Source organism: Papaver somniferum, chromosome 1 (assembly GCF_003573695.1).
Source record: "Papaver somniferum cultivar HN1 chromosome 1, ASM357369v1, whole genome shotgun sequence".
Classification (NCBI taxonomy): Eukaryota; Viridiplantae; Streptophyta; class Magnoliopsida; order Ranunculales; family Papaveraceae; genus Papaver; species Papaver somniferum.
In genome coordinates this window covers 80,424,999-80,497,087 of record NC_039358.1, presented here as the reverse complement: position 1 = coordinate 80,497,087, position 72,089 = coordinate 80,424,999, and the positions used below count along the sequence as shown (strand labels likewise).

Here is a 72,089-nt window from a genome sequence, read left to right as displayed (position 1 = left end):
TTGGGCCAAGTATGGAAGTCAGGGCCTGATATTTAAGGTAGCATTTTGGATTTTGGGTTTTGAATTTGGGTTGAAATCCAGGCCCGAAATTTGGGGTGTTACAACTTATACTCCCCCCGTCCCAAATTAGATGAGCTAGTTGTAGTTTGCATAATTTTTAAGGCAAGGAGGAAAGGGGAGTATGATTAAGTGTTTTTTACAATTATACCTTTATGGATAATAATTAGTAAAAGTTAGAAATTATTTATCTCTTAAACTATACCACATTTTTTCGTAAACTTTATACCGTTGAAAGCATTTTAAAACACCTACTCAACGAATATAAACATGACTATCAAATTATACATATTTCTTATAAAAACAATAATAAATTAAAAGGATAATTTAGAAATACCCCCATGATTAGTGAAATAGCTCATCTATTTTGGGACAAAATTTAAAACCAACTAGCTCATCCAATTTGGGACGGAGGGAGTCCAATCTAAAATAAATGGAAAACAATATGATCTAATGGTAAAAGACTCTTCTTTGCCTCAAGGAAGGGGAGTTTAGAAAAGAATTCAACAACAAAATATGTGGTGGAAGGAATGACACAACTGGAAATTAACAATGGTGCAGCAATATCTTTTTGGTGGGATAAATGGAAGGACAATCAATCATTGAAAAGTAAGTTTCCCAATATTTTTAAAATTTATGTACAAAAAAATATCAGCTTACAAGAGATGATTTTAACAATACTTGGAACATACAACTCAAAAGAAATATAAATCATTCAGAAGAGCTTGAAGTTCTGCAGCTTTTTGAATGGTTAGGATCTCCTCCACCTCTTACTGAGCAAGAAGACGAATTACATTGTAGCCGTCCAGGGCTTCTTCACCCAAAACTGCTACAACTGGCTCCTGGATCAACAACCACTAATCACCCCAGCTTTGCCTCCTTTCCAGTGCATTTGGGTAAAATTTGCGCCTCTTAAACCTCAAGCTTTTCTTTGGCTTGCGGCACAAAATGCAATCCCTACAACTGATAATCTAGTGAGAAGAGGATGCAACTTTCAGAATGTAATGTGTGCTTTCTGCAATTCAGTCCCAGAATCTATCAATCATCTACTATTGTATTGTAGCTACTCTCGCAAAATTTGGTCATACTTTATTGGAGGTTTTAATGTGAGTTGGGCTACATCTGGTTCTATAGAAGCGCAACTTTTGGCATGGAAATTAAGACGAGGTCGTAGTAGAGTAATTTTTTTTTTGATATATTCTTATCTTTGCCATTGTCATAGCTATACGGGAAGAAAGAAACCGCTGGGTTATGGAAAATAAACCTCATTGAGTTGAAGGAATAATCATTAATGAAGTTAAAACTTTGATCTTCAATTGGGGCAGTGCAGAAAAATGGTTTTGGGGTAATTCATTTAAAGACTTGTCAAGCATTGGAAAGTTATAATAGATAACATGTAAATCTGTGTAATACTAAAATGGAGACCTTTGGTATTATTACATTATCCTTTTATACTAGTAAAACTGTTTTCACGGTGGGAAGGCCGATCGAAGAAGAATCTGAAGATGGGGTTTGTCTGCGACTATTTTTGTCCTGTTTCAGAAAAATGATATTTTCGCTCCGTTTCAGAAAAAGTGATACTCTCACCTCGTTTCAGAAAAGTGATATTTTCGTCCCGTTTCACAAAAAGTGATACTTTCACCCTATTTTAGAAAAGGTAAAACTTTCACCCCGTTTCGGAAGAGTGACAATTTCGTCCCGTTTCGGGGAGAGTGATACTTTCGCTCCGTTTCAGAAAAAGTGTCATTCTGAAAACGGAGCGAAAGTATCACTTACCCGAAACATAGAGAAAGTGTCACTTTCCCGAAACGTAGTGAAAGTATCACTTTCCCCAAAACTGAGCGAAAATATCACTTTTCCTGAAACAGAATGTGAATGTATCACTTTTTCTGAAACAGAAAATTAGTAGATCCGTAAACCAAAATATGGTTACATTTGCATGATGTGTTACGCACCCTTTTTGGTGGTTTGCATAATGGTCGTGCATTCAACTTTCGAGAATTGTGCCTAAAGTGAAAGTATCACTTTTCTTGAAACGGAAAAAGTATATCGTTTATTCTTTGCAACGGAAAATTAGTTGATGCATAAATCAAAATATGGATACATAAAGTATTATATATCTTTGTGGTGGTTTGCATAATAGATATACATCTAGTTTTCTAAAATAGTGCCTAAAATGATAAATATCTCCGAATTTTTCGTAAAAACTCTAAATTTGATATTACTGTTTGTACTCATTGCGTAGATTTTTGAATAACCTTTCCAATGAAATAAAATTTGTAAAAGTCCAAGACGCGATTTTTAGATATGTTATATAAAAGTTTGATTGACAATTATACCCCTAAAAATAGGATACATAAGAAAATAATACAACTTGACACTTATATCCATTTTCCCTTCCTCTTTTGTTAATTTACAATTCATTTAAAGATCTTGTTACATATTGGAAAGTTATAATAGATAGTATGTAAATCTCTATAACACTAAAATGTGGAGCTTTGGTCTTATTACATTTTTTTTTATACAATTTCAACCATACTCGTCAAAAAAAAAACCCAAGGCAAGGCCTCGAGGGGCAGTCATACTCTAACGCTGTGTCTTGAAAGACTCCAACAACAGAAGCACCATGTTATGACCCCTCAGCTTCCCTTAACATGACGGCGAGTGTAATGATTTTTGAGTCACTAGTGAGCCGTAAAAATTTATTACTGTTTCTTTACTGTCGTTTTTACTTTGTAAACCAACGTGTACGCAAATTACACGTGTTGGTTCATTATTAGGTAGGGTTTTTGATTAGGGTTTCCCCTTTGGTATTTAAGAGAGTTGTATCGAGATATGTTTTGGTCATGAATGAAAAACTAAACTGAGGCTGCGCTCATTGAGTGTGGAGGTTACCAAAGCTATCGTCCTTCTCTGTTACTAGTTCTATCAATTAGTCTTGTCAATATCACGTGATACTTGAAAATTGGTATCATCCAAACGATCTCTCTTAATCATCTACAATGACAGGACCTACCAAGATGTTGATAACAAAGTTGTTGAGATGACATCGATGTTACAGACGCTCACGGATCTTCACATTAAGGAATCTGCAGAGCGTGCTGCTGCTGCAAAAAAGCAATTTGAAGAGATGAGCTTACTTATTGCTTCCATAAATAACCTGTCAGCAAGTATTAAAAACAATACTCCTGTAAATCCAACCTCACCTGAATCTAGTCAGGGTTCTCACAACAATAACCACATACCACAGGATTCTCATTTCAAAACCCCAAAAATTGATTTTTCTAAATTTAATGGTGGTAATTCTCGTTGTTGGGTACGGAAGTGTGAAAGATTCTTTTTCCTCAAATCTGTGCCAGCTAATCAACAAACGGAGGTAGATGCTATGTATCTAGAGGGTAAAGCTGACTCATGGTTTTACGATTTTCATACGGGTAAACCTTATATCTTTTCGTCTGATTTGTCTTCGGCTCTTTGTGAACGTTTCGAATATCTAGCTAATGAGAACTTTGTATGCTGCTTTAATAAGTTATCACAAATTACTACTGTTGATACTTTGATAAATTTGAACCTCTTAAAACCCTTATGCTTTTGAACAATCCCACACTCAAGGAAGAGTATTTTATCATGAGATTTTTAGGGGTTGAAAGATGTCATAAAATATGTTGTAGAGATGCATAAACCTACCACCCTGTCACAAGCTTTTTATCTAGAACGCCTACAAGAGAGTTACCTCACCTATCAACCCACAAAACCCCCTTTTTATAAATACCCCACAACCACCACATACTTGAACAAACTTTCACCCACACCACAAAAACCCTCCACCATCTCACCCCCACCCAATAACACATTTTCTCTTCTACCTCCTTCATCTAACCCACCAAACAAATCTATTTACATTCAACCTCCAATTAGGCGTCTATCAAGGGACCAACAAGAAAAATGCAGATCTTAAGGCCTATGCTACAATTGTGATGACAAGTATACTCCTGGTCATCGTTGTAAACCTCAACAATTGTTCATGGTCCTCACAGAAGAAGAACCAGCTAAGTCCACTCAATCTCCACCTACCACAGAGAGATCTAATTCTCTCATCGAGTCAGACATTGAGATTTCTTAATGCTCTAACAAGAGCAACAAGTGTTGATACTATTAGAATTCCAGGGTTTGTGAAAAATCATGTTGTCACCATCCTAGTGGATACAGGGAGCACCCACAGCTTCATAGATTCAGCATTGGTCAATCAATTGGGGTATGAGATTCAACCCACATCTCACATGCTTGTCACTGTGGAAAATGGAGCTAGGACAACTAGTACTGGAGTATGCCATGACCTTCATTGGCAAATGCATGATCAAGAATTTTGTGGATATTTAAGACTATTTCAACTTGGTGGTTGTGACATAGTCTTAGGAGCAGATTGGCTCAGCACTCTTGGAGATGTCACATTTAACTTAGCTAAACTCTCAATCTCCTTCCTTCATCAAAATCAACTTATTACTCTTCAGGGATCTACATTTAAGCCATCCATGATGATGATCAGTGGGAGTGCCATGAAAAGATTCTTAAAAAAGAATACCCCTGCATTAGTGGGCCAATTTTTTTACATTAATGCCACACCTACACCAACTGAAACTCCCCCTGAAGTACTACCCCTTCTTGATGAGTTCAAAGATGTTTTTGCAGAACCCGCCCAACTCCCTCCTCAAAGAAGTTTGGATCACAAAATTCAGTTAAAACCCAATGCTCCTTCTGTCTCTCTTAGACCATACAAATACCCTTATGTGCATAAATCAGTGGTAAAATCTTAAGTGTAGAACATGCTCCAAGATGGCATCATTCAAGACAGCCAAAGTCCATTTGCTTCTCTCATTTTTCTGGTCAAGAATAAAAGCAACACATGGAGATTATGTGTTGACTACAGGAAGCTCAATGACATAACAATTAAATATAAGTTCCCAGTTCCAATTATGGATGAATTACTAGATAAATTACATGGTGCTGTCATCTTTACTAAACTGGATTTAAGATCTGGTTACTACCAAATTAGAATGCATGTATGGGCTGTCGTAGGCTCAACAAATTAATAAATATATTTCTCACTAATTAACTGGTAATATAGCGGTAGTAAGAGATCGTTCCCACATAGAGATGTGTAATTGATAGGTTATTTGTATTAGCAAAACAAAGTAAATAACAAAGGGGATTTTTGTTGTGAGATAAATAGAAACACAATAAAGAAAAGAGATGATTAAGGAATTCTTCGCCGTTACCAAGCGTTCACATGATTAGAATACTTATCTATCGTTCGTAAGAACCATTCATCACCAACCGTAGAATAACATCTAGAGCAGTGTTATCCCCAAAGCTCCTTGTGTAACTTGATACCGAAGCGCTCGCATATCATGTTCTATCCAACTGAATCACCAAGTAGTAGCGCACTCAAGGTGTAATCCAATCGGATGCTTTAAGATATGTGAACTTAGATTGATCCTAGCAGTTAGACTCTTAGCGCAAGGTCCACTTACTAGTGTTGTCTTCACACACGATTGCTCCACAAAATCCCTCTGCGAGGTCTCATATTCTCTACTTGTGTAAGGGTCATTCAACAATTACACGGATATCCTAACCCATTACTAGCAATATAATGATCAATAGATTAATATAGCGTGCACTCCAAACAATCTAATAAATCAATCATAAACCCTAGATATAGTAAAAACAAACGATGATGATTAAAACTCTCGATAGATTTGTATTAATAATAAAGCTTCACGCTTAGAACATTGAATTCATCCTTAATCAAAAAAGGATTTAGCTACTCATATTACAAAGAAGATGAATAATGGTGGTTTCCCCCTAAAAGGGTAAACCCTGGGTTTAGATGTAACACTTGTGATATGAGATTCGATGATTGAATGATCCTATTTTATATAACCTAATACCTTTTTATAGGTTTACATTACTTGGCTTCCAAGTATTTACTTCGGTTCCAGAAACCCGACCCGAAATAACGAATCCAAACGTTTCCCATTTGCTAAGTTCGCGAACCCAGTCCGCCAACTTCAAAATCCAGCAGAAATTTTCGGAATTATGTTTACGAACCCAGTCCGTAAATCCAGTTCGCGGACTTCACTGTCTTCGATATTTGATAAAACTATTTTGGCCATAACTTCTTCATCCGAACTCAGAATGATCTCATTATTTTTGCATTATTTTTATATTTAAATTCTCTTCAATATGATGATGATAAATCCTTAATTTGAATGAGTTAAGATTGGTCTTTGTCCCGTCTCTTGATTTTGTGTGTTTTGCTCCTTTTCGTCGCATATCTTCCACTTCTCTTGGACTTTAACACTTGGATACTTGGAATACTTCTCTTCCTAGATATTTTCAGCACTTTGTAGATTATTTGTGGATGATTCACCTATTAGAGGCAAATAATAGAAAACAAGAGTAATAATACGAATACATGCAAGAATTATAGCTAAAACAAGTATATAATGGATACTAAAATTCTATGAATTATGCACTTATCAAATTCCCCCACACTTAGATTTTGCTAGTCCTCGAGAAAACTAAATAAAACTAATCCTAAATACAAAAACTCCATCTCACGAGGATACGTTTACTCTTAGCATAAATAACATGCCTTTAAACCCCTAGGTGTCCCTAGTGAACGAGTTATAGTCTCGTGAGGGCTTACAAGAGGTATACCCACAAAACCTATTCCAATTTATCGCCTTGAAAGAACCACTAAGGATAGACACAAAGCAAAAAGCCAAATAATTAGCTTGCATATGTTCTTTAGCTGCAAACATCCCACATACATTCCAATCATCACACATAAGCAATTACTTACGTATGTCATCCAACCTGATTGCAAAACTTTACTAAGATAGTCTTAGTACTTGTTGCAACGTTTGTCACAACACTTGCATACTGAAATCACATGGATAGATAAGTAAATGGAAATAAAAAAGTGAAGTGTGCAAATGTTGACTAAAGTGAAAGATGTTACCCACAATACTTGTATGAATATCGTAAAAGGATCCTTATTTATAACACAATAGTTGAGAGAAACACCCATTTAACTCGACCACATAATTAGATTCTCTAAGCGCATGTTCCTTTTCTGCAAGTACATGATAGTTGCCTTGGATCCTGCGATCCACGCTTACTTAGGCGACGGAGACAAGGACAATGTTTCACACATACTGCTATCCAAGTGTCAAGAACCTCATCAATAGTCTTTTGACTTGCTATATAATGATGATATGGTTTTTGTTTTTATCGACTATGATTAGTCCGAATTCCGGACCTATCATTTATTAATGTCGATAAAAGAAGAGGAGCCTTATATATGTTTTTTTCTTCTTTTTTTCGGCTCACCCTTTATGAGTGTAAGACAATTTTCTTATGGGGCTTTTATATACTCAACCAATGGTTACCTTGATACAACATCCACGACAGTATCAGGATCCCACCATATCACTTTAGAGAAACATATAACTGCAAAAATAAAAATAAAGTGATCCAGTAATGATTAATTGCGAGGATAAATATTTCAAATGACTACCATATCTTAGTTTCGCATTCAATTATGAACATATATTTAAGGATTGAAATAAATGGAACTTAATCTATAGTCGTCAAAACTGTTTTAGAGTGTCATCCTAAATAGCTCATAATTAACTCTAAAAGATGAAGTCTCAAGAATGCAAGAAATCAGAGAGTACGATTTTTATTTTTATTTTTATGTGCAATCCAAACATGCTTAACTACTCCCCCACACTTAAACTCAACATTGTCCTCAATGTTCAAAACCGAAAATTCTGATTTCTGACATAACAACAAATTAAACTCAAAAACTGTACCAATGGGTAGGGAACTAGGAAAAACATCCCAAAAGAAAGTTTTTCGCCTACGTCTTTTCTATGAGGTGTCAAAAGGGCACAGTGTTTCGATAAATGGTATGACTTTTATGGCCTCCGGACTGACTGACATGCAATCTGGAAAATACCGAAACTCAAATGTCCAGGCCTATCTCTCCAACTTAACAGACTCCAAATTCAGATTTTCTTTTTGGAAAATAAAGGTATGTATGTCCTCTTTAAAATTTGGAGTCAACCACTCAAATCGGACTCCGTATGAGTGCGCAGTCAGAATTTTTCTGACGAGAATTCGTCAAAACTTTCATTATAGATATATGACTTTATAAAATATAAGATGGGAATACAAGATATGATTGAAAAACTAAGAAAATTAAAAACAAAAGGGATTGAGATACAAAACCGATGGGTTGCCTCCCACGAAGTGCTTGGTTTAACGTCGTCAAAGCCCGACGGTATTGTTATCGTCTGTACACCAATAATCTGAAAATCTGGTAGTCCTTCAAAATAACAATCTGCAATTCAAATAATAGCTTCACAAAAACATTATCACAAGAAATAAATATCTAAGATATCACTTTATTGAAGTTTTCCCCACACTTAGTCCTTTCTACACTCGGAATTGAGTAGAGAACATAGAATTTGGGAACTTCAAAAGGTTCCTCAGCTTGGTGAACCTGCAAAATCTTAGAATCAAACACATCAAGTGGGGGATACTTAGAAGAAAAATAATCCTTTAAAACTTTTGAAGCATACAACTCCAATCCTAGGTGAGATATTTTCTTAAAAGTTGGGTTAACAACTCTTTTAGAATCTACTTTGATTAGAGGAACACGATCAATAGATATAAAATTATGCAAAGGATTAGACAAACCTTGTACCGGATCCTCATTAATTATCTCCAATGAATTATTTACCTCAAGTATATCGTGGTCCTCTATCAAACTATTGTTATCTAGCTCAATTGGGTCTTCCACGACTTCAATCAATTTTGTTTCATTCTCAATATCCATCTCTTCAACAACCTCGTCATCGGAATCGGAATCCGAATCAAATTCCGCTCTCATGAACTCTTCCTCGGTATAAATTTTTGGGTATTCTGCATGAGTCTCTGTTGAGGGAATGATTGGGTCTACTTCTTGCAAATCAACCGGCCTAAAAACATTGTAATATAGATGTTCTTTGTAACGATGATATGCATTTGAATATGTCACACCGTTCATAACAATGGTTCGGTCATACCAAGGCTCCTCCTTTTGAATAGGCGAATGATCATTATTACGATCCGGAGTTGGTATAACTTCATCATTGTTATAAGAAATTTCCAAAGGTTGCTCATCTTCAAAATATTTTTTCTTGTCCTCAGAAATTTTAGAATTTGTTTGGTTTCGAGGCCAAACTTCTTCCTCATTCCTATTCTCAATGAGTTGAACAGTTTGTACCTTTATCTTTTCCATATTCCTTTGAAATTCTTGGCGTGATTCATCCATCTTTTTGTTGCGCTCATCCAAATTTTGAATGAATTGGTCCAACCCTTTTTTATGTTGCGTCATCTCTTGGATCAGTTGATCAAGAAGTTCTTCAAAACCTACACTTTCACTCACGACACTATTTCCAGACCAAAGCTCCCATTTTTGAATAGGTGATTGATCATAAAAACGATCAGGAGTTTGGCTAGATTTATTGAAGTAAGATTCAGTTGGCATATTGTTCTTCGCACTTAGTTTCTCATTGAGTGACTCCAGTGTGGACATACCGGCCTTTAAATGAAGCATAATCTGGTCAAGCTTATGTTAATGTTCAGGAGATAAACGATTAGAAGCATAACTATCCTCCCATCCTTGTGATTGTTCACTTACATACCCACCATAAGGAGGCTGACATGTATGACCATATTCATAAGGTTCCGTGGGATATTGATCAAAACCAAAAGATTGGTTTTGATCATACCCATAGGATGGTTGGTAGTTGTTATAAGAATGAGATTGAAAACCATAATGATTACCGCTGTTGTATGATTGATATTGTACTCCGTACATGTTACTTCCGTAAGGAAACATGACGACTCACAAGAACAAAAGAGAATATCAAAACAAAAACCTAAAAAATAAAAATAAGCTAAACAAATAACAAATCAATTAGAAACTGCTCCCCGGCAACGGCGCCAAAATTTGTATGGGCTGTCGTAGGATCAACAAATTAATAAATATATTTCCCACTAATTAACTGGTAATATAGAGGTAGTAAAAGATCGTTCCCATAGAGAGCTGTGTAATTTTTAGGTTATTTGTATTAGCAAAACACAATAAATAACAAAGGGGGGTTTTGTTGTGAGATAAATAGAAAGACAATAAAGAAAAGAGATGATTAAGGAATCCTTCGCCGTTACCAAGCGTTCACAGGATTAGAATACTTATCTATCGTTCGTAAGAACCATTCATCACCAACCGTAGAATAACAGCTAGAGCAGTGTTATCCCCAAAGCTTCTCGTGTAACTTGATACCGAAGCGCTCACATATCAAGTTCTATCCAACTGAATCACCAAGTAGTAGCGCACTCAAGGTGTAACCCAATCGGATGCTTTAAGCTATGTGAACTTAAATTGATCCTAGAAGATAGACTCTTAGCGCAAGGTCCACTTACTAGTGTTTTCTTCACGCACGATTGCTCCGCAAAATCCCTCTGCGAGGTCTCATGTTCTCTACTTTTGTAAGGGTCATTCAACAATTACACGGATATCCTAACCCATTACTAGCAATAGAATGATCAATAGATTAATCTAGCGTGCACTCCAAACAATCTAATAGATTAATCATAAACCCTAGATATAGTAAAAACAAACGATGATGATTAAAACTCTCGATAGATTTGTATCAATAATAAAGCTTCACGCTTAGAACATTGAATTCATCCTTAATCAACAAAGGATTTAGCTACTCATATTACAAAGAAGATGAATAATGGTGGATTCCCCCTAAAGGGGTAAAACCTAGGTTTAGATGTAAAACTTGTGATATGAGATTCGATGATTGAATGATCCTATTTTACATAACCTAATACCTTTTTATAGGTTTACATTACTTGGCTTCCAAGTATTACTTCGGTTCAATAAACCCGACCCAAAATAACGAAATAACGAATCCAAACGTGCCTTAGGTCTTCCAAGGAGTAAATACACGTTTCCCATTTGGTAAGTTCGCGAACCCAGTCCGCAAACTTCAAAATCCAGCAGCAATTTTCGGAATGATGTTTGCGAACCCAGTCCGTAAACCCAGTTCGCGGACTTCACTGTCTTCAGTATTTGATAAAACTGTTTTGGCCATAACTTCTTCATCCGAACTCGGAATGACCTCATTATTTTTGAATTCTTTTTATCTTTCAATTTTCTTCAAGATGATGATGAGAAATCCTTAATTTGAATGATTTGAGTTTGGTCTTTGGCCCTTCTCTTGATTTTGTGTGTTTTGCTCCTTTTCGTCGCATATCTTCCACTTCTCTTGGACTTTGACACTTGGATACTTGGAATACTTCTCTTCCTAGATCTTTTCAGCACTTTGTAGATTCTTTGTGGATGATTCACCTATTAGAGGAAAATAAGAGAAAACAAGAGTAATAATACGAATACATGCAAGAATAATAGCTAAAACAAGTATAGAATGGATACTAAAATCATATGAATTGTGCACTTATCAATGGACATAACAGACATTCATAAGACAACATTCAGAACTCATAATGGGCACTATGAATTCAAAGTTATGCCATTTGGATTAACAAATGCACCTGCAACATTTCAGGCATTGATGAATTCAGTCTTTGGTCCTTATCTCAGAAAACTTGCGTTAGTGTTCTTTGATGACATACTTGTTTACAGAAAAAACCTCAAGGAACATCTCCACCAATTATCTTTGGTTCTTGCTTTGCTTAGATAGAATAATCTCTTTTCCAATCTCTCCAAATGCACCTTTGCACAACCTTCATTACTAGGTCACATTATTACTGATCAAGGGGTAGTTGCTGACCCAGAAAAGATCCAATGTATGCAAGAATGACATATTCCCACAACTTTGAAGCAAGTGAGAGGGTTTTTGGGCCTTACGAGCTACTATAGAAAATTCATTAGAGGCTATGGCGCCATTTGCAAGCCACTAACTGATATGTTGAAAAAGAATTCCTTGAATTGGTCTGATACAACTTTGGAGGCTTTTCACAATCTCAAAACTGCAATGTGCTCTACACCTGTGCTAGCTCTACCTGACTTTTCCAATCCATTTTTAGTGGAATCTGATGCTTGTACTACAGTAGTTGGAGCATTTTTAATGCAAGAAGGAAGACCCATAGCATTTTTCAGCAACCACTAGGTCCAAAAGCTCTTGGCCTCTCCACATATGAGAAGAAACTCTTGGCTGTTGTTATGGATGTTACAAAATGGAGACGCTACCTATTGGTCCATCATTTTTTCATCAACACAGATCAACAGAACATTAAATACTTCATGGATCAAAAGCTTACTACACTCTGTCAGAAAAAATGGTTAGTCAAACTTCTGGGATTTGACTATACAATACAAAAAAGGTGTAGAGAATATAGTTGTAGATGCTCTTTCAAGAATGCCAGCTTGCTGCAATGCATTAGCATTGTCAACACCTATGTGGGAACAAGAAGTGATTCAAAGTTATTAAGATGATCCAGTTGCTACTACAATTACTCCTCAACTCTTACTACATTCCACTGTTGTCCCTAACTATTCTTATTCAGAAGGTGTTCTCAGATACAAGGGAAGACTATATATTGGAGAGAATAATGCACCGAGAAAGAAACTTCTAGAGTCTATCCATTCTAGCTCAGTTGGTGGTCACTCAGGTGTGCAGGGCAACTATCAAAGAGCCAAGAGGTGCTTTTACTGGAAAGGGTTAAAAAAGGACACTACACTCTTTGTTAGTCACTGTGATACTTTCCAAAGGAATAAGGGAGAATATGCCCACCCAGCAGGTCTACTTCAACCTCTACCAATTCCATGTCAAGCCTGGCAACACATTTCAATGGATTTTATAGAGAGACTCCCTAAATCCAACAAGAAAGATGTTATTATGGTAGTAGTTAATAGACTTACTAAGTATGCTCATTTCATTGCTTTAAGTCATCCATATATAACTCTCACAGTGGCTCAAGAATTTTAACATCACATATTCAAACTTCATGGTTTACCAGCTTCTATTGTCTCAGATAGAGACAAGGTTTTCACTAGCACCTTCTGGCAGGAGATCTTCAGATCCTTGGGTACAAGACTTCATATGAGCACTTCTTTCCATCCACGGACTAATGGTCAAACTAAAAGAGTAAATGCATGCTTGGAAGGGTATTTAAGATGTATCACAGGGCATAAACCACAACTTTGGAGCAGGTGGCTTTCACTAGCTGAATGGTGGTACAATACAAACTATCACTCCAGCCTGAAAATGACTTCCTTTAATGCACTATATGGATATGTTCCACCTCACATGGCTTTCCCTTTAGAAGTTATCACTTCAGTTGTTGTTTTTAAGAACTATCTGAAGGAAAGGAATGCTTTGCTGGACATCCTCAAGGAAACTCTCACCAAGTCACAGGAAAGAATGAAAAATTTTGCTGAAAAATTGAGAACTGACAGATCATTTGAGGTATGTGATCAAGTATATCTTAAACTGCAACCTTATAGACAATCCTCTTTGGCCATCAAAAGCAACATGAAACTCTCTGCCAGATATTTTGGGCCTTATCAAGTACTTCAGAAATTTGGAGAAGTTGCTTATAAACTATCTCTTCCAGCTAGCTCCAAGATTCACCCTGTTTTTCATGTATCTCAATTAAAAAAGAAGATTGGAGCTACTGCAACTTTTTCAACCACCCTATCCCCAACTGACTCAGATGGTGAAATTGTTCTTCAACCTGTTGCGGCTCTGGATTTTAGACAAGATTTTCGTCATGGTCATGTAGTATCTCATGTATTAATTCAATGGTCTCATACATCTCCAACTGATGCAACTTGGGAAGATGTGGCAAAACGTGGAAGCACACTTTCCTAAATTCAATTTTTGAGGACAAAGATTGTCTGAAGAGAAGGGTATTTGTTATGACCCTTCAGCTGCCCTTAACATGAAAACGAGTGAAATGATCTGACAATCATTAGTGAGCCGTTAGAATTTATTACTATTTCTTTACTGTTGTTTTTACTTTGTAAACCAACGTGTACGCAAACTACACGTGTTGGTTCATTATTAGGTAGGGTTTTGATTAGGGTTTCCCCTTCAGTATTTAAGAGAGTTATATTGAGATTTGTTTTGGTCATGAATGAAAAACTAAATTGAGGTTGCGCTCATTGAGCGTGGAGGTTACCAAATGTAGATGGTGGATTTTCGACAAAGGCTAAATTCGTAAACTCATAATTATATGAAGCTTTGATTCATCAATCAGACGTGAGTATCGAGACACGGGTCTCTCATCGAATTCTCAACGGAGAGTACTTTCTCTTAGAGTACATGTAGATATGTAGTCTCACGACTGGACAACGACATATCTCATGAATACTGAATACTTTCAGTGATTATTTCTATATAGCATCGCGAGATGGATGATAGGCGCATTTATATGCCTAAATTGTCCTCAATGTTTCGTATTGTTGGTACTCGTTTTCGTCCTTATTATGGTGTTTTGTGTATTTATAGGTATTTTTGGAAAAATCGGCTCGAAAAATCACTCGGAACACCCCCGGAGGAGACGTGCTATACGGAGCCCAGATTTGGTTAAGGGGCACCTCAATTACTAAGGGGCACCCCAAAAAGGCAGCTGATATTCGCACCCCACAACTGGTTAGGGGGACACCATCTTATTCGTTTGAAACTTAAAAATTGGCGGGAAAAATGTGGCAGCTCTCTGAGAATTTTCGATCGAAATTTGAAGATGTTATAGTGTGATTCAATGGCTAAAACTTCACGGGAACACTTGACTGAGATATACAGGCGTGGTATGGGCTTCAGAATCATCCGGATTTGGTTGGATAATCGGCAGTGAAGAAAACAGGGTTGCTCAGGTTTATGTTGCTCCATCACGAGTTCTGTGTAGTTGGCGTATGGATTGATAGAGTTTTACTTCTGGTGGAACGTGAAAACAATGCCATGAGAGTATATCGACATCAGCAGGCGTGTGAAGAGGCGAGAAAGGAAAGAAAATTTCCTTTATTATTTTTTCTTTACTGTCGAGATATGAGAATATTTTCTGGAGTAATGAGCGAAGATTCTTAGTCCAAAGGTGTATAAATAGGCTACTGGGGTCGAGCAGAAGGGGGACGGAGAGATTGGGAGAATTTTAGAGCACCACAGAGTCAAAAAATTGAATTTGCAGAGAGACCACCTGCTGCTGCTGCCATTGAAGAACACTAAAAAAATGAAGAACAGACTTGCCACAACCGTCGTTTTTAGACAGTGTCAGCGACTCATACTGTGGGTTGCAGATCAGAGACAGACTTAAAAAACACAACAGTACAGTAACGGCTCTTTGTAACGGATTTTGCAACAGTTATAAGCATTGCAAACCCGATTTTTATTATAATTCTCCCTTATTCATCATTTGTAACCCTTTTAGCATAAATGAAATCAACTTTTGAGCGTGTTTCCAACTTGATGAGCGGCTAATTCTCTCGTAACCAAGGCAATGTATGAAGCTATTCACACATGAACAATGGGTAACTATTTCATTTTCTCTAGTATTTAATTATAATTCACTCAATCACTGCTTTTGCAGAGTTCTTAAAAGTTTACATAATTTTCTTCATTAGTTGTGATTCAATTAGATAGGTTATGTTTTGGTTAGATAATCTATGCTTAAGGGATACAATTAATTTTTGAGAATATGTTTGATTATTTTTTAAGTTCTATTAAGCCTAGAATTCATTGCCTTCACAAGCCTCAACGAACTCTTTACTACAACATCATTGAAAATACCATCAATTTTTGGCGCCGCCGACGCGGACTTGTCTTTAGGATAGAGTTTTTAGATTTATTTTTTTTTATTTTTTTTTGTTCTTCTTTACGTTTTTGGGTTTTTGTCTTTTCCTTTCAGATTTTGGGAATTTGGAGCGAAAGAAATTTTTGCCAAAGCTTTTGGCGAATACTTAAAGACTTGAAGTAAAAGGCAAAGCGAAAGGAGCTAAAGAAGAAGAATTTTTTTTATTTTATAGAAAAAGAGAGAAAAAAAAAGAGAGTGTTATTTTATAAGATTGTATTAGGAATTCTTTTTATTTTGTATTTTTCTTTTTCTTTTTGCACTTTATTTTTTGGACCTTTCTTTTGGACTTTGGACATTTGGACATTAATTTTTTTTAAACCCTACGGAAGGATAGATTAAATATTAAACTATTTGCAGAGAAGGACGGTGATTACGATATCACCTCGGACCCTCGGGTTCGTACACAACATAGGAGTTGTGGCCCGAGTCGACGACAACGGTTCATCCCCCGTTTGGCACTAAGTTTTTCGAAGCACTCGCGAATCCCCTGTCAGCGAGTTACTGTATTCCTTCGTTTGCATATATGCTGAGGAACTGAAAACGGCTGTTTTAAATTCCTAGTAAAGGGAAAGGACTGGCCATACAAGATAAAGGTTCGGATTTCATCACCGTTCTCTTGTTGCCCGCCTTAGGAAAACGAAACCAAAAGCGAACCTAAGCTTTAAAATTTGGAATAGAACGAGACCTATAGGGTAACGAGCTTAGTAGGAAAGTCGTTCGAGAAATATTGGTTACTCTTTTAGCATACTTCGAAGTTCATGATGGTCTCTGTGAGTTGAATGCGTGACTGCGCCGCCTTGTGATAGCGGTGAGGCCTTGGGTATCAAAGCTCCACTGAGATTCCCTCGCCTCAATTCAACTTACTTTGACTCGGATTGACTCCAGAGGGGGTTTGCTTAAATTGTAACGAATTCCCTTTCGAAGGATTAGAAGCTGGTCTAGAAACAATCTAAGTGGAGCCATCATGCTTTTTGTTTGCTAGAATTCAGTAGGTTTGCTGTGGTGGAGTCAGCCTTGTTTGTGTTTGCATAGAACTTGCCTTCCCTTTTAGGGCTTTTCTTTTTAGTTTTGTTTTTCTAGTGTATGCCCGAGGTAGAACGGGCTTGGAAAAGAAACACTCTAGGTCGTCTGATTAGTGATAAACCTAGTAGTTCTTCTTTTGAAGGAGGGGAGCTCGAAGACTCTTCTTTAGAGAGCCCCTTTTTTGGAAACTTCAGTTTTGAGAATCTGCTTCTTTGTGAAGAAAGTACTCCTAGTCCTTCGGTAGTGCCAGAAATGGAAACTTTAAAAGCTTTATTAAACCCAACTAGGACCTCTCGTCCGTCTTGTATCAAGTTAGCTGAAACCGAGGCAAATTATGAAATCAAACCTGGGACTTTACAGATGCTCCCAACCTTTTTAGGAAAAGAGAATGAGAACCCCTATTTTCATGTTAGGGAATTTGAGCAAGTATGTAGTACTCTGAAAATTAAAAACCTTAGTGATGATGCACTGAAACTTAGGTTATTCCCCTTTTCCTTAAAAGATAAAGCCAAATCTTGGCTGTATAGTTTGGATTCTGAGTCAATTGAAACCTATGAACATCTTACATCTGCCTTTACACATAAGTTTTTCCCAAGGCAAAAAACATCGTTTATTAGGACACACATTTGTAATTTTGCTCAACAAGAGGGAGAATCTTTATATAGGTATTTAGAAAGGTTCAATGACTTAATATCTCAATGTCCTCATCAAGGTTTAGAGAAGGTTAGGTTAGTTCAGATCCTCTACGAGGGTTTAGATTATTCAACAACAACCATGGTTGAGTCCTTATGCACATGTGGGTTTGAGAATAAAACTGTTGATGAGGCGATGACATTTTTGAATGAAACCACCAATAAGACCCAACAATGGGAAAATAATAGGGAACCCCAGAAAAAAATTCTTCTAAGTAGAGGAAATGTCAATAGGGTAGAAGGATCTTATGAGTCAGATGCTAAAATAGCAGCCATAGCCAAAAGGTTAGAAGCCTTGAAATTAGGTCATTCTAGTGTTACTAGTGGTAGAATAGAGCCTTTTTGGGAAGGCCATATTGTTGAAGAGCAAGCCAATGCTCTTTATAACAACACTAGATTTGATAACCGTCAGAAGTTTGACCCTTATTCAGAAACCTATAACCCTGGCTGGAGAAACCATCCCAACCTTTCTTGGTCTAAGGGCCAGAATCAAGGTCAGTCTAGTAACTCTCAAGCTCCCCCAGGTTTTGGCTATCCTAAGAATCTTTCAGCCCCGACACAGTTTCAGAAACCTTCAGATAAGAAGATTATGAGTTTAGAAGAGTCTCTTGCTTTGTTAACTCGTAACACTATGCAGTTTCAGCAATCTGTTGCTCAAGGTATAGAAGAAAATAAGAGAATAGGTTAGGCTAACTCTCAGGCTATTTCCGAGTTGAAAACCCAGGTTAGTCATAAAAATGAGTCTTTAAGAGAAAGAGGTAAATTTCCTAGTCAAACTCAACCAAACCCTAGAGGAATTAATGAAATAGGTGAAAGACCATCCGATCATGTAAATGCTATTAAAACCCTTAGGAGCGGTAGAGAGATAGACAACAAGGTTTCCATGCCTAATAGTGAACATGCTGTAGTTCACCCTTCTGATCCAGAGAATGAGAAAACTGATAGAGTCTCCAAAGAGACCAATGAGGGTCCTGCTGAGCCCGGATTTGTTCCCGGAGTCCCGTTTCCCCAGCTGCTAGTTCCGACTAAGAGGGAGTCCAACTTTAATGATATATTGGAGGTTTTTAAGCAAGTTACTATCAACCTACCGTTGTTGGATGCGATTAAGCAGATTCCGGCTTATGCCAAGTTCCTTAAGGACTTGTGTACACGAAAGCGTAAGCTTAGTGTCCAGAAGAAAGCCTTCATAGCTAGTCATGTGAGTTCCATTATTCAGAATACCACTACTCCTAAGTATAAAGACCCAGGGTCCCCTACCATTTCTTGCACAATAGGTAAACACCGTGTTGAGAAATATTTGCTTGACTTAGGAGCCAGTGTGAATTTACTTCCATACCATGTGTACCTTAAGATAAGACTTGGTGAGATGAAACCTACCCAGATGACACTCCAGTTAGATGATAGGTTTGTTAAAATTCCTCGTGGTGTGATCGAGGATGTTCTTATTGAGGTCGACAAGTTTATTTATCCAGTGAATTTTATTATCCTAGATACCCAACCTGTCCCTGACCCAGAGAACCAGATACCGGTGATTTTAGGTCGCCCATTTTTAGCAACATCCAATGCGATCATTAACTGTCGAACTGGTATTATGAATTTGTCTTTTGGTAATATGACTATTGAGCTGAACATCTTTCACATTAGTAAGCTACCCCATGAACTGGACGACTCGAGCGTAGAAGAGGTGAACATGATAGGCACCTTAGTAGAGGAGTCATTACCAAACACTTTGATAGAAGATCCATTAGAGAAATGCCTAGCTCACTTTGGGATTGATTTTGATGATGATGATGTGATTAATGAGGTGAATTCTTTGTTAGATTTAACCCCTTTGTTAGACACTAGTAATGGATGGAAACCTAAGTTCGAACCTTTACCCGTTTTCGAGTCTACCCTAATTCCTTCGTTGGAAAAGCCTCCCAAGTTGGACCTTAAACCATTACCAGATACCCTGAAGTATTGTTTTTAGGCCCCTCTGAAACTTTACCTGTGATTATAGCATCCGACTTGGATAGTGATCAGGAAAGTAGCTAGTGACTGTCCTTCAGAATAACAAGGAAGCTTTAGGGTGGACCATAGCAGACATTAAGGGTATAAGTCCTATTGATTGTATGCATCATATCTATTTAGAGAGTGACACCAAACCTTCTAGGGAGATGCAACGTCGACTGAACCCTAATATGAAAGAAGTTGTTCGAACCGAGGTTCTGAAGCTGTTAGATGCAGGCATTATCTACCCCATTTCAGACAGTAAGTGGGTCAGCCCCGTTCAGGTTGTTCCCAAGAAATCCGGTATTACTGTAGTCCAGAATGATAACAATGAGTTAATCCCAACCCGAATGACCACGAGTTGGCGTGTCTGTATTGACTATAGAAAATTGAACAAGGTCACTAGGAAGGACCACTTTCCCCTTCCCTTCATCGACCAAATGCTAGAGAGATTAGCTGGACGTAGCCATTATTGCTTTTTAGATGGATACTGCGGTTATAATCAGGTTCCTATTGCCCCAGAAGACCAAGAGAAAACCACTTTTACCTGTCCCTTTGGTACCTTTGCGTATAGACGCATGCCTTTCGGCTATGTAATGCCCCTGCGACCTTTCAGCGTTGTATGATGAGCATATTTTCTGACATGGTAGAACGGTTCTTAGAGGTCTTTATGGATGATTTTTCAGTGTTTGGTTCGTCTTTCGATGAGTGCTTGCATCATTTGTCATTAGTTTTGACTAGGTGTAAGGAAAAGAATTTAGTGCTTAATTGGGAGAAATGTCACTTCATGGTTCGTTCAGGAATTGTTCTAGGGCATATCGTATCTTCAAAGGGTATAGAGGTAGATAGAGCCAAAGTTGACCTTATTAAAACTTTACCGGTCCCAAAAACCGTAAAAGGTATTAGGTCATTCTTAGGGCATGCTGGTTTTTATCGTCGATTCATTAAGGATTTTAGCTTGATTTCTAGACCTCTTTGCAATTTGCTTGCAAAAGATGTTAAGTTTGTCTTTGATGATGCTTGTTTAGAGGCTTTCGAGAAGCTTAAAACTTTACTCACTACCGCCCCCATAGTCCAGGCACCCAACTGGAACCTACCCTTTGAAATCATGTGCGATGCTTCAGATTATGCTATTGGTGTTGTGCTAGGTCAGCGAGAAAACAAGTTACTTCATGTAATTTACTATGCTAGCAAAACTCTGAATGATGCCCAGTTGAACTATACCACTACGGAGAAGGAACTGTTAGCCATTGTGTTTGCCTTAGACAAGTTTAGACCCTATCTCTTAGGTTCTAAGATCGTAATATATACTGATCATGCTGCTTTGAAATATCTTTTGTCTAAGAAGGATACGAAACCTAGATTGATTAGGTGGATCCTGTTGTTACAAGAGTTTTCTCCGGACATTAGAGACAAAAAGGGTGCAGAAAATGTAGTAGCAGACCACTTGTCTAGATTGTTGTGGATACCCTTAATGATTCCCTTCCTATAAGGGACAACTTTCCTGATGAACAATTGTTCTTTGTTACCCAATTATGGTATGCGAATATAGTGAACTATCTTGTTACTGGTCGAATGCCCCAACATTGGGGTAAACAAGAGCGTTCTAGATTTTTAGCTGAGGTTAAGCACTTCTTTTGGGATGATCCTTATTTGTTTAAGTATTGTCCAGACCAGATTATTAGGAGATGTATACCTGAGAGTGACCAGTCCAGTATTATTTCCTTTTGTCATGATCATGCGTGTGGGGGTCACTTTAGTGCTAAGAAGACTGCTGCTAAGATATTGCAGTGTGGATTCTATTGGCCTTCGTTGTTTAAAGACTCCCACAGTTACTGTGTTACTTGTGAACGTTGCCAGAAATTAGGAACCATTTCCCGTAGGAACATGATGCCCTTGAACCCTATTTTAGTTGTCGAGGTCTTTGATGTGTGGGGTATTGACTTTATGGGTATGTTTCCTAATTCTTTTGGTAACCTATACATCCTTGTCGCTGTAGACTATGTCTCTAAGTGGATTGAGGCGGTTGCGTGTAAAACCAATGACCATAGGGTTGTGATTGATTTCTTGAAAAATAATATTCTTACACGTTTTGGTACACCGCGAGCTATAATTAGTGATGGTGGGTCGCACTTTTGTAATGGACCTTTTAGGCTTTTGATGAAGAAATATGGTATTACACATAAGGTAGCTACCCCGTATCATCCACAGACTAGTGGTCAGGTTGAGGTTTCCAATAGGGAGATAAAACGTATATTAGAGAAAACAGTTAATCCTAATCGGAAAGACTGGTCGTCTAGGCTTACTGATGCCTTATGGGCTTACCGTACTGCGTTTAAGACCCCATTGGAATGTCGCCTTATCGGCTTGTGTATGGCAAGGCATGTCATTTACCTGTCGAGTTAGAACATAGAGCTTATTGGGCTGTTAAGCTAAACTTTTCTCTTGACAAGGCAGGAGCCCATAGGAAACTCCAGCTCAATGAGTTGGACGAGATTCGTATGATGCTTACGATAGTGCGAAGGAGTATAAGAACAAAATGAAACTTGTGCATGATAGAAATATTTTAAGGAAGTCATTTTCTCCAGGTCAAAAAGTTCTTCTGTATGATACCCGCTTGCATCTTTTCCCTGGGAAGTTACGTTCTCGGTGGACGGGTCCTTTTATTGTTCGCACTGTCTTTCCTCATGGAGCTGTTGAGATCGAGACACCGGATGGTAGTAGTTCTTCGAAGGTTAACGGTCAGAGATTGAAACCCTTTTTAGAGCCCTTTCCAACAGGTGATGTTGAGGAGGTCCCTCTGGAGGACCCTGTTTACCCTTGATTGACCATCGAGGCGATTGTATGTTGTATATTAGTTTTTGATTTCTCTCTTCACCCAGGTACTATCTTTCCGACTTCTCTCTTTACTGATTCCTCATGTTACTTTACTTTTGGTATTGCTCTTTCATTAGAAACATTGAGGACAATGTTAGATTTAAGTTTGGGGGTGGGGAAGAACTTTTTAGTTGCACTTTTGAAACTTCTAGCGTCACATGGTACCCGGTTAGCTAAGTTTACATACTGTTTCTCACCGAAAAGATAGAAATTGGAATGCTAGGGATAACAACCTTTTGAGACATTAGAGAAAAAGACATTGAGATCCTTGAAATTCAGGAGAGAACTTGTTCCTTTTAGAGGGTAACCGTGATGGACCTAACCATACATGATGGAAAGGCAAGTAGGTCAGGAAATGCCAGAAAGACAAAGCAACCTCACAATGTAGTCTTAGTTACTGGATTGCGACTCTCTCTCAGTAGAAACTTATCATCATCAACAAGCGGAGCGACATCAAAATCTATGAAGAAAGTTGAAGACGTTTTAGGTTTAGAAGCAACAATAGAAGAGAATAATTCAAAAATCAAAGTTGAAGTTATAAGAGCAAATGATATAAGTTGTTAGAATCCATGATACCAAGACATCACAAGTTGCGAAGATCCAAGTTTTAAAGTCCTTCTCTCATGGCCATGTAAATTTTTGTCTTGTAATTTTTTTGTTTCCAACAAAAAAAAAATGAAAAAAAATGAAAAATGAAAAAAAATCATCGTTACGTTTTGTTCAATAAGGCCAAAGGGAAGTAGAAATTTATAAGTCAAGCAAGAAATCGAAGAGAAGAGTTAATTGTCAAGGTTCTATGAGGTTCGATAGTTTATCATCAACAGTTGAAGACCGAAGAAGACGTTGTTTCTACTGAGCACTATGAGAGAGTCGAAGAAAGATACATTTGGTTGCTTTGTTAGTCCGCTTTCAATCTGGCACAAGATCTTTCTAGCACTGGTTTAACTCATCACACGTAATTAGTCCAGCTGTGTAGCAGATGTCCCTCTCATCTTTATCTCTCTCCTAATCTTATCCAGCTGTAGAGCAGCGGACGCATCTTACAATCTAGCTGTGTAGCGGATATCTCTTTATCTAGCAGTGGTGCGGATGTGTCTCCCCTTTTCTTCAGTCAGCTTTAGAGCTGACACCTTTAATTTCTCTGGCATTCTAGTTACTTGGAGATAGGTTGAGAATATGTATGTCCTCATAGCTCTTTGGATACTTGTGACCAATTAGAAGTAATGGTTTTGTGGGTACACCTCTGGTAAACCCTCCCGAGATTAACTCGGTTTTTTTTTTAGTTTGCTCGAGGACTAGCAAATAATAAGTTTGGGGGTATTTGATAGACGCATTTATGTGTCTAATTGTCCTCAATGTTTCGTATTGTTGGTACTCGTTTTCGTCCTTATTATGGTGTTTTGTGTATTTTTAGGTATTTTGGAAAATAAATATTGTTGGAAAAATCGGCTCGAAAAATCACTCGGAACACCCCCGGAGGACACTTGCTATACGGAGCCCAGATTTGGTTAAGGGGCACCTCAATTACTAAGGGGCACCCCAAAAAGGCAGCTGCTATTCGCCCCACACTGGTTAGGGGGACACCATCTTCTTCGTTTGAAACTTAAAAATTGGCGGGAAAAATGTGGCAGCTCTCTGAGAATTTTCGATCGAAATTTGAAGATGTTATAGTGTGATTCAATGGCTAAAACTTCACGGGAACACTTGACTGAGATATACAGGCGTGGTATGGGCTTCAAAATCATCCGGATTTGGTTGGATAATCGGCAGTGAAGAAAACAGGGTTGCTCGGGTTTTGGTTGCTCCATCACGAGTTCTGTGTAGTTGGCGTGTGGATTGATAGAGTTTTACTTCTGGTGGAACGTGAAAACAATGCCCTGAGAGTATATCGACATCAGCAGGCGTGTGAAGAGGCGAGAAAGGAAAGAAAATTTCCTTTATTATTTTCTTTACTGTCGAGATATGGGAAGATTTTCTGGAGTAATGAGCGAAGATTCTTAGTCCAAAGGTGTATAAATAGGCTACTGGGGTCGAGTCGAAGGGGAACGGGGAGATTGGGAGAAGTTTAGAGCACCACGGAGTCAAAAAATCGAATTTGCAGAGAGACCACCTGCTGCTGCTGCCATTGAAGAACACTGAAGAACACGAAGAACAGACTTGCCACAACCGTCGTTTTTAAACAGTGTCAGCGACTCATACTGTGGGTTGCAGATCAGAGACAGACTTAAAAAACGCAACAGTACAGTAACAGCTCTTTGTAACGGCTTTTGCAACAGTTATAAGCATTGCAAACCCGATTTTTATTATAATTCTCCCTTATTCATCATTTGTAACCCTTTGAGCATAAATGAAATCAACTTTTGAGCGTGTTTCAAACATGATGAGCGGCTAATTCTCTCGTAACCAAGGCAATGGATGAAGCTATTCACACATGAACAATGGGTAACTATTTTATTTTCTCTAGTATTTAATTATAATTCACTCAATCACTGCTTTTGCAGAGTTCTTAAAAGTTTACATAATTTTCTTCATTAGTTGTGATTCAATTAGATAGGTTATGCTTTGGTTAGATAATCTATGCTTAAGGGATACAATTAATTTTTGAGAATATGTTTGATTATTTGTGGATTAAGAAATAAAGGATTAAAAGGATAATTAGAGTTATGAAATATTTGATATCATTCATGTGTAATAGTGGATTCTAGTGTCTTGGTTATTTTCCAATCACTTGAAATCAATTTTGAGTTAAGTTTTCTATATTTTTAAGTTCTATTAAGTCTAGAATTCATTGCCTTCACAAGCCTCAACGAACTCTTTACTACAACATCATTGAAAATACCATCAATGGACGGCTCCTATACAGCTTGCTCTGCTAGTATAGAGCGATAACGTCTTCAGGAACAAACAACAAGTTTACCTTGACTATATAAAGGATATGACTTATCGGCAAGCTCGTATCAGGATAATTAATGCTCCTAGACAGCTTGCTCTGCTAGTATAGAGCCACAAAGTTAATTATTCCTAATTACAATCGCTCCTATTCCATGGTCGAATCCACGACTGGTCCCATGGAATGACAATAAAAATTGTTCTGATTCTATGATCGAATCCACAACTTGATCTCATAGAATAGCAATAACTATATTATCTCATTACTCCGATTTCATGATCAAATCCACAACTGGTCTCATAAATGGTAATAGATAAACCTTAATTACTCCGATTCTATGGTCGAATCTACGATCCCATGGAATGGTAATGCTCACTTTATTATTCTGAATTCGTAGTCGAATCCTCAGCTGATCCTATGAATTAATAATAAACATCTTATTACTCAGTTTTATGAATTATTCTATACTGAATTCCACAATTAGTAATAAATAATCAACAACCGAGCGTCTGAGCTACCTCTAAGTAATCCTCGATTCAAATGGTGAAGGTGTATTCAACGATGATACAATAACAGTCATCGCACGAACGAGTATTTCAAAAATACAACGAAACGATGAACCTATGCAAAATAAAGAAGAAAATAATAAACAATTAAAAATATTGACCAGGGTGCTAGGAGCACGGACACACGACCGACCGACCGTGTCCTGGTCAATCCCACGCCAGTTTTATATAATGCATTTTATTATTTTTCATGATTTGATGAAAATTCTCTCGTTTTATCAAATCTCCTTCGTCTTGAGGAAACTTCTCGGTTTCATGGTACTTCCATAAATCCATAAAAATAATATAAAATTAAGGAAAGGAGTGTGGGGCGTGACCATTGGCCAACCAGCCATGCCTTGGTCCCAACCGGCCCCACACCCATGGTTCCTTATTATTTTATTATTATTATTTCTCTAATTTCATGAAAAAACTCCTTGACTTCATGGTATTTTTTCACAAATCATCAAATAATAATAAAATAAAATAAATTATGAAAACTTGTGGGACCGGGCCTTGGCTGGCCGGCCATTCCCTAGCCGGTCCCACACGCCCCTTTGTTTTATTATTTTATTATTAGTTTTCCTTGAATTCATCAAATTTCTTGATTTCATGGTATTTCTCTCAAATTATGAAAAATTCCCTCAAATCATCAAAATACTTAAAAATATTAAAAAAATAGGGAAACTCGTGGGACCGGGCCCTAGCCGGCCGGCCATGCCTTCCACGGTCCCACACGCCCTTGTTTTTATTATTTTAATATTTTTTGCTTCCTTGAACTCATGAAAAATCCTTCAATTCATGGAAACTCCCAAAAATCATCAAAATTCATCAAATTTCTCAAAATTCATGAATTTTTCATAAAATCATCAAAATATTATAAAATTAAGGAAAAGGCACCATGGGACCGTGGTCACGACCGGCCGACCATGCCTTGGCCACGGCGGTCCCACGCCTCCTCATTCCTTATTTTATAATTATTTTTCATCATCTCATGGTGTTTTCCTCAGTTTCGTCGAAACCCTAATTTTGGCATATTTTCTCGAATGGATGCTCAATTGCACGCCAGAAAATATCAAAATTCTCAGGACTGAGACGCGGACGCCTTGGGGACACGAGCACGCTATCTTGACCGACCAATATTGGCTATTTGGCTCATGGAAGCCGGTCCCATCAATTTTCACAGTTTTGACCTAATTTGCACAATTGCTCGTATTAGGTCCAAAACTCTCCCAAACACTTTGGATTTTCATGAAGTGATCGTCACGCGGTCACGGGACAACCCAGGGACGGTTTCATGACTCCATGGTCGATCCCTCGCCTCGTCATAATTAATTAGGTTTTCTCACCTCAGACGAGCATTTTCGAATAAATGATTAAACCAGCATCTAATCATTCTTTCACCAACAAATTGTCAACTCATGAGTTCTTCGTATTCGCTCATGTGAGCATATGGACACTTCCGGGTTGATTCACGGTCCCATGTAGTCGCTCCCTCCTTCGTCTCATGGTTGAAATTCTGACGAACCATGAATTGATCATCAATTGGTCAAATTAGGGTTTCTGAATCCAAGGATCATCATTCCAGATCCTAACCTTAATAATTTTACGACGACCTCATGGTCATTAATTTTATTAATTATGCTCGGTTCAAAGACCAGTATTCTAATTAGTATTTTTGGTACGCTGCCAAGCAACACATGCTCAGACGATCAAATATTCAACAATCAAATGAGCAACACTTGCTCAGATGATAAATATTTGTTCAAACCAAGGAATATTGGTTCAACAATCAATATTCAACGATCCACCGAATGAGCAATACTTGCTCACTTCATTGTAAGAACTATACCTCTATCTCATGACATGTTCAATTCACGAGTTTCAGAACATCATGTTCAACTCAACGACTACATGGACTCATCGTCCCATCAAACCACGAAGTCATCAATTGACTAACAAACCACGAGACGTCAATCATGTCACTTGGGGGGATATCATTTAGGGTTTTGGTTTGGCGGTCTACGGCACGTGTGATCAAACACATGATGAAATGTGAGCAAGTCGTGCAATCAGTTGAAGGAATTCACGAGGTAGTGGGTGGAAAATCGACCCAGTCTCCACACGTTGAGCAACTGGTTTCAAACACGATCTCCACTTCCCCACTCCTTGATTCCATCAACTGTCACACTTCATGGAATCATGGTGTCTACAATTCCAGCAATATAAATAAGTCTCTGAATCATGATTGAATCATCATTATCAGTATCATCAATCGCACGTCTCATCGACAACACGAGATCATCAACTCATCAATTGAGCAACTACTCTCAATTGAGGAATTTCAATCATTCAGAGCTTATCATATTCAGAATTCATACACCCCAATCTTTGATTACCATTGATTCCACACATTTCCCAGCTTCCCTCCTACAGATCAACCCATCCTCTCTTGTGACCGAACTTACTCTGGAATGATCATTGTCTTGATTTAGGCCGGAGTACTACAGATTGATCTCTCGAATCTAAAACATCCCCTTTGCAGCGGTGCATCTGTGTGAGGTTTAACATTTCGCTCGTTTCGAGGAGTCTCCTCCGTACGGTCGTCTCCTCAATTCCTTAAAAACCAGCAAATCATTTTTCCCCATCTACAGATTGGCGACCACAGTGGGAGATCATTCTCTCGGTTTCAATCTCACAATTTCACAAGATGGTTGATCTCAGGTCAGGTTCAGTTAGGAATCCTAACACAAACCGTGCTAACACTAGCAACAACAACAACAATCAGAATATCCCGGAGACAATTCCGACCTCCAACACTGATGGTGGTGACATTACTCCTCCTCACGTCGAAAGTCACCCACTGTCCGGACGACACCGTGAAGAAGTCAGAGGAGATCCACCACCTACCATTGCTGATCTTATCAAAGCGCAGGAGACTCTTGCAAAGAATCAGACTGACATGGATGCTACACAGAAGGAGCTGTGTAATTATCTCAAAACTCTTACTGACAAGATGTCAGAGAAAACTCAAGAGAAGGGAAAAGAGAAAGAGAAATCCTCAGACGACGGTCCTGAAATAATTCCAATCCATACAGTAGAAGACGACGAAGTCCCACAAAACTACTGCAGACAACTCATCAGCGAAGGGATCATCGAATTTCATCACTCGCGAGGATCTGGAGCACCTTTTGGAGAACCATGGAAAAGACAAAACATCGCATGTCCATCGTCATCAACCTCCTTATCCTGCCGCTACGCAGAGGACTCCACTCCCCAAAGGTTACGTTTCTCCAACCTTCACCTTATATGATGGAACTGGCAATGCTAGGGAACATGTCTCTCGTTTTCTCGAATCCCTGGGAGAACATGAACACAATCATGTCGTCCGTCTCAAGGAATTCTCAAAATCTCTGAAAGGAAGAGCATACACATGGTATAATAACATCGCACCAGGGACTATCAACAATTGGGGAGAAATGGTTAACGCATTCTACAGGAAATAATTCTTTGTGTCAGAACAAGTCACCCTCTCCAACCTTGGAAGGATGTTTCAGAGGGTCAGTGAAAATCCCAATGATTATGTCAAAAGATTCAGATTCCATGCCCTGGATTGTCATGACCCAAACGTCACGGAGCAACAACTGGTGGACTTGTGCATCAATGGAATGCTCCCGGTCTACAGGGCCTTGCTAAAAAACCTTCGATTCCAGACTTTCTCAGAGCGTCACGAAGCTGTGAAGAGGTCGGAAACCACTGCACCCGCTCTTTTGAAAAGAGAAAAGTCTACAAAGACTGAAGATTCAAAAGACAGTCGAGGAAGCAGGCGTCTAATCAACAAGTAGTATAACCTACAACCTTCAACAAATGCTGTCGCGGAAAGGAGTAAGCGAAAAGCAGAACCACAACACAAGCAGACTTCCTCCACCCCTTCAAAGACACACAAGAAGGAGAATTCGAAAATCCCTCCTCAGCATACGGAAGATCCAGAAGCACCTGATTTTCCCTGTTCAATGGAAGAAGTTAATGAACTACTCGATGCCTGGATTCAAGACGGCGCAATCAAATTGCCTTATGTCAAGAAGGAACCAACTAAAGAGGCCATGGAAAATCCTAGGTATTGTCGCTTCCATAGATACGTCAGCCATCCCACGAGTGATTGCAAAATTTTGAAGCGCATATTCAAAGAAAAGGTCGAATCAGGAGAGCTCAACCTGGGGACTGAGGGGGTGCACAAAAACCCCCCTCCCAGTCAAAACTTTTACCATCTCCGAACCTCCTGTCAAGGAAACGGTCCAATCTCTGATCGAACATGTCTGCGAGCTGTTGTATCTTTCGAAAGATCAAAGGAAAGACATGTTTGCTGCACTGAACCACATCGTGTCCGGAAGACGTCCGCTGATCCAAGAGACTACCACCGGACCTTCAGCCACCGACACAGAAATGTATGACTGGGGACTGCTCACCATAGTGCACATTAAAGGAAATGAGTTCAAGAGGGCGTTCATCGATATTGGTACCGCCGTCAACATCATCCCTTTGAAAACACTCAGAGCTGCTGGTATTACTCGACGGGAAGCCACCCACGCTCCCATAGAAATCAGGGACCACGAAGGAATCTCCAGAAACACATACGGCTTCATCACTCTCAAAGTTACGGAAAGATCGATCTGCACTGAGGCCAAGTTTTTCATAATCCGGGAAGACCCTTGATACGACATGGTCCTTGGGAGAACTTGGATTCATGCTGAAAGGACAACAATGCCTTCAACACATCCTGTCATCGACAAGGATTCCGAGTCGGAAGACGAAGCAGAGGACGCACCACCGTTTGAGCATCTGTAAGAAGTAAAAACTATGATGGGACTTACGCAGGAGCTTGGAGATAATCCGCACACCTTTGTCAGAAGGTTTCGAGCTCAGGCAAGTCTTATTCCTCCTCTTGCTCCAATATTACCAATTTTCAAACACGCTACTATGGTCCAGGGACTTCTCCCCATGAATAATTTAGCACTCATCAAAAGTTAGGAGTGGGTAACTTCACCTCAGCAATATTACACTCAATGGTTGGGTTCAGAACTTCTTCAAATCGGTCACTCCATCGAGAGGTTTATTGCAAAGACTTGGCTAAACATGATCAACACTATACTGGATACTCTCTTCCGCGCGAGTGTCCATACGGGCCACAATCGAGGAATTCCATCAAACAGGGGATTCCGAATCAGCAGAAGATATTCAAGGCATGATCGACCAAGCCTAACAAGTTTCATGAAGGAGACCTGGTTCTCAAAGCAGTTCAACGCGGTCTTCATTCTACAAGGAACTCCAATTGGGAAGGACCATTCATGGTCGCTGAGTCTGTGGCCGGAGGATACTATAAATTTACCAACACAGATGGCAGAACCCTACCACTAATTCACGAAAATTGGCTCAAGGCGTTTATCTGAAATTATTGGACATTTAAGGTATTGGGCGTTTGAAGCACTCATGGAGTTGGGATTTAACATTTAGGATTTTCTTCCATTTGTATTTTAATTCCTCCAAAACATTTGCAATACTTGCAATCAGTATTTGAATTCAACAATTTATCAAAATTCAGTTCATATTTCGTAAAAGAAAATCTTTATTAAATCTACAAGAAAATCCTTAACCATCAGTCGATCCGAAACCATCTAAATATCAAATCCCAAGTATAAACCTCACATCTCTCAGAAGTTCATAAGTTCAAAAGATCAGCAAGAAAAGGCTTTCGCTCATCAGCATCCTTCAAGATTTGCAAAACCGCCCTCTCCTTGTTCAACTCCTCGGTCAGCTTGGAAATCTTGTCCTCCTTCTCCTCCACAGCATCATTGGGAAAGGGTATGTTCTTTTCACATGAATCCTTGATAACGTTTATTTGCTTACGAAGCAATTTCACGTTAAGGCCAAGTCTTTCTGAATTCTCCAAGTTAAACTCCCAATCAAAGAGTATATCTGGAGTCACGGTATTCCTGGGTCTCGTATGCATATCACTCGCGACACGCAAGATAACGCCTACTTACATGGTTAAAGCATAAGCACGCCTAGGGTTCCTGTCAACGATCATGTGGCCAAACTTCTTCCATATCGTCTCGTACAAGCGTGCATACCCAATGGGAACGCTGAATCCACCGACCAGTTCATGATATGGGAGTGAAGTGTTAAAGGTAGGATTGAAAGCAACCCCTGCAGTTGGATATTCATACACTACTATACGGTTCTCAGTCACTGGAGCGGCTTCCACGACCAAAGCAACAGTTCCTTCGGTATTCTCCGCTGCTATCTCGGTTTTTTCTATCACTGAATCAACAACCATCTGGTTTTCCATAACATCAGCAGAGACCATCTCATTGCCTCGAAGTGCAGGGATGGTTGTCTCTTCATCAATAACTTCGGAAAGGTTAGAGTTGTCATCATGGGCTCCAGTATCCTCAACTTCGGTATTTAGCACCTAATACGAAGATTACATGAGGTTAGAATCACGAAGCCAAAGGAGATTATGAAACACAATATACCATCAAGGCAACATCATCGATGTTCATCATACTACATTCAAAGCACGAACAAATAACATGAAAGTCATGAAAACACATTTTACGATGAGTCCGTCTGAAGAAACTGAACTCTGCCCTGTACTAGAGACGACTGGGAGCAATCTACAAGGAATCGAGGATGGGTCATATGCCATTCTCTTCGTATGGATGTCCTCTATGACATGTCAAAATTTCATGACAATCCGATGAACGAGCGAGTAGTGGTCAAGTGATGCGCAATCTGAAAAAGTTCTGGAAGTCTCCTGGAAGTTTACTATTTCGCCTTTTTCAGGCTCTGAACGTGCTCAAAACTTAAAAAGCTTCTTTGAAAGCTTGGAAATTTTCCGGGCTTGAATTTGCACATGCAGATCATCAAAATCCGACTCCGGACGAGATTCTACAGCGTTTTACTAAAAGCTGGGTTCTGAATTTTCTGACGACGAAATTCGACTAAGTTTTCATATATTCACATGGGTTCTCATTCATTCATTCACAAGTCAGCACTTTTATACTTCTATGAAGAATATACAGGATATATACTTACTTGAGGAGTCTCCAAAGTGTCCAAGGGGTTGGAATTGTCCACATCAACGACAAGAGGAACATCACTTCCATCCGGCTCCGAATCTTGGGAATTACCTCCATTCCCTTCCCAGAGGATGATTGAGTTCCAGAATTCTCCATCTCCATGACGACATCCTCCTGTACACGTCCTTTACAATCAATATTTTCATCATGAAGCACCACATTTGAACATGTGAAGAAATACTTACAGTTTCTTCGTCACTCAAATCAGCGATTGCTTGTTCAGTAGCAGAAAATTGAAGACCTTCAAGACGATGAGAGTAAAATTCTGCAACAAAATTAACACATTGGCTTCATGATTCTAATGTTAATAGCAATGAAAGTCAGTGAGAAATATTGGGAACTCACCAAAGCACCAACTGGGGACTTTACGGTATTGGGTAACACTTATAACCTTTATGCCTGCCTTCTCCGCCATGAATAACCGCCTCAGTCTCTGAGAAATCTACACCGATTCGAGGTCGTATATTACGACCGTCCTGTGGTGAAATCCAGTAATATAATCAGAATACAGTTCTTATAATTTCGTGAAGATTATATGAAAAACATACCTGAGAGCATCCTGGAGACGACTTTCGTTTATCACCAGAAAGATACTTCAATCTTGGTCGACTGGAAATCATCTCAGCCGAAGGAAGATCCTTGAATGGAGGTCTGGGAAATCTTACAAAGCCACGCAAACGCCCAAGTTGCTGATCCCAGAATTCTACATAACCTGGGGTTACATAGGCGAATCTATCAGAACCAGGAAACCAGTAGCTACTCCCTTCCACGTGAGTATGATCCAAATGAGTCCTGAGTTGCTCAACTGATGGCTTCCTTCTCCGTATGGTTGGAACACACTGATCCATACCCATTTGTCGAGCTGCTCTATCAATGTATACTCCTCCACTGAAAGCTCTCCAAACGTGACTGATAGCAAATGACCAGGAGTGCAACTCAACATGAAAGATCTTTCGCCATCACTCAGATGCGCACCAGACGTCAAACTCGTGCCTTCTCCAGTATTGAAAGTCATCGGCTGAGAAACATAATCAGGGACTGACACCCACGGCGAAAATTGAACTCAGATTCTTCATCTAACACATCAATAAAACGTATTTTAGAACGAGGCTGCTTGGTGGACCAACGCATGATCCTAGCATTATCTTTCTCAGGGAAAGTATGGCGCGCATCAGTATTCGGTCCTTGCAGAACATTACGTGGAGTAGGTGCATAATTCTTAAAATGCTCCCACATCAAAGCTTGAAGAAACATCGTGTTGGCATAACACTCAATCTTCATAGAGCCGTTCGACACACTGGAGTCTATAATCAAGGAGTCCAGGTTGTAATACAAGGAGCCTAAGAATAAACTACCTATCGGAAGTTGCTCACCTTGAGCCATCTTAATAGCAAAGGGAATCACAAAAGGCTTCAACAAGTTTCCACTGTCTTCAAAAACGTCTCTGGACAACCATAAACATAAGAAAGCAGCAATGGGTAACATACCGTCGATGGGTTTATCAGAAACCTCGTCTTTGGGCCACCAGTGTGTCAACCAGGAAGCATAGCATCCTTTACTACCAGCCTTATTCGCTTTCTCCATTGCAGCTGTCAAGACATGAGAAACGCGGTCTCCTCATCTGAAAGATCCCCAGGAAGATTCCCGTGATCGGGAGATGCATCAGAGCCGCCACGTCTTCCAAGGTAATGGTAAACTCTCCCCATCTACATATGAAAGTGTGAGTGGGAATGCACCAGCGAGCAAACAGAGCCACAATACCACTTGCGTCATGATAAATGAACAACTCTCCAGAAGCTTGAATAGCTCTCGTCACCTGCGCCTGGTCGAGCATAGTCCTCACATGAGGAAAACCCAACATATGCCTCGCCCAGCCGGCAAATTTCTCCAAAGGTCGTCGAGAAAGCTTAAACTCTATGATTGATGAGGCGAAGACCCCTCGTTCAAGACAAAATCGAATCACTGTCTTAGGAGTCACCAATTTCTTCTGAGTAACAGTTCTGGGATTTATCAAAAGACGATACACTGGGGATTTCAAATGTTGCTCAGCTCCTGGAATATCTTTTTCAAAGAATGCATCATCTATGTTCGGGACATTCTTAATCCCAGGGATTTCGTCTTCGTCTCCCCCAACGGAAGTTTCATCCATGCATGTCTCATCTCTGGAGATACCATCATCAACGCACATCTCTTCCCTCGAGGCGTCGTCAGCTTGGGAATTGGACATCTTTGCTAAGTAGCTGAAAAGGTTCACACTACATTCTACTTCAGTATGCCGTCCAGATATAAATCAAGGAAATACAAGCAAAAATGGTAACTCTTAACTCTTACCTTTTATACTTCCACTAACAATAGTGATAGTAATGCTAGAGTTAACACCTCAAAATCGTTCGTCTCTTCGAAAACTGCAAAAACGAACGAAACTTTATTTAATTTCCGAAACTGATTTTTCATGAAATCACGGACACAATTTTCATAATGTGAACATTCACACAACTGACCTATGAAGTTTACAACAATAAATATTTCATCATAAATATATTGTCTATCTTCGAAGGTTCCTCAAAACCCACGTTTCTGATTTTTCGAAAAAACAGCAATTAATGCAACATTGCTTACATAAATTCTCAAGATTTTATCTAATGAAAACAAATTCATGCAAATAAAATATACCATCATATTTTACACAATATATGTCACGGCTGCATATATATAAAAAAAAATATTTTTCCTTCGTATCGTCGTTATTTGTCTTTAAAACGAAGGTTTATTTCAAAAATATTGTGAAAGCTCACATCTCATACATATGATAAAGTTTTGTATTTACATGAAAGCATAAGCAAAATTTTATCACTGGACACAAGTTCATCATACATATTTTCCTTCGTGTCATCGTTATTTGTCTTTAAAACGAAGGATTATTCCTTTCATGAAAATTCACTTCTTTTATGATAAACCTTGGTACACATGAAAGCTCATAACTAAGTTTTATCACTGACCTAGGTTCATATACTAAAAAAAAAATCTCTCCTAAATCAGGGATTATAGTTAGTTTTCAAAACTAACGATCGAACGAACATACGTTTTCAAAAACGAGGGTTTTTCATAAAACTCACACTAATATACACACATGTATAACTTCATCATGATCAAAGCATGAACAACTCATGAGGATCATAAACATCAGCAAAAAAAAAACGTACCTGGGCGCCGGCCGGAATTGGCCGACGCGGACGGCAGGTGGCGGCGGCGGCGGAATCTTCTCCTCGGCGTGAAGGTGAGAGTGATGGAGTGGTCGTGAGGAAAAAAAAGGATTAATCCCTTTTATATCAATTTTATTTCCAAAACCTAATTTTCTAAGGATTTCCTTATTGGGCCCGACCCGCGAATCCTAACCGACCACGGACTCGTCGTCCAAACCAGCGGTTCAACACCAATTTATGCTCATCAAACGACGCTCCAATCATGACATTGAAGCCTTCATCAAGTCGTGGTTTGCTCATGCTCTCTAAATCCGGTAACGTCTCAACTTACGACTAAGTTCAATTACTGGTATTATTATTTATGGCCGGAAAATCACCATTTAATGCTGACTGAGGAACACACTTTCCTCAGTAAGCAGGGGACTTAATGTAGATGGTGGATTTTCGACAAAGGCTAAATTCGTAAACTCATAATTATACGAAGCTCTGATTCAGCAATCAGACGTGAGTATCGAGACACGGTCTCTCATCGAATTCTCAACGGAGAGTACTTTCTCTCAGAGTACATGTAGATATGTAGTCTCACGACTGGACAACGGCATATCTCATGAATACTGAATACTTTCAGTGATTATTTCTATATAGCATCACGAGATGGACGGCTCCTAGACAGCTTGCTCTGCTAGTATAGAGCGATAACGTCTTCAGGAACAACAACAAGTTTACCCTGACTATATAAAGGATATGACTTAGCAAGCTCGTATCGGGATAATTAATGCTCCTAGACAGCTTGCTCTGCTAGTATAGAGCCACAAAGTTAATTATTCCTAATTACAATCGCTCCTATTCCATGGTCGAATCCACGACTGGTCCCATGGAATGACAATAACAATTGTTCTGATTCTATGATCGAATCCACACTTGATCTCATAGAATAGCAATAACTATATTATCTCATTACTCCGATTTCATGATCGAATCCACAACTGGTCTCATAAATGGTAATAGATAAATCTTAATTACTCGATTCTATGGTCGAATCTACGATCCCATGGAATGGTAATGCTCACTTTATTATTCTGAATTCGTAGTCGAATCCTCAGCTGATCCTATGAATTAATAATAAACATCTTATTACTCAGTTTTGTGAATTATTCTCCACTGAATTCCACAATTAGTAATAAATAATCAACAACCGGGCGTCTGAGCTACCTCTAAGTAAGCCCCGATTCAAATGGTGAAGGTGTATTCAACGATGATACACTAACAGTCACCGCACGAACGAGTATTTCAAAAATACAACGAAACGATGAACCTATGCAAAATAGAGAAGAAAATAATAAATAATTAAAAATATTGACCAGGGTGCTGGGAGCACGGACACACGACCGACCGTGTCGTGGTCAATCCCACGCCAGTTTTATATTTTAATATATTTTATTATTTTCCATGATTTGATGAAAATTCTCTCATTTTATCAAATCTCCTTCGTCTCGAGGAAACTCCTCGGTTTCATGGTACTTCCATAAATCCATAAAAATAATATAAAATTAAGGAAAGGAGTGTGGGGCGTGACCATTGGCCAACCGGCCATGACTTGGTCCCAACCGTCCCCACACCCATGGTTCCTTATTATTTTATTATTATTTCTCTAATTTCATGAAAAAACTCCTTGATTTCATGGTATTTTTGCACAAATCATCAAATAATAATAAAATAAATTATGAAAACTTGTGGGACCGGGCCTTCGCCGGCCGACCATGCCCTAGCCGGTCGCACACGCCCCTTTGTTTTATTATTTTATTATTAGTTTTCCTTGAATTCATCAAATTCCTTGATTTCATGGTATTTCTCTCAAATTAGGAAAAATTCCCTCAAATCATCAAAATACTTAAAATATTTAAAAAATAGGGAAACTCGTGGGACCGGGCCCTAGCCGGCCGGCCATGCCTTCCATGGTCCCACACACCCTTGTTTTTATTATTTTAATATTTTTTGCTTCCTTAAACTCATGAAAACTCCTTCCGTTCATGGAAACTCCCAAAATTCATCAAATTTCTCAAAATTCATGAATTTTTCATAAAATCATCAAAATATTATAAAATTAAGGAAAAGGCACCACAGGACCGTGGCCACGACCGGCCGACCATTCCTTGACCACGGCGGTCCCACGCCTCCTCATTCCTTATTTTATAATTATTTTTCATCATCTCATGGTGTTTTCCTCAGTTTCGTCGAAACCCTAATTTTGGCATATTTTCTCGAATGGATGCTCAATTGCACGCCAGAAAATATCAAAATTCTCAGGACTGAGGCGCGGACGCCTTGGGGACACGAGCACGCTATCTTGACCGTCCAAGGTTGGCTCTTTGGCTCACGGAAGCCGGTCCCATCAATTTTCACAGTTTTGACCTAATTTGCACAATTGCTCGTATTAGGTCCAAAACTCTCCCAAACACTTTGGATTTTCATGAAGTGATCGTCACGCGGTCACGGGACAATCCAGGGCCGGTTTCATGACTCCATGATCGGTCCCTCGCCTCGTCATAATTAATTAGGTTTTCACACCTCAGACGAGCATTTTCGAATAAATGATTAAACCAACATCTAATCATTCTTTCACCAACAAATTTTCAACTCATGAGTTCTTCGTATTCGCTCATGTGATCATATGGAAACTTCCTGGTTGATCCACGGTCCCATGTAGTAGCTCCCTCCTTCGTCCCATGGTTGAAATTCTGACGAACCATGAATTGATCATCAATTGATCAAATTAGGGTTTCCGAATCCAATGATCATCATTCCAGATCCTAACCTTAATAATTTTACGAAGACCTCATGGTCATTAATTTTATTAATTATGCTCGGTTCAACGACCAGTATTCTAATTAATATTTTTGGTACGCTGCCAAGCAACACATGCTCAGACGATCGAATATTCAACAATCACATGAGCAACACTTGCTCAGATGAAAAATATTTGTTCAAACCAAGGAATATTGGTTCAACAATCAATATTCAACGATCCACCGAATGAGCAATACTTGCTCACTTCATTGTAAGAACTATACCTCTGTCTCATGACATGTTCAATTCACGAGTTTCAGAACATCATGTTCAACTCAACGACTACATGTATTCATCGTCCCATCAAACCACGAAGTCATCAATTGACTAACAAACCACGAGACGTCAATCATGTCACTTGGGGGGATATCACTTAGGGTTTTGGTCTGGCGGTCTACGACACGTGTGATCAAACATACGATGAAATGTGAGCAAGTCGTGCAATCAGTTGAAGGAATTCACGAGGTAGTGGGTGGAAAATCGACCAAGTCTCCACACGTTGAGCAACTGGTTTCAAACACGATCTCCACTTCCCCACTCCTTGATTCCATCAACTTTCACACTTCATGGAATCATGGTGTCTACAATTCCAGCAATATAAATAAGTCTCTGAATCATGATTGAATCATCATCATCAGTATCATCAATCTCACGTCTCATCGACAACACGAGATCATCAACTCATCAATTGAGAAATTTCAATCATTCAAAGCTTATCATATTCAGAATTCATACACCCACAATCTTTGATTACCATTGATTCCACACATTTCCCAGCTTCCCTCCTACAGATCAACCCATCCTCTCTTGTGACCGAATTTACTCTGGAACGGTCATTGTCTTTATTTAGGCCGGAGTACTACAGATTGATCTCTCGAATCTAAAGCACCCCCTTTGCAACGGTGCATCTGTGTGAGGTTTAAAATTTCGCTCGGTTCGAGGAGTCTCCTCCGTACGGTCGTCTCCTCAATTCCTTAAAAACCAGCAAATCGTTTTTACCCATCTACACCAAATCTATCGTCCTTCTCTGTTACTAGTTCTATCAGTTAGTTTTGTCAATAACACTTGGTACTTGACACACTAGCACCACCTCTACTTGTAACATAACTGCTAATTACAGCCATATCAAATACAATGAGGAGGGCTACTAGACCATGCTCAATACTTCCATGTTCGACTGTTGATAACTTCAGAAACGCATGGTTTCTTGGGATAATCACACGATGACATCCCCTACACCTCCAGAATGGATCGTCTGGGGGAATCACGGCTGAATTCACATAAAGCACTCTCACAGACCATACCTCTATAGGATGAGTACAAAGTGCTGGCATCTCCTGGAGAAGTAGAATACTGAGCGTATAAGCTACTTACTCTGTCAGCGTATAAGTTATTTCTTCGTTTATTATGATCTTCGTTTTCTTTCTATTCTTCTAACATTTAATCTATCTTCATCACCTCATAATTCAGTACTGCATGAGCTATTTCTTTGTACTTCGGACCCCTGCAGATAGTTTGTGTTATCTTACTACTTTATTTCTAATTGCTGCTGAAACTAAAAAACTGTTACATGTAAACTACTGAGTTCTCGTATTCCTCTTAAATGCTTAACATAATAAACTTCATGTATAGAGGACATTACATCTATTCTTATTTATCAATGGTTGTAAAGCTATTTTCAGCCAGTTGTTTAAATTTTTGTTTCTTTTACGCATGCACTTTTGAGTAAAGATATAAACTTGGCTTGGAGTTCAGCACTAAAAGTTACCTCATAATGAAGACGGTCCCTCCTGCGCATTAACCTGCGATATAACCTTGTTCGAGTGATAAAATGATGGGTTACAAGCAAGGGGATATGTATCGGCCGAGTCGAGTTTAAGGAGTAACTCTCCGAGTCAGTGAGGGATCGGTCCAGAGTAGCTCGGTCAAACTAGATAAGAAGAAAAAGAGGAGAAGAAACTGTAACCTCAGTGACTTATTAAAAGAGAGAAGATTCTGAAAAGAGATAAAGGAGTACTTTGGTTTCTGTTTTATTTATAAATAACAAGGGACAATTTTATTTTTACTAACAAGGGACGAGAGGAGGGACTATTTTGGTTCAATAACAAGGGACAGTTTATGTTTTATTTGTAGATAAAAAGAGACGGTGGATGCGGAAAAGAACACCACTTAATTTAAGCGGAAAGTTAAGTGAGGGAAAAGTCGGTCAGAATCGTGGAATAAAAGCCATGAGCTTTTGCCACATCCCTGTAGTGTACTCACCTTGGTACGGCTCTTTACTCATTTTTTGACCCCAGATATCAAACCTTAGGGAATTACTCGGAGAAAGACTACCAAACTAAACAAACAAGATATCAAACCTTATTACTCAGATAAATACAAGAGCAAACTAAACAAACAAGCTCGACTCGCTAATTAATAAGAGGTCGCGGAAAAAGAACACCATTTAACTGATAAGAAGTTGAACAGTTTCGATGCAAATGAGCACCTTACATGTTAATTAAGGTTCATACTTGTAAATTATTGTTCCTAATTATTTTTTCTTGTTGCATTTTTCTGCTACTACTTTATCAGGGATCAAATCTGTTAATTCTGGAGTTCCTTGATCTCACCCTCCCATCTGAATTCTGCATGAAAAAGGGAAAATATAAAATGAAGTTAGCCACACCAAATTGAAATAATCTATCAGTGGGAAAAACACCAAGAAGAGAGCAAGATCCAGGGATTAAAGAAGACAGTTAAGTATGATTGGAACTTATTCGAATAAAACCTCACTATCTTAACATTAAGAAAAAATCACGAACCTGCAGCGCTGCGCATACTCAAGCATGTTGATGAACAAATAAGCTCGTATTGACGGGTTGAGGATGTATAGCCTCTCAAAACCAAGGCAAGGCCTCGAGGGGCAGTCACACTCTAACGCAGTCTCTAGAAAAACTCCAACAGGAGAAGCACCAGCACCACCTCTACTTGTCACGTTACTGTTGATTACTGCCATATCCAATACAATGAGGAGGGAGCCTGGACCATGTTCATTAACCCCATATTTCACTGTTGATACTTTCAGAAAGGACGTTTCTAGGACAACTACACGATGACATCCCCTACACCTCCAGAATGGATTCTCTAGGGGAATCACGGCTGGATTCACGTGGAGCACTCTCACAGCCCAGACCTCTATAGGATGAGTAGAGAACGCTGGCATGGCCTGGAGAAGTATATATAGAGTTTATAAGCCAAACTTGTGAAGGAACTTAAGATGTATGAAACTTATTTCTAAACGGAAGGTGAAATGCAACCAATTGGAAAATGATAACGGCAGGATTTACTTATTCCCTTCTCATATCAAAAATTAAAAGATGAATCCATACAAGTCATGTAAGCTAACAAGAAAAACTACAGTTATAGTGAAAGACTTGAACAATTTTAAGCTATCAGGCTAATAAAAAGGAAAAACTAGAGAGACAGTTCAGACAAACCTTCAAACTTTGTTTGCTGTCCTTGTCCGATAAACGGAAGGCACCATCTAATCCATCTGCTGCAAATGTGTGATGAACTTGCAATCACACCATAACTCCTGTTGGTTTCAATAGAAAAATCGAACCAAAAAGAAAAAAAAAATGGTAGATAAGATTACCTGAGGAGGTTGTGTGGTCCCAACAGCCATCCATGGATATCTGACGCATAGTGAGTAATGTCCATTTTGGAGCTGTTGCGAATGGACCGGCGCTTGCTTCCTATATCAATGAAGCGAAAACATGTTATCCATATTTTGAAAAAACTAGACTGCAACTAGGGAGTGCACTAATAGTCAAGGTTTTAAAAAGCGAAAGCTTGGAGCGAAGCGCTCTCACATCAAAGAGTAAGGAAGGGAAAAAGTGTAGAGCGAAAGCGAGCTTTGCAAAATATATATATATATATATAAGAAGTTGAAAACATAGTAAAATGAAAGTAAGAATTCTGAACATAATAAAAGGAACAATTAACCTAACTAAGCATACAGCAAACTAATACTGCCTATTCTACCGAAGAGCTATTTAAAATACTAGCCATGAATGGCTGAATCACTCATATCATCTTGATCATCATGCCCCATAAAAGAAGAACCTTTCAATAAGAATATTAATATTCAGTTACAAAAAGAGTAAAACATGCCCAACTTAATCGATCCTTGCCTCAGAGAATAATCCTCGTTTGCTGTAGCCAGAAGGCTCATCCCAGGTAGCCTTGCAGCTTCATTAACGGCTCCACCCAGCACAGGCTGACATCCTGACATTAGTACCCATAGCATAACTTTACCACCAGTGAAAATGGTAGTTGCATCAATGGTGCAAGCGGAATCCGAAGTCTACACAAGTATAAGAAAAAGAACACGCAAGCATTCAACACATTAAGCCCAAATACATTTCAAACCAACAAAAATCACAAAAAACTATAATAAAACTACAAAGTGCTGAAGCATCGTAACTGGTTGGCAACAAATAGTTGCTTCTTCTGGCACATTCCCAGTACTTATTTCTGGTTTCTTTATTTCGCAAAAGCAAATCTGCAAAAATTTTAAACAACACATTTTATAAATTCATTGTAAACAAACCCCAAATAGATTTTAAGTGGTTTTTCATGACAAACCTGATAATCCCATGAAACGGTAACAAGAAAATTGCCTTCAGGACGACGAGACACGTAATCACCATTGACTTTTCGCAATGTCCACATTGTTTCTAGCATGGATTAACATGAATTAAAGAATAATAAGAAGAAAGATACAACTTGCATTACTATGAATTAACATGAATTGAAAAAACAAATTAATGCATTAAAAGGGAGGGTTTTCAAGTTCCCAATTAGAAAATCAAGAACCCAAAAATTTGTTTTTAGAATCAGAAGAAGAGAGATATAGAAGGATAAATAACAACTTACATTACTACTTTGATGAAGAACCAGGACCAAGAGGGATGAAGATGAGAGATGTTTGTTGTGTTACTTCACTACTTCCAGGAAAAGTTGTTTCTGCAGATTTCAACCAACAACATAGTCTTGTTACAACTACTGCAATCATAAAGAAGAGAAAGTACTAAAATACTTCAAGAAAAGTGTTTAACAAAGGAAAACAAAAGATGAAAGACAAAGTAAAGGACAAAAATTCATTACCAGGACCAGGAGGAATGTAGAAGAAATGTGTTTCTTGTGTTACTTCACTACTTCCGGGAGAAGTTGTTTCTGCAGAGAAGAGAAGGAACATGAATTCAAAAAAAAATGCATTATAAGGGAGGGTTTTGAACTTCCCAATTGAAGAATCAAGAAACCAATTTTTTTAAGAAGGAATCAGAAGAAGGAAGTAATCATTACTATAATATGAAAATATGATGATGATGATGATACCAACTTACATTATTATGATGATGATGATGATGAGTTCACGGTTGAGGTGAAGGAAGTAAGCAGTAATGGAAATCGTTATATGAAAATATTTCTTCAGGGGGTTTTATACATCTAAAATAGCCGCTAAGGGGTACTCGACTTACATTGGGTGTACTTGACTAAGGTCAAAATGTTTGACCCCCAAATTAGAAAGTCACAATTGAAATATCAAAACCTAACCTAAATTAGTAATGAAAAATCATAAAGGGAAACTGAAAATACCTATTTATTTTCTTCATCTTTAATTTCGTGTTGTTAGTTGTTACACATATCCTCAGATACAACATCGCTTCTGGACCATCAGTGTTATTCTTTCTTCTTCCTCCTCCTCCTCTTCTTCTTCTTCTTCTTCTTCTTCAAATCAGCGTTGTTACAGATCCCACCACCACTACCACCATCCATCTTCAGTGTTACTTTTCCTGCTAGTGAAGCCTCCATGCTTTCTCCTACCCCTCTCTTCTTCGAATGCTTGTTACGCATCCCACCACCATCATCCATCTTCACTGTTACTTTAACTACTCCCGCCGTTCCTGCCGGTGCTAGTGAAGCCTCAGTGATTTATGGTCCCTCTCTAACTCAAAACAGCTGCAAGTTTTTTTAATACATGGATCATTGCGATTTCAAAACCAGGGTTTGAGACGAGATTTTTTTTTTGTGTGTGAAAAATGACAAGGAAACTAAAAGCCGCCTCCCTCTAGAGAGTTGTAGGATTCATTCAAACACGTGGTTTTGATGTTTCCTCTACCGAGATCAAGCGATCTCTCACCCTACACGTGTTATTAGTTGTTTATACACTTGGTCGTCCGATATTTACCAAGGGAGCATAGGGACCGACATAAAACATAAAAAAGCTCTAAACAACCTGCCATTTTTAGAGGCGACCCCAAAAGTATTAGGGGCGACACAAAAAAACAAAAAAGATCACTCAAACGTAAATCTAAACTACCTCTTATCTCCTGTTTTTCGAAATGGCTAATATGCCCTTATATAATCGGTAGCCGACACCTCAATCGGTAGAATATATAGACTAAAAAGTTATCGACTAATGTGTGGATGTTTCGGCTAAAAAATATGCCATTTTATAATCGTAGCCAAAATTATAATCGGTAGAAATTGTCATAACAATACCTCCCGAATATGTTAGTCAGAGGTTTAGTGTTTTTTTGATCTTTGATTATGTGCATTTTGAACTCAGAGTCTTTAGTTTCGGTAGTTAATGTATTTAACTGACGTTTCGATTATGGGTTTCCCCAAAATGAGATTTTTCTTAAATCCTTCATTTGATGAATTTTGAAGTTTGCGATAATCGGTAAATAATATAACTTGTAAACCTACCGATTATAAGTGGCCCCAGATTCAACCTTGGCCAAATTTCATAGGTTTTGAGGGTACAAAGCCAACCATAACCATTTGGTTTGTGTTTGGATGTATCCATAATCGGAAGTTAAATGTGTTTCAAAACCTCCCGATTATGGGTTGCCCCAAAATCATATTTTGCTTAAATCCTTCATTTGATGAATTTTAAAAGTTGCCATAATCGGTAGATAATATAATTTATAAACCTACCGATTATAAGTAACCCCAGATTCAACCTTCGTCAAAATAGTCATTGATAGCAGCTTAAACCTAATTGATGAAATAGCCGTTGGAGTTTTTTGGAAAAAGAAAAAGAGTCGTTGGTCCATAAACCTATATAAAGAAACTCATATATATCGACCCATTTGCACCAAACTCTTTCCTCTTCAATTCTAATTTTGAAAACAAAAACATGGATATTGCTTTTTCCGAAGAAAAAGATTGTGTTATTTATAGAGCGTACGTTGTGGTAACTACTCATGATCGTGTTCACAATATCAACAAATCGGAATCTGAAGAGCAAGTATGGAACCGTATTTTAATGGTATTTGAGGCGTTAGATGGTAATCGAATTCGAAGATCAACCAATGACATTAAGATGAGAAAGAAGACGCTCGATAAGGAGATTGACAAACTTGAAGATGAGGAACGCTTTTCCTTGGTGGACGTATGAAAAACGAGTAAGTATCTTTGTAACTATGGATCACATAAAGTTAGTTAGTACTAACTTGTTACTCATTCGTAATTTCAGAGAAATTTTGCTGATCGTCGGTATGTGGACCTCTACGGGAAGCGATTTGAACATGAAGGATGTTACAAAATCAAGAGGGACAATTTCTATGGTCACTGGAAGTTATGATTGTAATGTTAAGGTCGTTTGAAATTTATGTAATAGTTGTAATCGGAAGTATACTAATTTAAAAAATTACCGATTATGGATAATCGGTCGTTAATTCGGTTATAAAAGCTTTCGTTTATTATAATCGTAAATTTTATGAGTGAACTTACTTTCCGATTATGGTGTTGTTTGGATACAGAAAACAAAGTTTTCTTTACATAGAGTAATCGGTGGACAACTATATTACAAAACTTTTAATTATTATAATCAGAAGTTCAAGGAGTGAACTTACTTTCCAAATATGGTGTTGTTTGGATACAGGAAACAAAGTTTTCTTCACATAGAATATTCGGTAGACAACTATACTACAAAATATTTGATTATCCTAATCGGAAGTTTAAGGAGTGAACTTAGTTTCCAAATATGGTGTTGTTTGGATACAGTAAACAAAAAAAAATTCACATAGAATATTCGGTAGACAACCATATTATAAAACTTTCGATTATTATAATCGGAAGTTTAAGGAGTGGACTTACTTTCCGAATATGGTGTTGTTCGGTAGACAACCATATTACAAAACTTTCGACTCTAAAATTATTTTGCAAAATCCCCAGAATCGCAAGTTACTTAACATAAATAACTTCCGATTCTGACAAAAAATTTCAAAATCCCCAGAATCGGAAATTTTATGATTGAACTTACTTTACGATTATGCTTCAAAATTCAACAGTTTCATATCTCTGAATGTGAGTCGCTTGCGAGTCATCGTTAAATGCATAAAATAGCAATAAACCCATTCAGAATCCATAAAACTAATCATTCACATACCATAAACATAATGTACTAACTTATAATCCGACTCAAACCTTAAAAACGACATAATCCGTCACAAACTTTAAAAACAACATAATCCGATATAAAATTTGAAATCCATGAAGTTAACAAAACGTCGATAATTTACATGGTCCTTATTGCTTTGACTTTGCGACCTTTATGACATCCACGACTTGGAACACCATCATCATCATTTAGGACTTCACCTTGAGTGCTTGATGAGTCCCGAGATCTTTTGTTCCCCTTCTTTATTGGTTTCTTGCTTTTTTCCCCGAACTGAGATGCATACTCTTCATTTTCAATGTTATCAATCAAATTTTGGTGCTTTTGTATCTTCTCAATTGGCACATGCTCTCCGGGATTTATGCAACTAGTGCACCATTTGGATAAAAACTTGAACCTCTCCCGCTGTTTTTATACATAACATAACATCAAACGGTTATTACTCATATTTTGATCCATAATATTGAGCTAAAATAAGAAAACAATACGTACCAATCTATCAAGACCCGTAGGTTTCTCTTTGAGGATACTCTTGTACGAAGTTGTGGGCTTTTCTTTGAGATCATGGATTACACGAAGATGAGAAACACTCCGATACCAATCCATATAGTTGGGAGCATTTTCAAAACCTTGGGTGACTGCTCTTCCACCCTTGATCAAGTAGTGCATCCTTCTACCCCAATGGAATTTAACGAATGGTTTACCCGAGTAAAACACCATGATAGAATCTTTAACAGACTAGAAATGTTCCAGATCCAATGTGAAATTTCCCTGAATTTCCTCCTTTGGTATACCTTGCACATAACCATGTTGTCACATCACACTTGAGGCATTGTACATCACATATCATGTGCGGTGCCACAACGGTCCAAAATAAAAGGCCAAATCGGGCCGACCCACTATATGTACACTAGCTCGATTTTCCTTGTATGGATCAAAGCATACGTCTTGGGCCTTCAGTGAGTCCAAAACCTCCTTCAAACGAATCAACTGTTGCTCATTTGTCCTAGAATGGTTGTCATCGGAGACATACATTTTTCCTTTAGGGTCACCTTTAGCCCACGCCGGGTTTTCAATGGCCAGTTGCAAGATAAGGAAGTGGTCATAGATCCATGTCTATATTGTAAATGATACAAGTATTATGAAATTGATTCTTCAATTAAATAAAAATATAAACATAACTAAGTATGTAGAGTTAATAAAAATACATGTAGTAGACTCACGTTCCCAACAATTTGGCTTATTCCAAGCCTCGACGCCTTTCTCAACTATTTCATCAACCACGCATGACATGTCATGCCCCAATAGTACTCATTCACTTTATCGAGAGGATGCAGAAGTTGTAAAAGGTTGGCGTCGACCCGATTGCCACTGGTATTAGGGAAAATGACACATCTCAATACACGTAGAAGATATGTGGTGGCAGAGTGGTTCACTTGGTCATAAGTTAAAGTTCCTTGCTCTTCTATTTTCTTGGTGCCCTTGAACATATCCATAAGAGTACCCATGTTGAAATGTCTAGTTCTATAACTCATGCATCTACCAAACTCAGTTTTTGATGTTTCTACATCCCAACCAAAACACTTGTTAATTAGATCATAAAGTTTATCCCACTCTAACTGTTTTGAGTACTAAGCCCTCACACCTTTTCCATGGTCAGCGAGTTTAAGAATCTGTACAACATCATTTGGGGTAATTGTAATCTCCCCAAACGGCATATGAAAGGTGTCAGTCTCAGGATAAAGCCTCTCCACAAACGCCGATATAGTCACCCGGTCATGTTCCAACATTGAGTTCTCGGCAGCGTTAGACAACCCCGAGTTTTCAATAATTATCTTGAACCTTTCATATTAATAAATTAATGGCCAATCCATCATTTTTGTTGGTGCGACGATGGGTTTGAATATACGAACCTGTTGATGGTGGTTTTTAGCTTAGGGTTAAATCGTAAAACCACACATCTGACATGACGTCACTATGACCATTAGCAAATTTATTGAATCGATCAGCATGCCTACGTAAGAATTACCAGGGTACCTTTTTTTTATGTGTCATGTTCCACGGCAGAAACCTTAACATCGACCGTCGTCATCTATGCCAAACCCTAATTATCATGCTACCGCGCCAAGGCATGCCAACCATGCCAGCCGCACCACTGTGCCAATGACAAACCATGCCAGCCACGTCTACCGCGCCAAGGCATGCCAACCATGCTAGCCGCACCATGCGCCAATGGCAAACCACGCCAGCCACGTCTACCGCGCCAAGGCATGCCAACCATGCTAGCCGCACCATGCGCCAATGGCATGCCAAACCCTTGGACCCACCATGCCAAGCCAACCGCGCCTTGCCTTTTCCCCAACCATACTAGCCGCACCATGCGCCAATGGCATGCCAAACCCTTGGCCCCACCATGCCAAGCCAACCGCGCCTTGCCTTGGCCCCAACCATGCTAGCCGCACCATGCGCCAATGGCATGCCAAAACCTTGGATCCACCATCTGAAGCCGTCCGTACCAAAACCTTTTCCCCACTATGCCAAGTCATCCGCGCCATTAGCCTTGGCCCCACCATGCCTGCCTTCCCTATGCGGCTACCAAAACGAAGGCGTGCGACAATCAACGACACCCTTCCATCCTGGATGCAAATCCTAGCCGTCCAAGGTCGCCAAACAACACATGGTAACCTTTGTCCCAAAACCCTTGTTTTGGCCACGCCAAACCGTGCCAATGGCATCCAACCACCTTGTCGCGCCATACCATGCCGTCCTTCCGTATACGACTACCAAAACGAAGGCGTGCGACGATCAACGACCACCCTTCCATCTTGGATGCAAATCCTAGCCGTCCAAGGTCGCCAAACAACGCATGGTAACCTTTGGCCCAAAGCCCTAGTTTTGGCCACGCCAAACCGCGCCAAGGCATGCGATGCCACATGTGCCAATGGAATTTCAACCACCTTGTCGCGCCATACCATTCCGGCCTTCCCTATACGGCTACCAAAACGAAGGCGTGCGACGATCAACGGCCACCCTTCCATCCTGGATGCAAATCCTACCCGTCCAAGATCGCCAAACAACGCATGGTAACCTTTGGCCCGAAACCCTAGTTTTGTCCACGCCAAACCGCGCCAAGGCATGCCATGCCACATGTGCCAATGGCATGCCAACCACCTTGCCGCGCCATACCATGCGGCTGCCAAAACGAAGTCGTACGACGATCAACGGCCACCCTTCCATCCTAGATGCAAATCCTAGCCGTCCAAGGTCGCCAAACAACGCATGGTAACCTTTGGCCCAAAACCCTAGTTTTGGCCACTCCAAACCGCGCCAAGACATGCCATGCCACATGTGCTAATGGCATGCCAACCACCTTGTCACGCCATCCCATGCCGGCCTTCCCTATACAGCTACCAAAACGAAGGCCTGCAACAATCAATGACCACTTTTTCATCTAAGGTACAGATCTTAGCCGTCCAAAGTTACCAGCTAATGCATGGCAACCTTTGGTCCTAGTTTGGTCGCGCCTAAACAAAGCCAAAACCTTAACTTTTGGCCGCGCCTAAACTAGGCCATATTAAATCCATACAGATCATGCTTTTATGTCACTGGATACCAAACGAAGGGTTGCAATAATCAACGGCTACCTTTCCTCTTAAGATGCAAAATCTTGACCGTCGAAGGTCGCCACCGAGCCGGCAAGTCTCCCAAGATCAACTTGCCAGACAACAACAACGTGCTACATGTTTTACACGAAAACACTCGAGACATCAACGCATGTCACAAATTGGGGGATGCTTATTGCGTATTAGTTTGGCGGTTTACAACGTGCGGCGTACACTACGCACGTTATAAGAAAGTGTCATAAGGATGAGGCGGTTAGTAAATACAGGAAGTAATGGTGAAACGTTTTCTTTTATGGAACATTAATTCTAAGCATTACCGGTTACCACCTCCTCCCACTTACTCACCCATTTTCCATTTCTTAATGAGACCACAGTACGTTTCACTTCGACTTGTATAAATAGGCATTACCTATTTCCACCGAACAACAAGTTCTGGTCAGGAGCATACAACACTCAGAAAATATTTGCTAGCTTTCCCATCTGTTAGCTTCCCACTTTCTGATACAAGTCACAAGACAACTACTCTTCCAGAATCAACTACTCTTCCAGAATCAACTATTCTGGTCTCAACACTCTCTTCGCTTCCGTCCCCAAAACAAACCCTTCTCCTCCTCTTTGTGACCGAAGAAAGTCTGGAAGGACCATTTCTTGGTTAGGCCGGATTTGTACAGATTGATCTCTCGAATCTAAAGTACTCCCTTGCAATACATTGTTTAGGGTTTAGACTCGTTTCTCACCCACACACCCGAAATTACCGAAATCAACAGAAATTGTTTTCACCCTCAAACAATTGGCGACCACCGTGGGAGATCAATCTCTCGGTTCCAATACCAATTTCAGAACGCGTTTCTCTAACTCAGAATCGAACGATTCACTTGTCCCAGAAATTCCAGGACTGGGGACTAACATCCCAAACGATCACTCCCAAGTCAACAGCTTCACTACTAACTAGAGACCAGTAGGCCAGGAAGCGGCCTCGCTGGTGAAGAATCTATGTGAACTCTTACATTTTCAAAAGATCAACGGATGGAGATGTTCACCGCCATCAATCGAATAGCGTTAAACGCGTCCTTGATTCCTTCACGCTTGGAAATGTCAAGAACACCAGAGATGTCCATCAACAATATTACGTTTACCGACGACGACATGATGGCAGAGGAAGGACATAACCTGGCCCTATATGTCACAGCTCTTATCAAGGATATGGAATTCAAAAGGGCTCTCATCGACACGGGAGCATCTTCTAACGTTGTTACCCTCAGGAAGCTCAGAACGTCCAGGGTACGACAGAAGAAGTCGTGCAAAAGTCCACTACAATGACCGATTTCGAAGACAACCAAAGAAGCATGTATGGGTACGTCAACCTGAATTTATCAGTAGGACTCGTCCAGTCAAAAATAAGGTTCGAGGTAAGCGAAAAGGAACCAAATTACCACATGATACTGGGAAGACCATGGATCCACGATAACATAATCATTCCTTCGACCTATCACCAGTGCTTGAAAACCATGTTAAACGGAAAAGTCGTTCGCATCGCCGCATCATTATCTCCCTATGCGCCGATCTGCGGCATGGATATTTTTGAGCCAAGAAAGGGCCCGCAGGCCATAACCAACAAGGCTCACCACACTCCACTGCCAAAGTGGATGTCCATTGAAAAAAGCGATGGTCCTGCACCGCTTCACGGAGAAACCCGGTCTCAAATCACCCCTTCGAAAGAGAGACACGCCAGCTTCCACCCGCCAAACCGGAGTGCGGCTTGCACCCATACCAAGCGAGGACGGGCTTTTATCATGGGTCATGATGAAAAAGGGAAAACGGTATATAAGCGCCGTTGTTAGCAATTAACAGGAGAGACTACCACACAGGCTCTCTGCCCAATGAAACGCAAACGTAGTAACGATCCGCAAGAGGAAGTACCTGATGCACCACGAAGCTACAAGATGGGACCAACTCTACCATGGACGAACTTGAGGTTGTTAATATCGGGAGTGAAGAATACCCGCGACCCATCTCGATCAGCTCGACTCTGTGCGCGGACAAACGCGTAAAGCTGGTATACCTTCTCAAGGAATATCAAGACGTATTCGCATGGACATGTGAGGAAATGCCTATCTTGGACGAGAAGCTAGTCACTCATCATTTACACGTGATACCCGGGTCCAAACCGGTCAAGCAAACCCCGAGACAATTCCGACACGATGTGGAAGAACATATTAAGGAAGAGATCCAAAAGCTACTAGCGGCTGGTTTCATCAAACCGATTCACCAACCCACTTGGTTGGCCAACGTAGTTCCAGTAAAAAAGAAGAATGGTCATATCAGGTGCTGTGTCGATTTTAGGGATTTGAACAAATGTTTCCCTAAAGATGACTTTCCGCTCCCCAACATTGACATGCCAGTAGACGTCACCAGTGGAAATGGCATTTTATATATCATGGATGGATACAATGGCTACAACCAAATAAATATGTACGAACACGACGCAAGTAAGACGTCTTTTCGAACTCCTCTTGGAAACGTTTACTACATTGTGATGCCCTTCGGTTTGAAAAACGCTGGCGCGGCATACCAACGCGCCATGATCACCATTTTTCACGATATGATGCATAAGAAAGTCGAAGATTATGTAGATGACATAGTGGTTAAGTCAAAAACTGGGGAAGCCCATGCAGGAATTCTGCGACAAGTATTCGAAAGATGTCGCGAGTACAAACTGAATATGAATCCATTGAAGTGTGCTTTTGGTGTCTCTTCAGGAAAGTTCCTAGGTTTCCAGGTGACTGCCGAGGGAATTAAAGTTGACCCAGTAAAAACACAAGCCATCCTCACGATGCCACCACCGCGAACCGTGAAAGAACTCCAGAGTTTCATGGGTAAAATAAACTACATTCGCCGCTTCACAGGATTGGCTCAACTTGTTGCTTCGTTTACCCCCTTACTGAAGAAAAGATCAAGCTTCGTCTGGACCACACTACAACAGGAAGCGTTCCGGAAGATTCAACAAACATTATCTTCCCCATCCATCATGAAATCTCCCATACAAGGAAGATCGCTACACCTCTACACTTCCTTTAGTGACACTGCTGTCGGAGCTCTCCTCGCCCAAGAAGACGACGAAGGGATTGAGCACCCCATCTACTACTTCAGTCGTACTTTAAGAGATGCCGAAATCAGATATCCCAAAGCAGAAAAAGGCGTGCTTAGCTTTGATCCACTCCATCCAGACATTCAGGCATTACCTGCTTTCCAATAAACTGGTGCTTATATCTAAGTCCGATCCTGTGAAGTTCCTCCTTTCAAAACCGGCCCTAATAGGATGACCGGCCAATTGGATCCTCCAAATGTCAGAGCTCGACATAACATGCGCTTCCCCAAGAGCCATCAAAGGGCAAGCAGTTGCAGATTTGCTGGCGGAGTTCCAGGGAGAGAATACCATGACGCTACACGAGGACCTCCCTGGAGACTTTCCAGAAATCTCTTTCACCCAAGAAGAAACGTGGCTACTATTCTTCGACGGCTCCGCTAGTCCTAACAACGGTACTGGGAGAGAAGGTGTGGTTCTAGTATCCCCGGTCGGTGAAGTATTCTCGCACTCCTTTAATCTAGACTTCCCCTGCACTAACAATTTAGCAGAATATGAAGACTTTCTCATCGGATTGTCATTATCTAAACGAGCTGGAGCCACACGTCTGGAAATAAGAGGGGATTCTAAATTACTTGTCAACCAAATGAACGGAGTATACACACTAAAGGAAGTAACCTTGACCCAATACATAGACGAGGCACAAAAACTGCTAAACTACTTCGCCGACGCGACCATAACGCATATTGGACGCAGCGGCAACAAACACGCTGATTTCCTAGCCACGCTAGCATCAAAACTGCAATTTGAAGGTTTTGAGGAAACCTTGATAGTGAAGAGACGAACCGTGGCTTTAACATGGCTTTCACAACCCGAAGAGGATGAAGCTGGCGACTGGAGAACACCAATTATCCAAGAGCTTAACAGCTCGCTTTTCCAAGGAAAGGTCAGTCTCAAAACCTTACAAAATTTCTTCATGATCTGAGGGGTGTTATATCATCGAAATCCAGACGGTTCCTTGTCAAGATGTCTTGGAGAGGGAGAAGCACAACAACAACTCAACCGCGTCCATGATGAAATCTAAGGGAAAACATTAGTGGTAACACTCTATCGCCGTTTGCAACGCCTTGGCTACTACTGGCCAGAAATGGAGGCTCAATCTCGGTTATTTCAAAGAACCTGTTCCAACTGTCAAGCGCCACCGCATCAATTAGAAGTTTTCAATACCAGTCACGCTGGGGACTGGAAGGAGCCATATATCAGTTACCTTCGCGACAACATACTCCCCACCAATAAGAAGGATGCAGCCAAAATAAAACAAAGGTCCGAGAGATTCGTATTCCACGAAGGAATCTTATATCGTAAGATTTTTGGAGGAAGTTTGCTACGATGTTTGAACGAATCAGAAATCCCAATCATGCTGAAAGAGATGCACGAAGGCGAACACCAAGGAAAACAGAAATTATTTCTTCAGATACACGAGAAATACTACCGGCCAACCATGGAGGATGATGCAGTTGTTTTCGTCCAGAGATGCAAAAATGCCAAATTCACGGAAACCTTATCCATGTATCGTCGACTCCCCTATATTCGATAAGCAGTCCGCGTCCCTTTCACAGCTGGGGGCTCGATGTCATTGGAAAGATCAATCCGCCGTCCTCAAAGAATCACGAGTACATAATAACAGCAACCGAATATTTCACCAAATGGGTCGAAGCCATACCTTTACGAGGGACGAATGGAACCACAATCGCGACACTCATTAAGGAGTACATTATCTACCGATTTGGCGTGCCTAAACATATCATCACCGACAACGGCACTCCTTTCGCAAACAAGAAAGTACGGGAGTTACTCATAGAATACGAAATTAAGCAAGTCTTATCCACTGTGTACTACCCCTAAGGGAACGGACAGGATGAAAGAACCAACAAAATTCTGATCTGAATCCTCAATCGGGCAATGCATGATAATCCTCGGACATGGCATGAGCAATTTCCAATGGCGCTCTGGCGTACCGGACATCACCAAGAAGTTCCACCGGGGCCTCTCCCTACTCCCTTGTTTATGGCGCAGACGCCATCCTCCCAGCAGAAGTTAAAATCCCATCGGCTAGGATTGCCGAAGCAAACGGAGTTCGATGGAATGAAGCTGAAGCATTGAGAGCCAGAGTCGCAGAATTGGACACTGTAGATTCCAGAAGATCCAAGGCGGAAGAACAGGCACAAGCATACAGAAATAGGGTTTCCAGAGCATATAACAAAACCGTGAACCCTCGGGATTTTTCAAGTGGGAGATTTGGTACTGAAGACTGCAAAACACATTCAGCAAGACGTGTCCGCACCAAAATTCTCCGCAAAGTGGGAAGGCCTTATATAGTCACGAAAGCGTACAACAGTGGGTACTATAAGGTCATTAAAGAAGACGGAGGAAAACTTAAAGCATTCATCAACGGAAAGTGGCTTAAGGCATACTACGCCTGACCACCACCTCGCGCCCGGCCGTATCACAAACACGGATAGCCCGACATCTTTCCACTTTTCTCCCATATTTCAAATATCAAGTTTCTTTTCCTTTGTTTGATTGAAGTAAATTAATAAAATTCTCTTATTCTTTCAAAAAAAATACAAAAAAAAAGGAGAGAGCAAAAACATGCTTAAAACCCAGAAAGAAACCAAACATCTCATAACCACATAACTCAGAAAAGACCATCCAACATATTGTAATCCCTCGAAAGCATCATCTTTAAACGGCTTTGATACCTTTCAGTCCTAGTCTTCACTTTCCGGATTGACTCTTCCACCTTCTGTGACTCCATGGCCAGAGCTTTCTCCTCTTCCAGAATAGCTTTCGTAGAAGGGTCCACGCCAGCAAGAATATCGGCTCTTTCGAATTTCACAATATCAAGACGATGTCGCAACCAACTAATGTTGAACTTCAGAGATTCACAGGTAGACACCATGTTCTCCCACTTTTGAATAGTTGATTCCGCCACAGCACGGATAGACATACTCTCAATTTCGGCGACCATCGGAAAGAGACAATTCAATATGAAAACTAAAGCGGACGAACAATATTGCACCATGCTCCTGATGCCGATGTGGCCATATATCCTCCATATCTTTGTGTAAAGAGTCACGAAGTCTTTCCGCACCAGAAACCCACCGACGTTCCGATAGTTAGAGGAAAGACACCTCATGCTGGTTCTGAAAGATAAACCTGCATTGGGATACTCATGACAATAAATTCATAAGTCGACGTTCTCCAGATCTGCAACGGTTGGTGGGATCGGGATTGAAGGAAAAGGGGTAACCAAATCATCTTCATCAATGATGGTAACGCACGCTCCGACAGGATATCTCTACACAGAAGAAAACTTTTGTCATTCATCGACAAACAATGAAACACTTGTTGATCAATAAAAACATATCGTTATAATCTTCTTGACTCGAATGACCCGGATGACGGAATCGTTGCAAGAGTCAGGCCTCACGCGTTTGGCTGGAGAATCTAGCTGGCTCGAGGATGAATTCACTTCTGATCGACATGATGAATATAGGTGGACTCAACGAGAGGAAATATTTGTTGTAAAACTGGGAAGACGATGCAACTTCACCGGCATAAATACTGTGGAAACCCTAAAGGAATAAAGAGAAACACATACTGAATAAGCGGAACGTGATTACATCACAACCGGGAAATCAGCCTCAAACGAAACCCCTCATCAAAAACCCTAATGAAAGCCAAACGAGACAGGAGGGCATGATACTTTGACATTTGAATGAGGAAAGGACTTCCTATTCGATTCAAGTAAGAAAAAGATGCAATCGGGCCCGCAAAGGCAAATCACCACCATGCCAAGCAGTCCGCGCATGCTTTGCCTCTCCAAACCGTGTCATGCCTTGCACCACCGTCCGCGCATGCTTTGCCTCACCAAACCACGTCATGTCTTGCACCATCGTGCCGCGCTGTGACTTGCCGCGCCAACACCAACAAACTCGCCAAGCCAGCGTCACGATGTTCCCTAACCCAGCCAAGGTGATGCATGGACAGACTAAGCCGACGATTTTCATCTCACCACTCCACGGTCTGCACCACCAGTACAATTTATGCAAGGCCGCCAACACGGGAAGCAAAAACTCTCTTTACCTCTCGAAAAAGGTTAGTCGGACCTTCCTGACCATCTTCTCACGACTTGCTGTTTCGATTTTTTTCCTAGCCTGTCACTATCTTATGCTTACCTCGCAACGATTCTCCCGTTCCGAGCTAAGCAGGGGACTTAATGTTGATGGTGGTTTTTAGCTTAGGGTTAAAATCGTAAAACCGAACATCTGACATGGCGTCACTATGACCATTAGCACATTTATTGAATCGATCAGCTTGCCTATGTAAGAATTACCAGGGTACCTTTTTTTTATGTGTCATGTTCTACGGCGGAACCCTTAACATTGACCGACGTCATCTATGCCAAACCCTAATCCTCATGATACCGTGCCAAGGCATGCCAACCATGCCAGCTGCACTACTGTTCCAATGGAAAACCATGCCAGCCACGTCTACCGCGCCAAGGCATGCCAACCATGTTAGCCGCACCATGCGCCAATGGCATGCCAAACCCTTGGCCCCACCATGCCAAGCCAACCGCGCCTTTCCTTGGCCCCAACCATGCTAGCCTCACCATGCGCCAATGGCATGCCAAACCCTTGGCCCCACCATGCCAAGCCAATCGCGCCTTGCCTTGTCCCCAACCATGCTAGCCGCACCATGCGCCAATGGCATGCCAAACCCTTGGCCCCACCATGCCAAGCCAACCGCGCCTTACCTTGGACCCAACCATGATAGCCGCACTGTGCGCCAATGGCATGCCAAACCCTTGGCCACACCATGCCAAGGCGTCCGTACCAAACCCTTGGCCCCATAATGCCAAGCCATCCGCGCCATTTGCCTTGGCCCCACCATGTCGGCCTTCCCTATGCAGCTACCAAAACAAAGGCGTGCGACTATCAACGGCCACCCTTCCATCCTGGATGCAAATCCTAGCCGTCCAAGGTCGCCAAACAACGCATGGTAACCTTTGTCCCAAAACCCTAGTTTTGGCCACGCCAATCCGCGTCAAGGCATGCCATGTCACATGTGCCAATGGCATGCCAACTACCTTGTCGTGCCATACCATGCCGGCCTTCCCTATACGGCTACCAAAACGAAGGCGTGCGACGATCAACGACCACCCTTCCATCCTGGATGCAAACCCTAGCCGTCCAAGGTCTCCAAACAACGCATGGTGACCTTTGGCCCAAAACCCTAGTTTTGGCCACGCCAAACCGCGCCAAGGCATGTCATGCCACATGTGCCAATGACATTCCAACCACCTTGCCGCGCCATAACATACCGGCCTTCCCTATACGGCTACCAAAATGAAGGCGTGCGACGATCAACGACCACCCTTCCATCTTGGATGCAAATCCTAGCCATCCAAGGTCGCCAAACAACGCATGGTAACCTTTGGCCCGAAACCCTAGTTTTGGCCACGCCAAACCGCGCCAAGGCATGCCATGCCACATGTGCCAATGACATGCCAACCACCTTGCCGCGCCATACCATGCCGGCCTTCCACATGCGGCTACCAAAACGAAAGCGTGCGACGATCAAAGGCCACCATTCCATCCTAGATGCAAATCCTAGCCGTCTAAGGTCGCCAAACAACGCATGGTAACCTTTGACCCAAAACTCTAGTTCTGTCGACGCCAAACCGCGCCAAGGCATGCCACGCCAAACCGCGCCAAGGCATGCCATGCCACATGTGCCAATGGAATGCCAACCACCTTGCCGCGCCATACCATGCCGGCCTTCCCTATACGGCTACCAAAACGAAGGACTGCAACAATCAACGACCAATTTTTCATTTAAGGTGCAGATCTTAGCCGTCCATAGTTACCAGCTAATGCATGGCAACCTTTGGCCCTAGTTTGGTCGTGCCTAAACATAGCCAAAACCCTGACTTTTGGACGCGCCTAATCTAGGCCATATTAAAGCTATACAGATCATGCTTTCATGCCACTGGCTACCAAACGAAGGGTTGCAATAATCAACGGCTACCTTTCCTCTTAAGATGCAAAATCTTGACCGTCGAAGGTCACCACCGAGCCGGGAAGTCTCCCAAGCTCAACTTTCCAGACAACAACGACGTGCTACATGTTTTCCACGAAAACACTCGAGACATAAACGCATGTCACAAATTTGGGGATGTTCATTGGGTACTGGTTTGGCGTTTTACTGCGTGCAGTGTACACTACGCCCGTTATAAGAAAGTGTCATAAGGATGAGGCGGTTAGTAAATACAGGAAGTAATGTTGAAACGCTTTCTTTTATGAAACATCAATTCCAAGCGTTACCGGTTACCACCTCCTCCCATTTACTCACCTGTTTTCCATTTCTTAATGAGACCAGAGTATGTTTCACTTCGACTTGTATAAATAGGCATTACCTATTTCCACCAAACAACAAGTTCTGGTTAGGAGCATACAACACTCAGAAAACGTTTGCTATCTTTCCCATCTGTTAGCTTCCCACTTTATGATACAAGTCACAAAACAACTACTCTTCCAGAATCAACTATTCTGGTCCCAACACTCTCTTCGCTTCCCTCCCCAAAACCAACCCTTCTCCCCCTCTTTGTGACCGAAGCAAGTCTGGAACGACCATTTCTTGGTTTAGGCCGGATTTGTACAGATTGATCTCTCGAATCTAAAGTACTCCCTTGAAGTACATTGTTTAGGGTTTAGACTCGTTTCTCACCCACACACCCAAATTTACCGAAATCAGCAGAAATTGTTTTCACCCTCAAACAGAACCACATCAGAATGATACTATTAAACACACGACAAGTAAAAAAAAATAGAATAACCTAAACCTATAACCCTTAATGTCCATCTCATTACAAACCAAAAGTTAATACGTAAATATAATGGATACGATTATTACCTTGGATTCATGTATTTCTTTGGCTCAGGAGTCTTTGTATCCAAATAATAATTGTCCTCCATCTAGCAGAAGCCCAAGGGTTTCACCTTCTGGAATATCCTTCACCTTCAGTTCTTCTGGGACAAGGTGTTTCGCTTTCTTTCGAGAAGGATTTTCTTTTCAGCTTCTCCTTTCGCTTATGTACCGCTAGGTTGTCCTACTTCTGGTACTCTAGGTTCTGGTGCTTCTGGTTGAACATTAGGTTGAATTTCATCTTTTGATTGTGGAGCACTTGGTTGACAACCTTCTTGAACTTCTGTTGGAGTTGGTTGAACACCTTCTTGAACTCCTGGGGTTGTTGGTTGAACACCTTCTTCAACCTGTGGGGCAGTTGGTTGAACACCTTCTTCAACGTGTGCAGCAGTTGGTTGAATATCTTCTTGAGTGCTTTGTTTTGTTCCATATTGAGCACTTGAATTTGCTTTAGCAGTCCTAGCTCTCCTTGCACTAGCTGTCAAGTTCCTACGCCTTTCCATCCTTGCACTATCTGAGACAATTGCATCTTCGGCTTTTTTACCTCACCTATCCCTAAACAACAAAATAAAGTACAATAGGTTCATAAACATATGTTAGAAAACTATAAAAGATATAAAATCGGAAGTTTATCTAAATACAAACTCCCGAATATACATAATCGAAAGTTTCAGTTCAACATAAGTGACCGAATATAAATAATCGGAAACAAAAGGAAAGTTTATTCTACCGAATATGTTTACCCAAAAACAAACAACATAAACTATCTTTCATAATCGTAGGACATTTATCAACATTATCTTCCGAATACACATAAATAATTGAAAGCTAAATGAGAGTCTATCCTACCGAATAACCAACAATCAGAAGCCTTACAAAATTAATTTCTGCCGAATATGCATCATTTTGTGTCCAGAAAACACTTAAGTTGTTCAGCCTAAACAATTGAAAGAAAATTACCAAACATAACATCCGGTTACTGCATCTCTATAACTTGGAGTTCCCTAGTATATTCGGAAGGAAAAAACACATTTAACTCCCGATTATGGTCAATTTGGGGTTAAGTAATGAACAACGTTCTTTAATCGGTAGGAAACCTAAATTTTTAGCACCCGAATATGACCAATGTTCTTGTGGAATGAAGAATTCGATCACAATCGGAACTTTAAAACAATAACTAAACTACCTAATCTGTGTATAACTGAAAACCCTAAAAAAAAAAATCACGGATTCGTCGAATTGAAGCAATAGAAACCAAAAAATGGTAGAATCTTACCTAATCGGGGGCATTTGAAGTTGCTTTGAGAGTTTAGCTATCAGAATCACCTACATCAAGACATCATTTTCTTCGTGTTCTTCGGTGAGAATCTCTTTATTACGGGCATGCAGTCCAATCTTTGGATCGTCACCGCGATAAAAAAATTTGGTTTTAGCTTTCATACGTTCCTTATCTTTCATCTTTATAGAGAATAATCGACGATGATTTGATTCAACGATTAACGATAACGATGTATTAAAGCGGAGTTGAACGATGGGGAAATTTTTTCCTCTCTGCAACAATCAGTGGGGAAGAGGAGAGAAGAGGAGTTGAAGTTGTAAAAGAAGGTAACAAGAATAAGAGTTACTGGGACTCGGGATTTCACTGTTTCTCATATTCATGTGGTTCAGAAATTAATCCTAGGATAATTGTGGCTCAAGTAATAAAATTTAGTGACTCTTAATGTTTGCCAAGATAGATTTTTGAAAGTAATGATTGTAAATCTAAAGCATGGGACATCAAATCATTTAACCTAAGTATGACCCATCAATTGAAATAACAATCATTCAATAAAAATCATAGAACAATTAATAAACAGTGAAAAAGTAAATAAAGAATTAATTCAAGTTACCACATAGATGGAAATCCAGCTTCCTCCTTTGTCCCAGTGATGGGGTTTAGCTCATTATGGTGGAAACACGCTCAAAATTTGTATTCATAGCTTAAAAAGTGTTTACAAGAGGTGGAAAACAATAAAGCAGTGAAATTGCAACGAATATAAGTGTTACAAAGTCACTGTTATAGTAAATGATAAATCCAACGTGTAGCATAATAAACGACTGTCTGTTTGTGTCTGTTCTTCGTGTTCTTGAGAACGACACTTCTCTTCCGTCGCTCGCAACTCTTCTTCTTCCTCTTCACCTGCTGCTGCTGCAACTCCTCCTGCAGCGTGACTTTATTCCTATGCTCTACCCCAAACTCTCGATTCTCCTTTTTCTGAGTCCCAACCACTGTTTTTATACCCAACAACTCCAATTTTCTCGATCAAATCTTCCCGGGAATAGATTATTTCTTCGCTGCCAAGTCTCGGTGATTTCTTATCTTCTTTACGTGTAAACTTTCCATATTTGATATGTACGAATCCTGTAGAATATTTTCTCATCTTTCCCCACGAAACTTCCATGAATACAGCCAAATACCTGTAACATGTAAACACTCTGTTCTACCGAGAATAATTGTGGAAACTTGTTTATTTCCCGATTTAAACTCACATACCGTTCCTGTTTTAGTGTAACGGAATCATTCCAACTAATTTCCGTGAAAATCTCCCACAAAATCTCGTTCAAATTCTCGCCTGAAGAACCGAGAAGCTCATGCCCCTGTCTAGATAATCCATCCCAACTCAGTCGGATTTAAACACCATATCAAGCCTGTTAATTAATAACAGGCCCAAAGCAATCCTTACCCGTCATTGAATCTCATTAATACTCCTTCAAAATTCGATCAAAATGTTACGCAGTTGAAAGCTTCCTTTTCCCGCCGAATTCGTGGTTTGAATGATGAAGATGGGATGCCCCATATCAATTCCGGGGTTTCTATAGCAGTGGGGTGTAAATAACAAACTAGGGTGCCCCTTATCAGTGGAGTGCCCCTTAGTAATTGAGGTGTCCCTTATCCAAAATGAGAGTCCAAATAGTAGTGTCCTCCGGGTGTAACTTTTCGAGCCTATTTCTCCACACAAGTGTATTTCTCCAAAACACCTACAAAGACACAAAATACCAAAATAAGCACAAAATCGAGCACTAACATTACAGAGAATTGAGACTAATATAGACACATAAATGCGACTATCAATAGTATATTTGAGTTACTTAACTTCCGATTATGTAGTAGCCCCAAATATCAACATGGAAAAAATTCTTAAGATTTCTTGTTTCTATACTTTATCAATCTGCAGTCTTGTGAGGTTCATGTTTCTACCGATTGTCATACAAGCCAGGTACGCGTTTGGCACAAATTTATTTTAAACGATAGCATGTGTGAGTAACTTAACTCCCGATTCAGTGTTAACAGTCGGACACACAATATCTTCCAATTATGGAAGGGCATTAACGTATTCTACTAGCCTTTAAAACATCCCTTAACATTGTATATGAGTTGGGAATAAAAAAGTCGCCCCTAATTATTTTGGGGTCGCCCCTAAGAATGCCAGGCCAAAAACCAAGATGATGCAAAAATAATTGCAAACATTATAAAAATTCCCCTGATGACTAAAAACGATAGTAATCGGTTGATTCTCTTCCCCTGTCTTGTTTCGTTGAAAGGTTATGTTATTTCTCCCTGCCTTGGTTTTTGGCCTTTTAGATCTGAGCCTTCTAGTATGGATTAATATCTTAAAACCTCTATGATTGATTCCCTTAACAACATTAATCTGAATACCTCTGTTTAGCTTTTTACTTCGTCCGTCCATTCTCAGTTTTCTTTTCCTTCTTTCGGTACCCTAGTTAAAATTGGCTGTGTATTTTCTTCTTTATCTGAATTTTCATTGGGGTGCTTTTTCTGGGTTTCATGAAATTTTCTTTATTACCTATTTTTATGTCTCCTCTCTTTCTGCCTTTGCTGCTTCTATCCTAGTTTACTAGTTTTTGTAGAGAATTTTAGATTGGCTAGTTGCTTTTCCAAAGTCTTTCAATGGTCTGTGTAAAATGTGAAGATTAATATATCAGTTTAAACCCCTTGACCCTATGATCCAACCAACCCCCAGGAAAGTCCGCTTAAATTTTTTCTGTCTTACATTATTGTTTCTTTCAATTTTTAACTTGCTTAGTCCTCTTTTGCCTAAGTTTAGGATTTCAAAGTAGATTTTGTGCCTTTTTCTTCTATTCTCGACATTTCTTTTTAATTTTTTTGTTTACAACATACTAATTTTCTTGAATTTCTTCTAATCTTTTTGGTGCAAAGTTTAGGATCCAAGAGTATGGACATAATCACAAGTTGGTTCGGCTATTCAGGGGCCTTTTTCTTTTACTCTATCTTTGGTTTTTTTCCCTTTCAATTGTTAATTCTCCCATTTTTATATGATGCATGTCATTCAAGTTCACTAGTTTATGCAATTATGTAGTATCTGTTACATACCTTAGCTTATCTAATATTTAAGTTTTTAGTTATCTCCAGCTTTGCTGTTTGTGTTATTTGCCCTTTCCCCCTCCCTGCTTGAGGTTATTTACTTTTTCATCCACCGGACTTGTTCAGATTGAACAGTAGGCTAAGCCTTTTAATTTGTACCTTTAATTATAGATTATTTTTAGGTTAATTTCTTGTTGGTGCTAGTCTCATTAATTAGCTATTTCTATTTTCCTATTTTCAGTTTTTCTTTAACATGTATTGTGTCATTGTAATGTTAGTGTATAACTTGATCTACTTTTGTGTTTCTTCTTGGAATAGGAAATTGAAGACTTCTGTGAAATAACATGATGCTGAAATCAATAATGGCTATGTTCTATATGGTTGTATTTTTTTAAAAATGCAACTTTCACCATTTGAATCTTCGATTGTGGGAAAGACTAAACCGTCGTCCTCAATCATTAAGAAGAGAACTCTTTCCTGTATAGGCCATCGTGAAAATTTTATCAGACTTGTTCGTGGTAAAAGGGATCAGGAATCCATCTTGATTGTTTTATCGCGAGCTAAGACTCCCATTCTTCACAACACGTTTGTGAATCATTACATTCTTCCAGTATTAGAAGACTACTCATTGGTTACTGATGGAGAACGAATGCTTCCTAGTTTAATGAATAATTATCAATATTTGTGTTATTTTTGCAATTTTAGTTTTAGGATCTTCTTTAGGACCTATCGCGTTGTGCTTTTTTCCTTCGGCAAGGTTTTATCCTTTTGGTTATGGATTTTTCTTGTCAAGGTTTTTAACGAGGCAACAAATGCGTGTCCAACACCTTACGGTGGTTTCATCTTTTACTTAGCTCTGTCTGTAATTTATTTTTCATGTAAGAGATATCTTTTGTAACCACGGCTACTAACGCCTTTAGTTAGTTTTTTTCAATGTAATTCACAAAAAAAAAAGACCAAAAACGATAGATAGCTTGGTACTCCTCTCTTCTTTGATAAAAACATAAAGGAAAATTTTACTCCTTCCTTCAAAAATATTACTCTACTCTCAAAGGTTAGAAGTTTAAACTTTTTTCCTAAGCTGGGAGAACAGTTCTAATCAAATCTATTCTCCAAGCCTTCTGAACCTACCAAATGCAAGTTCTTGCCCTTCCGAAAGAAACTCTCGATAAATTGGATCATATCTAGAGGAATTTATATTACTCTACTCTCAAAGGTTAGAAGTCTAAACTTTTATCCCAAGCTGGGAGAACAGTTCTAATCAAATCTATTCTCCAAGCCTTCCCAACCTACCAAATGCAAGTTCTTGCTCTTCCGAAAGAAACTCTCGATCATCGTATCCAGAGGAATTTCTGGTGGAATAAATAAGGAAATAGAAGACAATGAGGATTTATAAAAGCTTGGGAAAGCATATGCAAACCCATCTCTCAAGGAGAACTAGGTGTTGATGGTGATTTTTAGCTTAGGGTTAAAATCATAAAACCTTGCATCAGATGTGACATCACTCTGGAAGGAAACGGTGCTGCGAGTACTAACCTCTCCACCGACGCATTTATTGAACTACTCAATATACTTTAAATTCAGGCGCCTTGCCAATACTAGACTCGCTGAGTACTTTCTTGTGTTATGTTCCTCAAGAGAACCCTTAAGTCGGTATGGCATGACGGATTTATGTTCACTCGCAGCTGAGTAGCATGAAACCTCCAAGTACCAAAATTAAGGACATTGCACGAAAGGCTCAGACAGAAAGCATACTGCATTATGTAGGTAATGATTTTGTGACAACATACGAAAATCCATATAATCATTGTGATAACTTGCAAAGAACGCATAAGCCCAACTAAATTGCAAATTATGGTTTTGCGCCTCGCGCCATATACTAGACCCCGTTGGTCGAAATCATGCCTAGCCAAGCTAGGCAACCAAATTCGCCGCAGCGCGCTAAAAATGCGGTCGCGCCGTAACATGCGGGCCCTCTTCCCATTGACCAATCAGGTCACTTCAAAACCTCCACCGCGCGTTGGAAGCGTAGCCACACCCCTAGCATGCTGGCCCCACTTTCCGACGACCAATCAGGTTGCTCCAAACCTTCCACGGTCTCAAAAGAAGTCACTATACTAAGCTAGCTTCCCAAAACATGCTAGCTTCCCAAAACGTGCTAGTTTCCCAAACGTGCTAGCTTCCCGTACGTGCTAGCTTCCCAAACATGCTAGCTTCCCAAAACGTGATAGCTTCCCAAACGTGATAGCTTCCCAAACGTGCTAGCTTCCCAAACGCGCCACATGCATACTAAACGCATTAATTAGGGTTTCAACACACCAAACACTAATTTGAGCAAGATGCAACCAAACTCGTCCACGATACTTTGGCCACGCCGCAACTAGCATACTGCTATGCCGTGTCCACTAGCATACCACCAACACGTTGCCAATATCGCTATGCAAACAAGATGCGGCCACGATCAATGGCCATCTTTTCTCCTGAGATGCAAATCTCAGCCGTCCAAACTCGCTACCTAATCGCAAGACTTGTGGCGACTTTTGGAAACAACGCCAAATCCCTTGGTTTGTGCCGCCAAACCCTAAATTGGATACAACACCAAATTCCATGGTTTATGCCAAAACCGCTAACTAAGCCACGCCTAAAAAATGCGCGAGCATGTTGGCCATGCCGCCATGCCACAACTACTATCACGTCGCTATGCCGTGGCTACTGGCATGCCACCATGCCACAGTTACTAGCACGTCGCTATGCCAAGGCTACTGGCATGACACCATGCCACAGCTGCTAGCACGTCGCTATACCACGGCTACTGGCATAACACCATGCCACAGCTACTAGCACGTCGCTATGCCACAACTACTAGCACGTCGCTATGCCAAGGCTACTGGCATGCCACCATGCCACAGCTGATAGCACGTCGCTATTCCACAGCTACTGGCATGCCACCATGCCACAACTACTAGCACGTCTCTATGCCACGACTACTGGCATGCCACCATGCCACAGCTGCTAGCACGTCGCTATGCCACGTCTACATGACACCACGCCACAGCTGCTAGCACGTCGCTATGCCACGGCTACTTGCATGCCACCACGCCACAGCTGCTAGCATGTCGCTATGCCACGGCTACTGGCATGCCACCATGCCACATCTACTAGCACGTCGCTATGCCACGGCCACTGGAATGCCACCATGTCACAACTACTAGCACGTCGCTATGCCACGACCACTGGAATGCCACCATGCCACACGTAGCAACCTGCTACACGCTTTCCACGAAAATATTCGAGACATCAAAACATGTCACAAACTGGGGGATACTCATCAGGGTATTGGTTTGGCAATTTACAGCGTGCGGCGTGCAATACACCTGTTACAAGAAAGTGTCATAAGAGTGAGGCAGTTAGTAAATACAAGAAGTAATGTTGAAACGTTTTCTTCATTATGGAAACATCAATTCCAGGCGTTACCCGTTACCAATTTCTTCCATTACTCAACCATTTCCACTTCTTATGAGGCCAAGGTACGTTTCATTACGACTTGTATAAATAGGTTTCACCTATTTCCACCAAAGGACAAGTTTTTTGGTCAGGAGATCAATACACATCCAAAAATCACCTGGTTGCTTTCCATTCAGCTCGCCGGTTCAACTTTCAGATACAAGTCGCAAAATACCCACACTTCCAGAATCAACTATTCTGGCCTCAACACTTTCTTCGCTTCCCTCCCTAAGACCAACCCTTCTCCCTCGCTTTGTGACCGAAGCAAACCTGGAACGCCATTTCTTGGTTTAGGTCAGGGTTGTATAGATTGATCTCTCGAATCAAAAGTACTCCCGTGCAGAAAATTGTTTTGGGTTTAGATTCGTTTCTCACCCACACTCACACGAAATTACCGAAATCAGCAGAAACAGTTTTCACCTACAAACAATTGGCGACTATAGTGGGAGATTAATCTTTCGGTTACAATATCAACTTCCAACTTCCAATTTTATTTTTTCAACTCCGATCTCAAGATGGTAGAACTCAGGTCAGGATCAGCAACAAACCCTGAGAACACTGGCGCCGAAATTACTCTCGGTGTCAACGTTTCTCCCTGTGGTGCTAATACATCACCTGTCAACATCAGCAACATGGAGAACGTTCCTTCAGGTATTACACCTCCAATCACAAGAGCCAGAGCCTCTGTTGCGGAAAATGCTCCTTCAGGTGTTACACCTCCAGTCACCAGAGCCATAGATGCTGCTGCCGCTCCCAATGTTTCGTCGAGTATGACACCTCCAACTGTTACCAGAACCGCATCTACTCCGCCATCAGGTCGAGAAACTGGAGGAGCCAGAGGGAGACTACCCTACATTACCGATTTGATGGAAAGGAAGGAGGTTCTCGCCAGAGCCCAAACGGATATGGCCTCAACTCAGAAGGAGGTACTTGTTTTTCTCAAGACGCTGACAGAGCGACTACCACAAGAATCACGCTAGCCAGAGCTAACAAGGAACACCTCCAATACCTCTGGCGCTAGCACCTCAATAAGGCGCACCCTTGCGGATGAAGAAACTCGCCCAAGAGCTCTACAGAGAACTCAGCCATCCGATTTCGTCACACGAGAATATTTGGAACGACTTCTCCGAAACCGAGACAAAAGCGACTCTATGGACATACATCAGCATCAGCCCCCGTATCCTTCTGAAGTACAAAGAATTCCTCCTCCAAGAGGGTACTCTTCCCCTCAATTCTCTCTGTACGACGGTATCGGCAATGCGCGTGAACATGTCTCTCGATTCTTGGAGTCCCTAGGGGAGCACGAATATAATCACGTCCTCCGTTTGAGGGAGTTTTTGAAATCACTTACTGGAAGAGCGTACACATGGTACAACAACATTACGCCAGGCAACATCTCCAACTGGTCTGACATGGTTGCAGCTTTCTACAAGAAATACTTCTTTGTGTCTGAGAAAATCACCTTCTCAAATCTAGGAAGGATGTTTCAACGAAACAATGAACATCCGAATGATTTCGTCAAAATATTCAGAATTCAAGCACTTGATTGTCATGACCCAAGCGTGACCGAATAGCAATTGGTGGACTCCTGTATCAATGGCATGATTCCAATCTACCGCGCCTTACTAGAGAATCTGTAATTCCAGACATTCTCTGAGCTTCATGAAGCTGCAAAAACGTTAGCCACAACAGCACCGGCGTTGTTGGAAAGAACCAGGCCAACTAGAAGCGAAGAAGCACTCGAAACTCGAGGAATTATACACCTCATCACTAAGCAATACAACACTGGTCCCTCCCCTGTGAGCGTGGTAGACGAATGAGGAAAAAGGAAGGCTCCAATAGCAGAACATCCATCCAAGCGCGCAGCACCATCACGACAAGCAGCTCTGCCACGGAAGACCACCGCTAAAGCTCCCATGCAACATCAAGAGACTAGAGAAAATGTCTTGTATTTCCCATTCTCAATCGAAGAAGTGATTGAATCTTGGAAGCATGTATCCAAGACGACGCCATCAGACTACCTCCTATCAGGCGCCCACCAACCGAAGCGGAAATGGCGAACCCCAAATATTGTCGCTACCACAGATTTGTCCACCACCCGACCAGTGAATGCAACAAGATAAAGCATATCTTCAAATAAAAGATAGAAGCATGGGAGCTTAGACTAGACGATGAAAGAATTCACAGAGACCCACTTCCAGTCAGGAGTTTCATGGTCTCTGGGGGCTCCGTACACAAAAATGTACAATCCCTGATGCAGCGTGTTTGCGAAATTCTCTACCCCTCCAAGGCACAACTTCAAGATATATTTACAGCCCTTAATAGTGTTGTATCGGGCAAGCGACTCTTTCCTACTGAAGAAACCACACCAGAACCCCAAACTCTCCCAGGAAGCGGTGCTGAAAAATACAACTGGGGACTGCTGACCACGGTTCATCTTAGAGACGCCAAGCTCGATAACGCACTAATCGACACGGCCTCTGACTCCAACATCATTACCATCAAAACTCTGAGAGATGCGGGAATTTCGAAGCATGAGGCTACTCATTCCCCAACCGTGGTCTAAAACTTGGAAGGAAAGGAAGTAGACGCGTATGGATACATCAATCTTGAAATCAAGGTGGGAGACACTCTAACACATGGAAAATTCTACATAGTCAAAGAACTCGCGAGTTATGACATGATTCTGGGGAGCGCATGGGTACACGGTAACAAAGCGAAGTTAGAGATATCCCCTTTGCCGATGTCGGTACCCGAAAGAATTTCCAACAAGCCGTCCAACTTTGAAGATTACATGTTGTCGTATCAACAACTTACCAATGTAACTCAATTGCCTAGAGAAAGCCT

At 40.4% G+C, this 72,089-nt stretch overlaps 2 long non-coding RNA genes across 4 annotated transcripts; both read right to left on the bottom strand.

The window, feature by feature from the left end:
- Positions 1-41,591: 41,591 nt before the first annotated feature.
- On the bottom strand, positions 41,592-42,941 carry LOC113291707. 3 transcript variants are annotated; one of them, XR_003331645.1, is made up of 4 exons: positions 42,839-42,941; positions 42,681-42,739; positions 42,006-42,409; positions 41,592-41,828 (listed from the first exon to the last, which is right to left on the bottom strand). It is a non-coding gene; the product is annotated as an uncharacterized LOC113291707 (long non-coding RNA). The 3 variants fall into 3 exon arrangements; XR_003331646.1 differs by having other exon boundaries at positions 42,681-42,757; positions 42,839-42,940; XR_003331647.1 differs by having other exon boundaries at positions 42,681-42,736; positions 42,839-42,940.
- A 54-nt stretch (positions 42,942-42,995) lies between these two features.
- On the bottom strand, positions 42,996-45,305 carry LOC113291702. Its single transcript, XR_003331644.1, has 6 exons — positions 44,845-45,305; positions 44,353-44,421; positions 44,122-44,211; positions 43,831-43,922; positions 43,670-43,747; positions 42,996-43,549 (listed from the first exon to the last, which is right to left on the bottom strand). It is a non-coding gene; the product is annotated as an uncharacterized LOC113291702 (long non-coding RNA).
- Positions 45,306-72,089: the final 26,784 nt, after the last annotated feature.